At 34.9% G+C, this 69178-nt stretch overlaps 7 protein-coding genes, 1 non-coding gene and 1 pseudogene across 10 annotated transcripts in view; 4 read left to right on the forward strand and 5 right to left on the reverse strand.

Moving 5' to 3' along the window:
- Nucleotides 1-1177: 1177 nt before the first annotated feature.
- Trnae-uuc (transfer RNA glutamic acid (anticodon UUC)) lies at nucleotides 1178-1249 on the reverse strand. Its single transcript has one exon. It is a non-coding gene; the product is annotated as a tRNA-Glu (tRNA).
- Nucleotides 1250-1464: 215 nt separating this feature from the next.
- Nucleotides 1465-28698, forward strand: LOC138304755 (WASH complex subunit 4-like). 2 transcript variants are annotated; one of them, XM_069245013.1, is made up of 35 exons: nucleotides 1465-1566; nucleotides 2548-2687; nucleotides 3242-3407; nucleotides 3869-3936; nucleotides 4408-4490; nucleotides 5220-5262; nucleotides 5639-5742; nucleotides 6055-6175; nucleotides 7330-7447; nucleotides 7776-7903; nucleotides 8107-8267; nucleotides 8780-8897; nucleotides 10060-10185; nucleotides 10716-10823; nucleotides 11341-11431; nucleotides 11851-11906; nucleotides 12308-12387; nucleotides 12867-12972; nucleotides 13139-13255; nucleotides 13539-13707; nucleotides 14135-14289; nucleotides 14691-14870; nucleotides 15428-15517; nucleotides 15892-15936; nucleotides 16047-16155; nucleotides 16837-16990; nucleotides 17267-17330; nucleotides 17809-17892; nucleotides 18205-18301; nucleotides 20378-20472; nucleotides 20692-20793; nucleotides 21244-21337; nucleotides 21574-21621; nucleotides 25968-25992; nucleotides 27720-27855. In XM_069245013.1, the coding sequence occupies exons 1-34, from the start codon at nucleotides 1512-1514 to the stop codon at nucleotides 25973-25975; spliced, it is 3483 nt and encodes a 1160-aa protein (XP_069101114.1). In that variant the 5' UTR covers nucleotides 1465-1511; the 3' UTR covers nucleotides 25976-25992; nucleotides 27720-27855. The 2 variants fall into 2 exon arrangements, with proteins under 2 accessions (XP_069101114.1, XP_069101113.1); XM_069245012.1 differs by lacking the exon at nucleotides 25968-25992 and having other exon boundaries at nucleotides 27720-28698.
- Nucleotides 28699-29321: 623 nt separating this feature from the next.
- Nucleotides 29322-36884, reverse strand: LOC138304968 (uncharacterized). Its single transcript, XM_069245386.1, has 12 exons — nucleotides 36753-36884; nucleotides 36246-36485; nucleotides 35774-36020; nucleotides 35288-35479; nucleotides 34872-34991; nucleotides 34388-34583; nucleotides 32285-32423; nucleotides 31919-32158; nucleotides 31036-31282; nucleotides 30608-30799; nucleotides 30259-30378; nucleotides 29322-29705 (listed from the first exon to the last, which is right to left on the reverse strand). Exons 1-12 carry the CDS (start codon nucleotides 36882-36884, stop codon nucleotides 29500-29502), a joined length of 2271 nt encoding a protein of 756 aa, XP_069101487.1. The 3' UTR covers nucleotides 29322-29499.
- Nucleotides 36885-37278: 394 nt separating this feature from the next.
- Nucleotides 37279-39772, forward strand: LOC138304761 (uncharacterized). 2 transcript variants are annotated; one of them, XR_011205635.1, is made up of 3 exons: nucleotides 37279-38049; nucleotides 38210-38385; nucleotides 39081-39772. XR_011205635.1 is itself a non-coding variant. In XM_069245019.1 (2 exons), the coding sequence occupies exons 1-2, from the start codon at nucleotides 37708-37710 to the stop codon at nucleotides 38246-38248; spliced, it is 381 nt and encodes a 126-aa protein (XP_069101120.1). In that variant the 5' UTR covers nucleotides 37279-37707; the 3' UTR covers nucleotides 38249-38531. The 2 variants fall into 2 exon arrangements, 1 of the variants encoding a protein (XP_069101120.1); XM_069245019.1 differs by lacking the exon at nucleotides 39081-39772 and having other exon boundaries at nucleotides 38210-38531.
- A 1597-nt stretch (nucleotides 39773-41369) lies between these two features.
- On the reverse strand, nucleotides 41370-44562 carry LOC138304758 (actin-6-like). The gene is made up of 7 exons (XM_069245016.1): nucleotides 44412-44562; nucleotides 44120-44294; nucleotides 43608-43847; nucleotides 43136-43382; nucleotides 42656-42847; nucleotides 42234-42353; nucleotides 41370-41957 (listed from the first exon to the last, which is right to left on the reverse strand). The coding sequence occupies exons 2-7, from the start codon at nucleotides 44249-44251 to the stop codon at nucleotides 41752-41754; spliced, it is 1137 nt and encodes a 378-aa protein (XP_069101117.1). The 5' UTR covers nucleotides 44252-44294; nucleotides 44412-44562; the 3' UTR covers nucleotides 41370-41751.
- A 514-nt stretch (nucleotides 44563-45076) lies between these two features.
- LOC138304969 (uncharacterized) lies at nucleotides 45077-45436 on the forward strand. The gene has a single exon (XM_069245387.1). It carries the CDS (start codon nucleotides 45077-45079, stop codon nucleotides 45434-45436), a length of 360 nt encoding a protein of 119 aa, XP_069101488.1.
- A 2924-nt stretch (nucleotides 45437-48360) lies between these two features.
- On the reverse strand, nucleotides 48361-58401 carry LOC138304764 (uncharacterized). The gene is given in 15 exon segments (XM_069245022.1): nucleotides 48361-48747; nucleotides 49092-49211; nucleotides 49518-49541; nucleotides 49544-49708; nucleotides 50031-50277; nucleotides 50513-50752; nucleotides 51025-51150; nucleotides 52249-52257; nucleotides 53101-53142; nucleotides 55630-55844; nucleotides 56189-56308; nucleotides 56611-56802; nucleotides 57125-57371; nucleotides 57607-57846; nucleotides 58108-58401. Coding segments are annotated over 15 exon segments (2349 nt in total). The 5' UTR covers nucleotides 58240-58401; the 3' UTR covers nucleotides 48361-48517.
- On the forward strand, nucleotides 51506-60252 carry LOC138304759 (actin-11-like; annotated as a pseudogene).
- A 1674-nt stretch (nucleotides 60253-61926) lies between these two features.
- Nucleotides 61927-69178, reverse strand: part of LOC138304970 (uncharacterized) — a 9859-nt gene continuing 2607 nt past the window's right edge. Inside the window, exons 6-14 of the mRNA XM_069245388.1 lie at nucleotides 69142-69178; nucleotides 68593-68792; nucleotides 65885-66096; nucleotides 64739-64913; nucleotides 64233-64466; nucleotides 63738-63990; nucleotides 63252-63443; nucleotides 62830-62949; nucleotides 61927-62489 (exon numbers count right to left, since the gene is read on the reverse strand). The exon at nucleotides 69142-69178 is cut by the window's right edge and continues 83 nt beyond it. Of these exons, the coding sequence (XP_069101489.1) occupies nucleotides 62284-62489; nucleotides 62830-62949; nucleotides 63252-63443; nucleotides 63738-63990; nucleotides 64233-64466; nucleotides 64739-64913; nucleotides 65885-66096; nucleotides 68593-68792; nucleotides 69142-69178 (1629 nt within the window). The 3' untranslated portion in view covers nucleotides 61927-62283. The remainder of the gene's footprint in view (nucleotides 62490-62829; nucleotides 62950-63251; nucleotides 63444-63737; nucleotides 63991-64232; nucleotides 64467-64738; nucleotides 64914-65884; nucleotides 66097-68592; nucleotides 68793-69141) is intronic.

Consider the following 69178-nt stretch of genomic DNA (forward strand, 5'->3'; position numbering starts at 1 on the left):
TTGGTATTGATTATGATGTTATATGTTTGCGAGCGTATCGTCAGACTTTTTGGAGAAAATGATGAGAATTGCGCTCACAAAATAATGATGTAACAATTGATACCTACCCACGAGGGGGCTAACTCTGAAATATGCAAAGACAATACCATTATATATAACAACCAAGGATTTATAAGTGAAAAAGTGACAGTTATTTCATCATACAAAGATTGACAGCCCTTGAAAATTGACAATTTTGTCCTTTAAAATTTCAAATATTTTACATTATTGTAATTGGTACATCCCCGCCTGTTTATTTTTATTTTTTTAAAGGGACAATTCATTCAGGCTAATTCTATTGCATAACCAAGAAGCAAAATATGGCATAAATGTATCGTTCTACATTTCTTAAGAAACATAACATAAAATATTGACAAATTCCACTTCATTGATTAGTATTTTAATTGAAACTGTTGTAATTACAAATCGTTGATCAATAAGATTAAGCAGGTACAATATGTACGCTGTACCCATACTCGAGCCAAAGTCACACACGTTAAACAAATGAACTACATAACCACTGAGGAGGTGATAAATGATTTTTTAGGCAAGGCAATTCACCTAATAAGGTAAACACACTACTGTCAGAGCGATTTGAGCACTTCTAGACAAAAAGTGCATTACTTTACGAGCAAGGGACAGGGTTCGGCATACACGATGTTCAACCACAATGTGTAATGGCGGACAGCGAACGAGTTTGAATATTTCACATGCATTTCACCACCATGGGCTTTTCTGGCATATCAAAGTAAAACCGACTGATCTAATTTCTATTAGAACTGGGTTTTTCCGATATTTGTACAGATTTTAATGTTCTCTTAGACTGAATTGTCCTTTTAAGTTTTATGGTAAATTACTTAATTGCCATCTATCTGGTAAAATAATTAATCACAGTCTGTAGAATTTTGTCTGCCTACATTTATACATATATGTAAATCGTAAATAATCATATCTGGGTTGATTGGAGAATCTTGATCAAAATGACATGCTAGAAATGTTTCTTTAGAAAAAAACTAATATCAACATTTTGTCAGCCTCGTGTTTAATGTGATGTAAAAAAAGTAATATAAAAAAAATTCTTTTGTTGTATGAGTAACTTAAAAACGAAAATGAAGAAAAAAATATTTTAAAAAAAATGTTCCGATGCCGGGAATTGAACCCGGGCCGTCTGGGTGAAAACCAGAAATCCTAACCACTAGACCACATCGGACTTGATATAAAAAGAGCAAAATATTGTTGATAACACTTTTTCCAAGTCTTAGCGAACGATAGACGAACGGTACATAAACATTTTTTTTTTGAGATTAATAAAGTTTTAATTTTACTAAAAATTAATTGTTAGTATGAAACAGCGAAGACTAGACCTACTGATTGCGCTTTTTAACGAAAATAATATTAAACCTTAAGATGTGTCACGTGATCTTGCTATATTACGGAAGTGTTGTCATCATGTGACCGGGGAGTATTCCAAAATGGCGTCCACTACGGTGGACTGGGAGTTTGACAAGTTTGACGATGGGTCGATGAGTAAGTATAGAGAATGGATGTGGTTTGGCAATTGTATTGACGATCTTTTGCTGGAATCGCGAAATAAACTGACCTATCAGCGTCCTTTGATATCTGCAAAATACACAATATAGCACAATACAGCAGGATATGTAGAACGATTTCAATTTTACAAGTTAACGTTAATGATCATCTGATCATGACTGAAGCTGATTGAAGCTGACTGACTCGGTCTGATATGAATGTTCATGCCATGCCTTCATTTCTTTCACGTTTTAATCATCCAGCACTGAACTATGTTATCGCAGCTATTGGTCTGGTCTCTCACACATCCGGCTAATCTTTGGCTTTTTCTAAAGCTTAATATTTTTTAAAAGAAATTTAAATAAAATATCACTTTGTCATATTTTGTGTGTCAAAAACATAATCTCGGTGGTCTATAGCTACTTGATGCGTTGGCTTGCCTTTGAGTTCTTCAATTAATCTGAACTAGGCCTACATGTGCGACTGGATATTAATAGGATCAAGGATTTATAAATGAGAAGGATTCGTGACTGTCTCTATATAATTTATATTACTAAACACCACGCGAGACGCCTATGAACCGGGAATAAAAAACATTTTTCTCAACAAAAACTTGTCTTATCGAGTCAAATTTCACAATGTTTATAACTTGTTTTAAGGACGGAAGATTTAGAGGATATGTCTTAAACTTTCGTTAAAAAAATACGACAGCTCATGAAATGCCAGCCTGCTTCAGAAAGTAAGATGGTAACCCTCGCACCCGCAAGCTACATCAAAGGCTGCACCGGTGGATATCAAAGTAAAATCAGCCGTAGCCCAACGTCATGGCCAGTGCACAAACACAAAAGCTCCTGCCTTGTACTCCCCCAAACCCAGTGTGACTTATCCTTCTCATATACGTCCTTGATAGGATGTATATTTAAAAATAAGAAAAATTGAACCATTATCTTAATAACTGTATCAACTTTTATTGTACAGAAATTGTTGGGGAGCTTCAGTTGAAAAAATATGGTCACTTTCTTGAGGAATATGCTTCCCAACTCAAGGAAATTGAGGGCGCTCTGGATGATTCCATACGTGACTCCTGGGATATGACACTAGATCCTATAGCATTACAGGTAAATTAATACCATTAGATTTACAAGTAAATATGTTCTTCATTGAGCTATTCATTTGGCAATACATTTGAGTCTGGAATGCAAAGGTCTCTGTTTATAATTTTATGGATGCTGTGTGTAATTATAACATATATCTGTTACTTTCAATATATATATTTGCATCATGTTTCCCTGTCAATTTCTCAGATCTGTTAACATTTAAAATTATTAAAACTTTTTTTTCAAAACAAATTGATATTCAAGAATTGTTATGGATAAACAAATGTTTAATGTCAAGTTGCATTAAGCTGTATTTATTTTTACATGTGTATTTTATATCATATCATGATCATAACTGCATTAATTTCTATTCAAAATACATAATTGATTACATAATTTAAGAAAATACTATGATTGAAAGGTGCAGAGGGGGAAAGGGAAATGAATACATTGATCATTTAGGTTGAGTTCTAGAGAATAACATGTAAGCCCACAGCTAAGAAATTGAATGCCCTAGTGTTTTAACTAAATAATCATTCTCAGTATGATAAAATTCATTACCATTTGTCTTTCAGCTATTACCGTATGAACAAACCAATCTGCTGCAACTTATTAAAACTGACAATAAGATTTTCAACAAGATCATCACTGTGTTGGCATCACTATGTTGTGAGATGCAGGCGCTACAGCATGAGGCTCGGACCAAGTTTTACAATGCCCTGCTGTACTATGGAGAAGGAGGTAAGAGTTATAATCAAATAATCTGTATTTGATTTACTGTTAAATAGTTTAATAATTTACCTTATAACACAAGTATTTGTATCATGATGCTTTCCTTGAATTTACAGTTAAACCTGCATAAGCATTAAGCAACCACTTCTTTACAAAGACAACCTGTATGATAAGACTTTCTAAGGCTTCCAAATGGTCAATTTCAACACAATCTGAACTGTGTATAAAAGACCACTTTACTTTAAAGCTTTGTGGTGTCTCGGTGATCATTACCGGTATAGACAGGTTTGACTGTATGTTAAATTAATTTCAGGAAGTATTCAATCAATGTGAAAGTTTGAACTTCAGTAGATGAATACAACAATGTATATACTGTACATCTGTAGCTGATTATGTTTTACTTGAAGTCATTCTTTAAATCTATTTAAAATTCTTTAAAATACTAAGTTCTGTGTCAATTTTGTTTGCAGAACCTGAGAATGGTTTGGGAGAAGGGGAGGCTCAACTACAGATGGGGAGATTGATGCCCCTCCTACAGGTATTGATGCCACTTTGAAATCTTCGCAATCTTTCGCTCTACACCATTTGTTCAAATAAAATACCTCTTTCATGGTTGCAGTGGTAAAATAGCAGTTAATAAGTATAACTGATGAAATTCTTTTGTTTGTTTTGGTTTTATTAGCTTTTATTGATAACCAGTGTCGGTTAAAGGACATTCTAGGTTTAGGGAGTGGAGCAAAGCCAGAGTATCCAAAGAAAAGTCCCAGATCTATAGGGAAATTTGAAAGACATCTTGAGGCCTAGAGGACTAGTGGTAGTATGTCAGAACAACTTAACCACTCAGCCAGTGTGATAACCCCACCTTTTCCTTTAATTACCTAGATCACATAAACAAGCAGACAACTAGTGGTCTTGCTGAAGTAAATATGAAATTTCTTTCATGTTATAGTAAGATTCACTACAGTTATTTGTTGTATCCGTACATAGGTTAATACTTTAACTCTTACAGGAGCTGTCGTGTTTTGTGAATCGTTGCTACGAGGTTGTGAGAAATGTAATCCATCAGTTTGCCTGTCTATACTCATTATCAAGGTAAATATTACTGTGTATGTTATATATGTAATATTACTCTAATTCTTCATATACTGAAACTGGCAGATACTCAATAAATCATTTCTATCCATTAGCTGGAATCCCTTCCTATTGTACATAGAAGAGCAAGGAGGGGAATGCATATTTTTGTCATCAACTGTCTTAACCAGAAATGGAACCCATGTTTTCAATTTGAAAACCCTGGGTCTACCATTTGAACTGAGACAAAGTTTAGTTTTATTAGTTTAATGTCCTATTAACAGCCAGGGTCATTTAAGGATGTGTCAGGTTTGTTGATGGAGGAAAGCCAGAATACCCGCAGAAAAAAACACCGACCAACAGTCAACTGGCAACTGCTCCACATGGGATTCAAACTCGCGACCCAGAGGTTAAGGGCTTGTGATTATATGTTGAGATATCTTAACCACTCGGCCACCGCGGCCCCACAGGAGCCAAAGAAGCACAATCTGTTAGCTATTAGTGACATAGGCTGTATTTAAAAATACTGACCTGTAATTGGCTCTTTGTACATATATATAAGCAAACATGGAGTTCTTTGATAGGTTGAACTTTTTTCTGCAAGAGACTTATACTTATCATTCACAGAACTGGTCAAAGTGAACTGAAAATGTTTGTAGCTTAAGATATAAAAATCAAATGTAACCTTACATAAATGTACCCAATACAAACATCGCAGTACTATCATAACAACATTTTATCTTTCTACAGGGGAGGACCTAAACTTATCGATGTTACGGATGTCCACTTCAAGGTGAGATCTTAAGTTGCAATGATATCAGTATTATTATTATAAATCAATGTATATGTTGTGTGTGAAAATATATATAAGGCTTTAAAAAACATTTGCAATTCTTAGCCTGTTTTTGTCTGAATCTGTGCTCAGAATATTTTACTGTCTATTCTAATGGCAACAGGAATCGGTCAAGTCTATAAAAGCTCTCTTCTTCAAATGGTGATTATAAGTAGAGACAGCTTTCTATATGAGAGTGGCATTCACAATATAAATTGAAATAGAGTAAATCTCTTTTCAAAACATTGCCAGAAATATGATAAGACACTAACTTATTTTATTTCTATTTATATGGAAAGAGAAAGGATAATTATTTTCGTTTTCTTTGTTTATGTAGTCTGTGTTTGAAGAGCTGGGAGAAGTCCTTGGAGTCCTTATTACTTTAGACGAGATTGTAGATAACCACGCCTCCCTCAAGGACCACTGGACACTCTACAAACGGTAGGATTCTCAGCTTATTTATAACACAACTCATTTACATGAAAAAGATATCATTTCTTTGTTAATATGTATTGCAAAAACAGAGATTTTCCATAACTAAAACATTTAGTTTTATACTGATATATATATCTCACAGAGTTTTTATGGCTCTTTTCAGTTCAAGATAACAGGGTTTTATTGTTAACTGGCTATTTAATTCTTAATATTAATTACATGGTACAGTAGAAGGCAAGGGAGGTAACTCACAAGATACAAGAAAAACACTCTCTGAGAATTTACATTTTGTGGTGCATCAATTGGACATTATTGTAGGATGTTAAAGTCAGTACATCATGACCCAGGCAAGTTCTCTATTCCTGGAGACAAACTACGACAGTTTGAAAAACTGATCATGAAGCTTGAGGGAGAACTATTGGATGGCCTCATATTCCAGGTAAACTTTAATTAGGGAATTCTATTACACATTGTCACATTGACTTTTGTTTTGTAATTTTTATCTTGATGATAATTGAGGAAGGCAAGACTACCTAAGGTGTTGCTCTTCCAGCACTGGTGGCTGCTGCATTGTCAACATTTGTGTTTAATGTCATTGTTAATACCTGGGTACATTAATTTGAACTGAAATATTGTCAAAGTTTTGTCGAAGTTTATATTTGTACTATTACCATTTTATACGTATACAATACAAGAAACTTGAAAAAAGCCCCCCCAATCCCCCTTAAAAGTTATTATAGGGCAGGGGAGGGTTATTCTGAAATCTGGTTGTTTGTATTTCACTAGACACAACTTTGTCCGATGAACTCCTCCTAAAGTATTTGACAGATTTTAATAAAATGGTGTTACCCAGAACCCTGATAAAAGAGGAAATTGAATAAACTATAAAGGGTTCTGCAATGTCCTGTATTAATGGAGTTATTACTGAAGGAGTAGATATGATAGGACCAGTATTTGGCCTTAATTTTTCAGGTCGAAAAATATTAACTCTGATCCACATCAATTACACATCAATAAATACTCTCATACTTACCATTCATCAAAACATAACTTTTTATAACCATGTACACGATGTGCTCCACCTATGACGTCATCAAATTGATGATTTTCCTCTTCTCGCCAAATTTTGCCAGAAATTCATCATATTTAGGTTAGAAAAGGCTTGAAATGTATTTGGCCGCCACCTTGGAGCAACTTTATATTTTGCATAGATATACATAAATATATGATACACAACGTGTGAAAATCTCTTTCTGTTCCACGAAGGCAGCCACATTCATTTTTAGAGAAAACCACTCAAAAAGTATGATTTTTCAAGGATTTTTGTGAAAAATGGTGGGAAACTGCATATTGATGACGTCATAGTGAACATAATTGGCACATGCAGGATATTTTCGGGATGTAATGTGTTAGCAAATGTATTCAACTGTTATATGGCAAAATATCTTGTTCTTTACTGTTAAATTAATTTTGCGGCCATATTCGAGTCTTAACGTACCTTCTCCTTTGTTCAGTGGGGGTATCAGTCATCCAACCTGGTGACAATTCTAGTTTGGTGTCATTGATAAACATTGTTTTACTTTTTTCTTTCAGAATTGTGTTGAGCAGTCATTTGACAGCAACACTGTGTCTGTCACCAAAAACTCTGTGTTCCTTGACGAGTTTAATCTGAACATCAGGGAATACTTAACAGACCTAGAGACTCGCATAGGTAAGGACCCTCAGTTATGCTTTAGAGTGAAAGATGAAGTCATGTTATTTCATAAAGTAACGTGTTGGTAAAGAATACAAAGGACATTGTTATACTGAGAATTTGCTGAATAATTATAAAAGGTATACAATGTAGATAATGTATAAAGTTTATCACTACTTCACATAACATAAACCTTTCAAGTTATATATGTTGATAAGAACATAAATGAAATAAATATTGATTGTATTTGACATCTAAGTAATTCATGGTCAAAATGACAAAAGATACGGTTTCATCTGATCACTAAATATCCTTATTAAGTTCTAACGTTTTTTAACCTGGACAGGAGAAGCCAATGAGACGGACCAGAGATACAAATTTGTTGGACTTTGTGGGTTGTACATCTTACACTTTCAAATCTTCAGAGTTATAGACAAGAAAGTGTTCAAATCCCTGTGGGACATTCACAAAAAGGTACTGATATAGAAAGATATGTAGTGCTATACCATTAACATTACAAACCACAACATAATTAGGCATTAATTAACAAAGGCAGATAACTCTGTAATATGCAAATACAGAATTCTCGACTAACAGATTCAAAGAATTGATGATTGATGATAACTTTTCCAGTGTATTGTTCTCTTTTTACTTTTTATTACTTCATTGTTTTACAGATTCCCGGTGTACATCTCCTAGGTAATATTATCTGGTTCCCAACTACATTTCTACTGAACAAGCTCCCTCAGATGGTCAAGGCACTGGACAAGAAGGCTCAGACTTCAGTCAAAACTCAGTACCAGACTTGGCTGCAGAGTCGTAATCAGATGTTAGCTAAGTAAGGCACAGATAATAACAGTGGACACTTTGAAAATTCTTCTGTTGACACAATTATTAGTAGTAGCTATTATAGTGGTAGTCTTATTTAAGCAATATTCTTGACAGATACATTGTCAAAAGAAATATTATTAAATTTACAGATAATTATACATTTTAATAGGATTTATGGTTCAGTATGTCTTTGAAATTTGGAATTGGACAGATATTTATATTAATTACAGTTTCTCTTTAAAATAAGCTCCCATCCCATAAATAAAACTTTTTATTTTTTTTCTGGTGTGATTCATTATCTAAAAAAACCAAACAAAGTTACTTCATTATTTGGAAAAGGATTTCGTGGTAGACATCTGGGCCCAGTTTCATGAACAATACTTAACTTTAAGGACTTCCTTAACTTAACATCCCTCCCCCCCCTCCAAAATCCTGGACAAGGATTTATTTTTATACATTGTCTTAATTTCTGATATAGCATGTAGTATTTGATATATACTTACACATTGTACTCCACAGAGACGTACAGAACTTCCACACCAGTGTGTCTGCCTGGATGGTAGAGATGGAGTCATCAATGACTCGAGGGAAAACTCTGATGGAGGACCTGAACAACCGATGTGTTCTCTTTATACAGGTTAGTTCTCATTACCAAGTTGTCAGTTTACAGTGGTTAATCATAAAATGTCATATTTTATACATTATACAGGTTAGTTCTCATTATCAAGTTGTCGGTTTACAGAGATTAATTATAAAATGTCATATTTTCTACAATATACAGGTTAGTTCTCATTATCAAGTTGTCAGTTTACAGAGGTTAATTAAAAAATGTCATATTTTATTCATTATACAGGTTAGTTCTCATTATCAAGTTATCGGTTTACAGAGGTTAATTATAAAATGTCATATTTCATATAATAATTGCCATACAAAATTATTGTGTCTTTATACTGTAAATTTACTTATTTTAGCTAAATGCAAGAAACTGTACAAAATAATTTATTAGTGTGACTATAAATTGGCGCGATTGGGTGGTCCAATACTAGGAATACCCTTTAACAAAATTTTGCATTGTTCATTAACGAATACCCTTTAACAAAATTTTGCATTGTTCATTAACGGGCGCCTCAAAGACAGTGCGAAAAGTGCTGAAATAAAACTACCACTAAAATAAGTATGTTAACAGTATTGTAATGGAAAAAAATGTCAATGTCATTAATGATGTCAGTAATTGGCTAAATAGTGTATCTAGCTGGTCTGTGGCAGGGGTCCTGTGTGGTCAACACCTACAGTATTCAACCCGCTAAATGCAACCTCCTCTCCCCCCACCCCTCTTTATTTGAGTTCTTATTATAACCCTGCAACAAAGTTAAGGGGGGTATACTGGAACGGGGTTATCCATCTGTCCGTCTGTAGAAACAACTTTGTCTGGCAAACTCCTTCTAAACTACTTGACAGAGTTTGAAAAAATGGCACACAGAACCCTGACATAACCGGGAATGGAGAATTAATGGAGTTATTACTAAATTTGTGCAGTGGGAGATATTAGTCATCCACTCTGGCGACAGTTCTAGTCTTTAATCTTTCTTTAATTAATTCAAACTGTAAATATGACTAAAATGTAGTTTCTTTTTGTATTTTGTTAAATGTAGTTGCACAACAATTGTGTGATTGGTGTAAATTTGGCCCCATTTAATGCCTCTTTAATTTTCTCAAGCTTTCATGCACAATGGGCATTTATAGGGTTGAATAAAGTTCATGTATATCCCAATATAATGACAGTGTTTTCTCTATGACAGGGTCTGTTGTATGCCTATAACATCAATCACCTGGTTCGTACGGTGATGAATCTACATGTAGCTCTACAGAAACCAATGACCAAAACAGCTGTGCTTTGTTTATGTCGACTCACAGAACTTCTGAAGGTGAGTAACATCTCTCTTCTTATTCTTTCAGTTTGTTTGAAAGATACACAGACTTCATTTAGAGACTTGAATTTTCAAAAATATCAAGGGCTTTTATTAGCATAGGAAGAATGTTGTTTCCATTTTAATGAAAACATGAATTATAATGCATACTTATATGCTTATTTAATATTCTTAAAACAGTAATCATATGATATGTATTGCCTATCCTGTATTTACATATTACAGAGTTATCTGCCCATGCATGTAGATATTGATAGTGACGTAATCTGTTTGCAAGCGTAATATCATATTTTTCAAATAAAACAACGCAAGTTTTACTCGAAAAATAATGACATCAAAATGGGGTACCTACCCACAAGGGCAGTAACTCTGTAATATGCAGAGACGGAATATTCTGTGAGAAGATCTTGAAAGTGTAAGGAAATTTTGTCAAAAAGAATTTTTTTTAAATCAACTCCTTACTGTATACAATATTCAATGCATTTGTATTTTAATTTTGATTTTCTAAAATGTCTGTTTCTATTAAGGCCATTGAGCACACCTTCCACCGACGGACCATGTTGATAGCCGAGTCAGTGAGCCATATCATCCAGCACCTCAGCTTCCTTATTTTGACGTCAATTGGGACGGCTAGGGTCAGTATTAACTATGGTCAAGATATATTTCACAGAACCAAAAACAACCTGTGTTTGGATGCAAGTCAAGTTTCATTTTGAGAAAGAAATGGAAAGTTGTGAGAATTCAGAGTCAGGATATTGACCTTCATCACCAAACTCTGATTAAATTTGTCATTGTGTCTAGCTACTCTATCATTATGTTGTTGATAAAACTTTATTTTGACCTATCAAGAGTTACTTCATTGTTGTTTCACTTCGAAAGGCATGAAAACACAAACTTAAGTCAGTATAAAAACAAGTTGGTTTATTGGTAACAGTGGAAAATGATTATTTATTGATATCTTTATTAATCTTTCTGAATAACAAATGAATAAAATTGATGATTGATGATAACTTTTCCAGAGCATTGTTCGTTTTTCTCTTTCCATTATTTCATTGTTTTGTTTTTACTTTTCATTTTGGTTTGGTTTTATTGGAATCATTGATTAATGTGATTTTAAGTATCATTTTCAATTTGGTGTTTTATGAATTCCAGAAAAGAATAATGTCTGACAAGAAGTACAGTGAGAGAAGACTTGATGTTTTGTCCGCTCTGGTCCTCGCTGAGACCGCTATGAATGGTCCAGGTTAGTAATAGTTGGCTAGGTCTTTTAATTCTTGTTCCATTTAAAAAAAAAGAAGAAAAAGAAAAAAAGTTTCCCCCAAATATGTGCAATTAGATTACATTAATATGCAATGCTTATTGTGTAATTAACTTATTAAGTAGCATATTACAGAATTATCTGTCCTTGTGTGTAGGTGTTGATTATGATATCATGTGCAAGTTATGACCCGATATTGGAGGCAGTTATTTGAATGGCCAATCCATGTTCAAGAAAATATGTTCAAGTATGAGATTTAGTGAGGTCCTAATGTAATAGAATGGGAACAATAAAAAAACAAGTTAGAAGTACAGTCAATTCATTGGGTCAGTCGGTCAACATAGGATTAGAACCAAAGGAGGTCATGACCTTGCTGACCTTGCCTATTTTGATTTCTTCTTCAGGTACCAAAGAGAGACGACTTATTGCACATTTGTCATTAGCAGTGGGCACGAAGATGGTAAATTGATGCTATGTTATTTTTCATTTGATGTTTCCAGTCATTGAATGTCTTGAAAGACACTGACTGATAAGCAAACTTTCATAAATCTGCAAAACATATGCAGCTTGATTATGGAAAATGTACCTGTTGATAGTACAGTACATGTATATATAGTCTGATTGTTCAAGCGGTTGATCATTTTAGGTACCGTCATATTTTAGTCGTATCAGTAATAGATGTAAAGGACAAAGCAGTCATTTATGTTTCTTCTGGTAATTTTTTCTCTGGATCAATTATTTTTTCTAATAACATTTAACCCAATCACCACTGAAGATGCATTTAGACTCTTCTAAATCAAAGACTTGACTAGTCCATTATGAAATTTCAGGGGTGAATGAGTTAATGTCAAAATTTTTCAGAGGACGTTCAAGGACGATGAGATCCAGATTTTATATGCCAATCTAAAGAAGCTGGAGATGATCTGTGATCTCAGAGAAAGGTGAGTTACCTGTAATCATTGTTTTATATTGTACAGGGGTAGACATCTGTTTCTGAATGTATGGTGTGATTAGTTTTACATCTTATTAACAGTCAAGATCATTTAAGGATATGCCAGTTTTATAGAAAGAGGAAAGCCAGAGTACCTGGATAGAAACCACTGACCACGGGCCAGAGGTGGAGGGCTTATGGTAAGATGGTTGGGACATCTTAACCACGTGGTCATCATGGCCAATGTGCTAAATATTTAAAATTGATATGATTATTAATCATTCCTTTGTTGATTTCAGCTCTTATGTGACTCTAAAAATGAGTCAGTTGACTCAAAAGACATTGTCTGATTATGTTATTTTTCTTTCTTTCTTCTTTTCAATCTGTAAATGAAATTGATGTGCCTGTGATTTTCTGCCTCTTTTTTCGTGTTTGTATAGTATGACAATTGTATGGTAGTAATTTTCTGTTGCCTTCCTATAATTGTAGAGTACGACGTTCATGTGACTGTAGTTTTGTGTACTGGCATCGAGTGATCTTCCCAATTTATCTGACAGATATGTTAGAAAATGCTGTGGATATACACAGAATCCATGTAAGTACTAATAACAAGTACTATGATCCTGTAACTTTACTTATCCAACAGAGAATCACTGTCTTTGTCCAGAATTAGAATCATTTGTCTTCATTCATGAAATATGGATACTTTTTCTGGTCTGACCTGTACACATATTATAGAGAATGTTTTTGTCTTTGTCCAGTACATGGTGGGAGCCCTAAGAGACTGCGTTCCCCCCATGACCGTTGTCCGACACCTCACCTCTCCCCAAGAACTTTTGGACATATTTGACAAGGAAATCTACACAAATATGCAAGAGGTAAAGGCTTTAAACAAGGAATATTTGGTTATCTCTCTATCTAAATAGGCTGAAAATTAATATTATCAACTGATATTTCTCTAGAAGTCATTCCTTTACCTTAAAATTTTCTTTTTCTTGTTTCCTTGTTTTATTCTATACATTCTATCAGACTTCTGACATGACACTTATTGTTTTTTCCCTCAATTATACCAATTAGATTTCTTGTTTCTGGGGAAAAAATACAGAAATTTCTATATTGTGAGCATGTTGATATTAATGACCTCAGTGTCCTCTGTTGCAGCACCTGCTAGATCCCCTATGTCGAGCTATCGAGACTGACCTTAGGCTTCACATACACTCGCATCTACAACTGGACGACAGGAACCCTTTCAAAGTGGGATTCAAGGACCTATCCAACCTTCTCAAGGTCCATCCAATCAGATTGTTCGATAGATACATCAGTATTAAAAGTAAGTACCCAATCAAATTGTTTTATATAAACTAAGTACCAGTCAGATCCATGTAAATTTGCTAAAGTTGATCGCAAATCAACATCTGCATTATTTATATTGTCAGAGGGGAATTTCCATTCAATTTTTAAATTCCTGAAAGATGATCTTCACCAAATTATTTTCAAAACGCAAGCTGTAAGATTTAATAGCCGTGAAAGAAGATTGGTTTACAATTTGTTATTTTAATGCATTGAATAGTAATGCCTTGATAGATTCACAACTGAAAAATGTGTCTGCTATTGAGCTATAATTTTGATTTTGTTTTTTGCTTTTTGTCATACCAGATAACTGCTTAAATATGCAGGTGAATGATCAAGGCCCTCAGAACTTCTTTTTTTTAAATGGAATGTATGACAATAGATGTAATTTGTATTGTGTTTGATAGGGTATGTGGAGCACTACCTCAACATGACCTTCTACAATCTGACGACAGTCGCACTACACGACTGGAAAACATACGGAGAAATGAAAAACATGGCTGAACAGAAGTACGGCCTGGTAATGGTGGAATCCCATCTACCTAGTCAGACACTGGAACAGGTAAGAAATAGACAAATGAGTGATTATAGTCAACTCAAAATTTTATAAAAATGGTTGATAATTGCATATGTTTATCAACTGTTTATGAAATTATTTTCATGTGCGATTAAATTTCACACATTTTGAAAAACTAATTACCCAAAAATGTTTCAAACACAGGTATTGGAGAACAACAAGGACTCTTAATCATCAAATTTAATCATAGTAAAAAGTTGCTAGGCCTGAAAATGCAAAACCCAGTTGCCATGAAAACAGGTTGGCTTGATACAGATTCAGTTTTGCTCCCATACGGAATTCAAAGCTTTTACTAGTCAAGAGTGAATTTAACTTCAGACCAAAGTAAGATATTAAACCCATCCTTTTCGTATTTGTTATGTTTGTGCTTGATTTTGTTTGGCCAGGGTCTGGATGTGCTTGAGATTATGAGGAACATCCATGTCTTTGTGTCCAAGTACCTCTACAACCTTAACAACCAGATCTTTGTAGAGTGTTCCAGCAACAACAAACATCTCAACACCATCAACATCCGCCATATTGCCAACTCCATCAGGACCCATGGCACAGGCATCATGAACACAACTGTGAGTCAGCAAGTGTTCTATGTCATCATTTATTGTGATGAGTCATCAGTTAATGTGATTAAGAATCTAGTATTTTGGTGAATCATCAGTTAATGTGAAGATTCATCAGATATTGGGATATAAGATTCTAATATTGTGATGATTCATAAGATGTTGTAATTCAAATAATTTTGAATGGGGTTGATTCATCAGTTAATGTAAAACAACAGATATTGTGAAATGTTCTTGAAATCTGTAAAACAGATACATGTATCTATGCAAGTTTCTAGACTGTTCATAGAAAGTATTCAAAATAAAATCGTCTTGTCAATATAATATGAATAAACAGCAAACACATATAAAGATTGAATAAGCAGACTTATTTACGATATGAGAGACCTGATCCCAGGATCATGAAACAGTCTTAGACTTAAGTTTTTGCTGAAACAATATAAAGTGATGTAAGGTTTTGTAACACCATCTGCGATTAGCTAAGTCTAAACTAAAGACTGTCTTAGACTTAAAAGACATCTCAATGATTCCACTTCCTTCTGTGATATGTATTTTAATTTCTTCAGGTCAACTTCACCTACCAGTTCTTGAGGAAGAAATTCTTCATTTTCTCACAGTTCATGTATGATGAACACATAAAATCTAGGCTAATCAAGGTAAGATTCACATTTCAAAAGATAAACAAACCAAAACCTAACATAGCATTGGTTCCCATGGATACTTTCACTGACTAATAAACCTCAAATTGTAAACTTCAGTAGATTCTAAGATGTCTCTTTATCCACTCTGAGTGATTTCAGATTGGAGAACATATATTACTGGACTACCGGATCTGGTGGCATTAAATGGTAGCTCATTTTTCAGGCACATTACTATTTCTGGGACCGGTAAAAGTTAAAAAAAAACAAAACAAACTATTTACAATATTAGGGGGGTAATACTTTAATGTATGTCCTGGTATGCATGAATCATATATATGTCTTTTATGTTCATGCCATAGTTGTGTTTTAATTTTGTTGATTTGTTTCAGGATTGGAAGTATTTCAAAGAAAATCACATGCAGACAGATCAAAAGGTAAGATATTTTAAAACGTTCTGTCAGTGTTTTTACAAGGTTATGATTATCGGTCTATCAAATTTTGTTGTAATATTGTAAACTATAAATTCTATGTTTTGTGGTTTCAGTATCCATTTGAGAAGGCTGACAAGTTCAACAAGGGTATCCGTAAGCTTGGCCTGCTACCGGACGGAGACAGTTATCTGGACCAGTTCCGAGTTACCATCAGTCAGATAGGTATGTAAAACAGATAGTCTGTTAGCTGGTTATAATTATAGTGAGATAAGTAAGCAATTAGAACATGTTTAGGCAGCCATGTTGTAGACAAGGCACCTATATATAGAATTAGTGTTGTCTGGGTGATTATTTCCTTAACAACAGATCATCTGTACTGCCAGTGTCAACCAATAGTGTTACTGATAGTGTTCTTATAACCCTGGGTGGTGCTAGTCGCAATATACCTCTCAACCATTGAGATCTTTAGTGCAATCGGTTGAGGGTCAGAATAGTAATCCAGTGGCCCTGAGTTGGATCCTCATTGGAGGCAGTGATTAAATTTATATAGATAACCTGTACTCCTTGTTACAGGAGTATTATTGAGGTGCCTTGTCAGCTTAAAGGCCTTATAAATTCTAAGTCACTCTCCCTGTAGTATGGGAAAAGATACGGTGATAACTTCAAGATTGACGATTTTTCTGTTTAAACATTAAGTGAATTCCTAACCAAACATTGCCTCAATACCTGATCAAGTACTATGTATAGCCTTAAAGTCTCTCTGGTCAGTCTTACATCGCCCATCTGTAACTATATATAGCGAAGAATCGTATTCAGAGTGACCATTACTGGACCTGTGTTGATATTCTGAGCATCTAGAAAGCTAAGGCCAGACTGTTATTTTGTTTTGTACTATGTTGCCAGGCAATGCCATGGGTTACATTCGGATGATCAGGTCTGGCGGTCTCCATTGCTGTAGTAACGCCATCAGGTTCATCCCTGATCTCGAGGACATCGTCAACTTCGAGGAACTCTGCAAGGAGGAAGGGCTATCACAGGAATGTCAAGTCGCAGCTAAGTAGGTGTTTACAGAGGAAGGTCAACTGATACTTTAATAGATCAAGCTGTCACTTTTATTTGCTCATCAGGACTGTTAAAAGTGAAGATGTTATTGATTGTGTAAAAATGGTTATATTTACAGGTTAAAGAAATCATGATTTTGACTTAAACGGAGAAATCAAATTTTAAGGAAGCAACATTTTGTGAATGATAGCAAGATTATGTATGATTTAACAGTTACTAGCAATTAAACAAAATATACTCACTTTACTGTATTCTTTTAATTTGTTTTCAGAAATCTTGACAATATTGTTGGTAATTTGGCCAGAAACTTTGCAGAAGGAACAGAGTATTTTAAGGTCAGTGTAAAACAGCTTTGACACAAAGGTACCAAACTTACTGATTTACTGCCTACTTAACTAGGGCTGTTGCTTGGTTTTGTACCATACGGCTATTTTTTCAGCTTACTAGAAATAAACATTGTAGAGTGTATCAGGGACGAAATGTAACAATATCAATTATTATATGTTGTATGCGATACCATCAATTGTTAGCATATTATCTTAAATTTAATTGAATTTTAAATTCTATATTGTCTAAAGGAAGGAGTAAAGAAAAAAAGAAAAATAGCCAAAATTTCACTCTCATTGGGACAAAAATCTGACATTGTATTTATGGAGGATCTGGTTCTGGAATATATGCAAAGAGATAATGTTTCAATATACCTTATAAAATTCAGGTATGTTAGTAGCAAAAAATGTGAAAAATATAAGAAAATTGATTTAAACAATTCTCATTGCATATCATCCATAGAAATATTTTTATTTCTCTTAACAGCTCCTGGTGGATGTGTTTGCTCCAGAATTCAGAGATCCCAAGAACATGCATTTACGCAACTTCTTTGTTATTCTTCCACCTCTGGTAAGTATCTAACTAGCTATGTATTGAGAAAATGAAAACTCTTAGACAATTAGAAAATGATTTTGAGTTTGAAGAAAATTCTGTCCATGCCATGCAGCTCGATAGCAGATTAAATGTGCGGTACGTGGCGTATTTTAATTTTCTATTTTTCTATGTTTTAAGTAAGATATTTAGTTATCTTTATGCTGGATCTCAAAAGTACATATGTTTCTGGTTCTCGATAAATAAGTTATCATTTTGACTGAGCCTATACCACATCTATTATACACTGACATGACCAGCCTTACTCACCAAACTGTCATCTTTTTGTAGATTTTAAACTTTGTAGAACATTCTATAAGCTGTAAGGAGAAAATGAGCCGTAAGAACAAAGTTGGAGCAGCCTTCACAGACGACGGATTCGCGATGGGTAATGCTTGTTTGATTCATGTAGACAAAATATGTTAAATGAGTAGCCTTTCTTATTCTTTTTCCATTCTATACTGTAAAGCGGCTTATTTCCACATGCAATTTATTTTTGCGTATATAACAGGCGATAACAAGTCATGAAATTGATCCTTGCGAAAATGTTTCAAATACAGGAAAATTAGATCCGAGTTGGTCTTGACCGCAAAGTTAAACTATTGTGAAAAGTATTCATGTATAAATACACAAAATCAAGTCACTGCAAAAATAATTTGGTTTACACTAAAATGTACTACATGTACAATCCTTTCAATTGGACATTGTCTCCTATAACCTTGTAAATACCAGGAGTAACAGAACCATGTTTGTTAGTGCGAGCGTACTAACTATTATTTTTCTTGTCTGGTGTAGAGTCTGTGTACATCCGTTATGCGCAGATTCCAACTGCACACGCAATTCCGGAAGTCAGTGTTTTACACCATTTAATAGATTTCGCCATGATTTAGTGACACCAAACTTTCAAAAACATATATTAAGATATACTTGTCAGCGATAATCTTCTATAAATTAACATCAGTGACATTACACAGTGCTAAACGCATTTGTTTTGTGTAAACTTCAAGCGACGTATCATTCAAACTCTTGCATCAGTCATGATATTCTAAGCATCTTTTCGACTTTGGACACTTCAGGAACAATACAATGCAATTCAGGTTTACATGGTCAATAAAAGAAATTGACGAAATGGATAACTTTTAGTACCGGCCACATATTTCATTTATTTCACATGATCCAAAGGACCGAGGGTGTGAGCTTATGGGATACCGCAGCGTCACGGCCGGCGTCCGGCGTCTGGCGTCCGGCGTCCGTCAACAATCGACTTCTTCTCCATAACCGCTGGTCGGATTTCAACAAAATTTGACTGGTAGCATCCTTAATGGGCTACTAACTGAAAATTATACAAATGATGGGGCTTGACCCCCCAGGGGCCTGAGGGGCGGGGCCAAAAGGGGTCAATTTGGCTATTTCCATATAAAACGACTTCTTCTCTGAAACCAAGCATGAGATAGCACTCATAATACAATTGTGCATCCTTATAGGGTGGGGATTCAAAATTGTACAAATGATGGGGGCTGACCCCCCGGGGGCCTGAGGGGCGGGGTCAAATGGGGTCAATGATGGCTATTTCCATATGATAACGACTTCTTCTCTGAAACTAAGCATGAGATCGCACTCATAATACAATTGTAGTAGCGTTATAGGGTGGTGGGGATTCAAAATTGTACAAATGATGGGGCTGACCCCCGGTGGCCTGTAGGGGCGGGGTCAAATGGGGGTCAATTTGGCTATTTCCATATAAACGACTTCTTCTCTGAAAATAAAAGCATGAGACAGCACTCATAATGCAATTGTAGTATCGTTATAGGGTGGGGATTCAAAATTGTACAAATTATTTCACATCATCCTAGGTCCTAGGTGTACGTTGCACTATCGCTTACTAAACCCTGTGACCATAGACCGCATTTGCTGCAGTTCTAATTAACATTTATAAAATTACACAGCTTAGCGTAATAGAAACAAAATAAAAAAAAAACACATTATAAAATATCAGTCTGAGCTCTAGATCTAAATAATAATGTAACCCAGAAAGGCGTTCAAGCATGACACAGGTAAGTCACCCTGTGCACAGAGACTGGACGGTATTCTAGCTGACGACTATTTTGAACAGCGAAAGTGTATCGTATCAATATAAATATTATAATAAGCACACTTTTATGTAAACAAAGACCTTCAAATTAATTTCACCCTTAAAGTTCTGATAAAGTAAAGGAAAGTATTTATTACAATGCACCAAGGGCGTAAGCCATCTCCTTGCAATAGTCCCAAGGATAATGAGCGAAAGTGCTACGTACACCTGTTGCAGAGGATGATTTCATACTGGAAATTAAGGTTAGAAAGTATTTAGCGAGCACTTAATGTCAAACAGACATATTTCTAGTTTCTGTCATAAATTATAAAAAATGACCTAAGTGCCTATCAGTGAGATTTGACCTGCTTTCTCTTTATGTCCCTCTCCCAGGAGTGGCCTACATCCTGAAACTATTGGACCAGTACCATGAGTTTGACTCACTCCATTGGTTCCAGTCTGTCAGAGACAAATACAGAGCAGAAAAGGTTGGTACAGTTCAAACACATCTATTTAAAGTGTTATCAAAATATTAACAATATAAAGATACATTTACTTACCCAAGTGTTAAATTTATTTTGTGTTAAAATTTATTTCAAGATGTGATGGGGGGAAAAACCGTATCAATTGGTTTGCGTCTGTGGTTTGCTTATTTAGTTGTTACATTTGATGTTTATCTCTGAATATGTCATGATTTCTTTTAATAGGAAAAAGTGATGAAGCAACAGCAGACATTATCGTCGCGGCCAGATGAGAAATTACAACAAACAATGTCACTCACAGTGAAAAGGCTTGAAGTCTGCCAGCAGGTAAATGGTCATGTCCCTTTAGCTTAAAGGTGGTCCAGTAATTTACTGGTTATCTCCCTTGAGTATGGTGTGATTGTAGTGAGCAAATGGACATCCTCGGGCCTTTCAGGCAAGCAAGAATGCCTGAGGACTTTAGATTGTGTGGTGAGAGGAATGTAATTATCTCCCTTTAACATGATGCGATTGTGGTGAGGGGAAGGTGATTATCTCCCTTTAGTGTAGATACGACGCAGAAATTTACAGGTTATCTCCTTTGAGTATGGTGTGATTAAGGTCATCTTTCTTTAGTATAGAATCCAGTATCTAGCTGGTTATCTCCCTTGAGTGAGATGTTATTATGTTTATATGTCAGTGGTTATCTCCCTTTAGTATAGATTTACTACTAATTTACTAATTACTACTTATGAAAAAAAACTTTACCACGTTAAGAGTTTGATTTTGAATCAACAGGAATATGATCTACTCTACTACTCCTTAAGTAGTGCCAGGATATTCTTCAGAGCTGATCGTACAGCTGCCGAGGAAAATGAGGAAAAAGACAAAGGTAAGAGGTCATAGGTTAAATGTGTTGTCCTATAAGATCAGACTAAATATAGGAGTTCAAGGTCACCTACATATTTTTTTTTTATTAATAATACTTTTTCTTAAGCAAATATCATGATAATAGTTAGAAATAAATTGTTATTTGAAAATAATTAAATTCCCTCAAAAAATAAATAAATGGTACTTGAAATAGGTTCAGTTGTCCAACTAAAAATCAAACTGCATTCATTTCTGTAGAAGCTGCCAAAGCGAGTCAGGCTGACGGAGTAGCTTCCACACAGTCAGGTGTGTATAACTCTTTAGGAAAACATTCATCCTATCAACGAGACAATTGTTTTTTTTTGTTTTTGTTTTTTTTTATCAGATTTTGCATAAATGGTGACCCTGACCCCCCTGGGCAGGAGGGGGGGGGGTCGGGTAATCCCCAATAGCGGGTATTAGATTTGGTAAATCTTATAAAACGATTTACTTGGACCCCCTGGGGCAGGAAGGGCGGGGCCCAATAGGGGTATTAGAGTTCTACTTGCTAGAGTTCTGCATGGATTGCAACCAAATTTGGCCAGAAACTTCCTTAGAGGGAAGGGGATCAGATTTTGCATAAATGGTGACCCTGACCCCCCTGGGCAGGAATGGGAGCAAGGGCGGGGGCCCCAATAGGGTAATAGAGGTAAATCCTATAAATCGCTACTTGTCCTAGAGTTCTGCATGGATTGCAACCAAATTTGGCCAGAAACTTCCTTAGGGGAAGGGGATCAGATTTTGCATAAATGGTGACCCTGACCACCGTGGGGCAGGAGGGGCGGGGCCCAATAGGGATAATAGAGGTAAATCCTATAAATCGCTACTTATCCTAGCGTTCTGGATGGATTGTAACCAAATTTGGCCAGAAACATCCTTGGGGGAAGGGGAACAGAACTTGCATAAATGGTGACCCTGACCCCCCTGGGGCAGGAGGAGCGTGGCCCCAATAGGGGTAATAGAGGTAAATCCTATAAATCGCTACTAGTCCTAGAGTTCTGCATGGATTGTAACCAAATTTGGCCAGAAACTTCCTTAGGGGAAGGGGATCAGATTTTGCATAAATGGTGACCCTGACCCCCCTCCCCCTGGGGCAGGAAGGGCGGGGCCCAATAGGGGTAATAGAGGTAAATCCCTATAAATCGCTACTTGTCCTAGAGTTCTGCATGGATTGCAACCAAATTTGGCCAGAAACTTCCTTAGGGGAAGGGGATCAGATTTTGCATAAATGGTGACCCTGACCCCCCTGGGGCAGGAGGGGCAGGGCCCAATAGGGGAAATAGAGGTAAATCCTATGAATCGCTACTTGTCTTAGAGTTCTGCATGGATTTGCAACCAAATTTGGCCAGAAACTTCCTTAGGGGAAGGGGATCAGATTTTGCATAAATGGTGACCCTGACCCCCCCTGGGGGCAGGAGGGGCCCAATAGGGGTAATAGAGGTAAATCCTATAAAACGCTACTTGTCCTAGAGTTCTGCATGGATTGCAACCAAATTTGGCCAGAAACTTCCCTAGGGGAAGGGGATCAGATTTTGCATAAATGGTGACCCTGACCCCCCCTGGGGCAGGAAGGGCGGGGCCCAATAGGGGGTAATAGAGGTAAATCCTATAAATCGCTACTTGTGCCTAGAGTTCTGCATGGATTGCAACCAAATTTGGGCCAGAAACTTCCTTAGGGGAAGGGATGCAGATTTTGCATAAATGGTGACGTCCTGACCCCCCGTGGGGCAGGAGGGCGGGGCCCAATAGGGATAATAGAGGTAAATTCGGCTATAAATCGCTACTTATCCTAACGTTCTGGATGGATTGTAACCAAATTTGGCCAGAAACATCCTTGGGGGAAGGGGAACAGAACTTGTATAAATTTTTGACTCTAACCCCCCGGGGGTACTGGAGGGGCGGGCCCAATAGGGGAAATAGAGGTAAATCCTAGAAATCGCTACTTGTCCTAGAGTTCTGCATTGATTGTAACCATATTTGGCCACAAACATCCTTTGGGAAAGAAAAACAAAACTTGTATAAATTTTGGCTCTGACCCCCCCTGGGGGCAGGGGGCGGCGGGGTCTCAATAGGGGAAATAGAGGTAACAATCCTATAAATCGCTACTTGTCCTAGAGTTTTGCATTGATTGTAACAAAATTTGGCCACAAATATCCTTTGAGGAAGGGAAACAAAACTTGTATAAATTTTTGGCTCTGACCCCCCTGGGGGCAGGAGGGGCGGGGCCCAATAGGGGAAATAGAGGTAAATCCTAAAAAATCGCTACTTGTCCTAGAGTTCTGCATGGATTGTAACTAAATTTGGCCAGAAACAATCCCTTGAGGTTAAGAGAATTTGGTATACATTTTGGCTTTGACCCCCTGGAGCAGAAAGAGTGGGGCCCAACGGGGAATTAGAGGTAAATATTCAATTCAAAATTTCTTTAGAAAAGAAACAATGAACTTATATTCAGAACATTACATAGCATTACAAAACCAGGGTGAGCGATACAGGCCCTCTGGGCCTCTTGTTTTTAGGTCATCTGACCCGAAGTGGGGGGTCAGGATGACCTATAGTCGTCATGTTTCGATCCGTCGTCGTCGCCCGCTTGCGCCGTCCACCGTCCGCCGTCCGCCGTGCGCCGTGCGTTTAACTTTTCACATTTTGAACTGCTTCTCAAGTTCTACTGGTGCGATTTGGCTGAAACTTGCATAAATGAATCCTGACATCCCGCCACTGCCAGCCATCTTGAAAATACATTTTGAACTTCTTCTCAAGTTCTACCGGTGCGATTTGGCTGAAACTTTGCATGAAATGATCCTGACACATGGTCCCGACAAAGTGTTTGTTATTTTTCGGGTCGATCCGAAATCCAAGATGGCCGCCACAGCCGCCATCTTGAAAACACATTTTGAACTTCTTCTCAAGTTCTACTGGTGCGATTTGGCTGAAACTTGCATGAAATGATCCTGACATGGTCTCCCGACAAAGTGTTGTTATATTTCGGGTCAATCCGAAATCCAAGATGGCCGCCACAGCCGCCATCTTGAAAAACACATTTTGAACTTTCTTCTCAGTTCTACTGGTGCGATTTGGCTGAAAACTTGCATGAAATGATCCTGAACACGGTCCCCGACAAAGTGTTGTTATTTTTCGGGTCAATCCGAAATCCAAGATGGCCGCCACAGCCGCCATCTTGAAAATACATTTGAACTTCTTCTCAAGTTCTTACCGGTGCGATTTGGCTGAAACTTGCATGAAATGATCCTGACATGGTCCCGACAAAGTGTTGTAATTTTTTTGGGTCGATCCGAAATCCAAGATGGCCGCCACAGCCGCCATCCTTGAAAACACATTTTGAAACTTCTTCTCAAGTTCTACCACTGGCGATTTGGCTGAAACTTGCATGAAATGATCCTGAAATGGTCCTGACAAAGTGTTGTATATTTTTTGGGTCGATCCGAAATCCAAGATGGCCGCCACAGCCGCCATCTTGAAAATACATTTTGAAACTTCTTCTCAAGTTCTACCGGTGCGATTTGGCTGAAACTTGCATGTAAATGGATTCCTGAACATGGACCGGACAAAGTCGTTTGTTATTTTTCGGGGTACGATCCGAAATCCAAAGATGGCCGCCACCGCCGCAATCTTGGAAAACTACATTTTGAAAATTCTTCTCAAGTTCTATTCGTACCGGTAGCGATTAGGCTGAAACTTGCATTTGAAATGGATCCGACCATGGTCCCTGACAATAGTGTTGTTATATTTCGGGTCGATCCGAGTATCCAGAAGATAGGCCGCCAAAGCGCGCCATCTTGAAAAACACATTTTGAAAACTTCATCGCAAGTTCTAAACAAAGTAACCTAACTACCTGTGGCGACTTTGGCTTGAAACTTGCATGAGATGATCACTGACATGGTCCCGGACAAATGTGTTGTTAACATCTCTAGGTTGATTCCCAAATCGAAGTATGGCTACCATGGCACTATATCTAATTTATATTTCCTAAATATTAAGGCCCTTGGGGCCTTCTTAGTTTGAAAATTAAAATCAATGTGTTGAAAGGCCCTTTGGGGCCTTCTTGTTTTATCATACCTGCCCAAATATGCTCTTATACCCAAAAATCTTGATAATAATCTATGAATTATATTCTTTTTGGGTAGAAATTCCAAAGTTAGCTTTTGAGACAAGCCTATTATGAAGTCTTATTTTCGAAGTCAGATATCCTGAAAGAACATGATAGGCTTACTTACAGGACTGGATTACTTTTGAAAACTTTAATCAAGTTGAAATTTAAACAAAAAGTAAAGGAAGTATATAAACATTTATGATTATACAAATATGTTCAGCAATCCTGATTTTATTACTACATATACATGTATGTACATAATAACATAACACCATCACAGAACATTATGACAATGTTCACACATTAGATAAAATTGGTTTACTTATAAGACCAGCCTATTTTTGATTCAGTCTTTTTATCAAGATTTTAGGGTATATTATAGCAATGTTTTATTTGTGAAAATGTTTTACCCAAGAGCAGAGGTCTTATACATGGTAAACTATTATTATGTTTGAAAGTAAGTTTTGTCACAATGTTTAAATAAGAATTTATTATTTTGTTTAGCATCATGACAAACATGAAGGAAGCAGTAAGGTTTTTTCTATTGGTGTTGTGTATTTACATAATATAGTGGGTTTTTTTTAACTTTCATATCTTTTCTTTGTATTGCTTATTAGCAAACTATATTGTAATGTAATGCGTTTAACTTTTCTTTCTCCTCTTTATAAAGTAGCCTAGATATTCATAATAATGTAATACTACTTTTGTAACTTTTATTTCATCTCTTTGATATTAATTTGTTGAACAGTTAGATTGCTAATATAGTATATACATTTTATGTCTCATCTTCTCTCTATTAATAGCAAACTATATTGTAATGTAATGCGTTTAACTTTTCTTTCTCCTCTTTATAAAGTAGCCTAGATATTCATAATAATGTAATGCTGCTTGTGTAACTTTTATTTCATCTCTTTGATATTAATTAGTTGAACAGTTAGATTGCTAATATAGTATATACATTTTATTTCTCATCTTCACTCTAATACTATAGTTTATGTATATATTTGCTATATCTAACCAAATGGCTATTCCTAAAATGTAGCTTATGTAACTTTTATTTCATCTCCTGGATATAAGTTTAGTAGTTAATTAGATTGCTAATATAGCTTAATTTTTTTATATATATTCTCTTTAATACCGAAGTTTATGTGTATATTTGCTTACATTTAATCAAGTGGTAATTCCCGAGGTTACCATTTTCATTTACTGCCTGTATGCTTCCTATAGCATGTCAGTTAGGCACATTATCTGCATGATTCAGCTTTGATTCTGTAGGCAAGAAAAACATTTTGTAGAATCATGGATTTATGATACATAACCTAAATGCATTTTATTTCATTTAAGTAAGAGTAGATATAAGCTTAATATGAAAACATAATTTTTGGCAGTTTTCACCGAAATCTATGTCTACATTTGTACATATCTATCTTATCTTAACTTATTCACCCCTGAAAATTCATAATGGACTATTCTAGCCTTTGAATCAGAAGTGTCCAAATGTGTCTGCAGGGGTGAATGAGTTGAAGACTTTATTACAATAGCTGTATTGATTTCAAAATAATTTTTGCATGGAATTACTGTATAGTTGTTTTATCTTTCATGGGGAAAGATTCGCGGTTTCCCCTCACAATCTGATCTGCGGGGAGAAATTTTCACACGTTTGTCAATTTCAAACATTAATTTAAGCTCTACTTGTCACTCTTTGCATTTTATTCGCTTATGTTTAAGTTTGTGAAATTTTACTTGAACACGAATAAAACCAATATACAGTGCATTAGACCACTTTATAGCTTTCCAATACAGTCAATTATGATCTGTTTCTCCTTTTAACATGAATAATACAAGACAGACATCAAAGCCTTATCATGTTATACATGTTCTGTCATTCATTTATCATAAATTCGAAAATAATATTGTCGTGGATAAAACCATGCTAGGTTTAATGCAAATATGAAATAAATTTTAGGAATAAATTCTGATTTATGATATTCACATGTATCTCTATAAGTTAAAATATAATTCTGCAATACAGTAAAACACAGTTGTAACAAATAACTTTGTTATAAGCATAGTTTTTAAATTTTATACACTTATTACAAAAAACTAAATTTGTTAAACATGTTCGTTACAAACATGTCTAACTGTAATCTGATTTTTTTATAATCTATGCCATGTTGAATCACCATTATTGAATTGCATGACAATTGATTTTTGGTGCTGTATTCCATTAATGTGTGTTTATCTTATATATTTCAGCTGCTGCACCAGATTCGGGAGCCTCAGGAACAGCTGCTCCACAACCCCCATCGGGAGCCCCACCCCCACCAGCTCCTCCACCCCCTACTCCAGGAGGGGCACCCCCGCCTCCACCCCCAGGAGGGGCACCCCCACCCCCACCACCTCCCCCTCCACCACCTCCGCCCCCGCCCCCTCCAATGTAGGGCAGACCAAAGAAGTTCAGAATTAATCCTGAAGTGCTGAATGGTGCTATGATGTGTTGTGTATAGCCTATATATGGACTGCTAATTATGGACAACAGGAATTAAATAAACTTATAAGGAATTAGATAAGCGATATGGAATGCATTAAGCTCTTAAGAAATTGAATACAGTTATAAGAAATGAAATAAGCTGATTAGGAATCAAATACATTTTTAAGAAATGAAATTCACTTTGAAGGAGCGAAATAAGCTTAATAAGGGATGAAATAGGCCTACCATATAGTCAATTATTTGTTTTAACTAAAAAGAGAAAAAAATTAGTAGTTTATAAATCTGGCATACATGTATATCTGAATATTTAGCAGAAATAACTGGCAATACGTAAGATTATCAGGAATAAAAAATAATTGTAAGCTTATAAGGAATGCAATAAGGTTATGAAATGGCTGTTTTCTTGGCTTTATAGTATTCTACATTATTTGAAACATCTTTCTTGCTTTGCAGAACTAATACTCATTTTTATGAAGATTGCAACTGCCAAAATAAGATGTCCGATATATTTTGTTTAGTTTTAGATCTTTTTTTACTTAGTGTTTAATGTGCTAAGAGATGAAGCATTGGGATCAAAGGTATGGTTTTAAGACTATCAATATTGAAACAGGCTTTAGTGTTAATGATGTACTAGATGTATGTATAAATGAAACAATGCTCTGTGTTTTTCGTTAAATATCATAATTTTGTAAAATGCAATATAACTTATATGTTACAAAGTCTATTAAATTTTTAAGCATATGACTTTAGTGTGTGTGTTTGTTTTTAGCCCATCATCATCCGATGGTGTGCTATTCAAATCACCTTTCGTCTATGGTCCGTCGTCCGTGCGTCCGTTAACAATTCTTGTTACCGCTGTTCTCAGAAAGTTCTAATAAAGAGATCTTTTTCAAATTTCATATGTAGGTTCCCCTAGGACCCTTGTTGTGCATATTGCATTTTGGGACCGATCGGTCAACACGATGGCCGCCAGGCAGCCCTCTTGAATTTTGATAGTTAAAGTATGTTGCCACTATTTCTCAGAAAATACTAACGGGATATTTCTCAAAGTTCATGATTATGTAGGTTCCCCTAGAGCCCTAGTTGTGCATATTGAATTTAGGACTAATCGGGCAACAAGATGGCTGACAGACCGCCATCTTGGATTTTGATACTTGAAGTTTGAAAAGCAGAGAAAAGATCCATTTTTCATTTGTCATACATAGATTACTCTTTGAATCCCTCTGGGATCTCTTGTTTGAGCATGTGAACCAAGATTTGAATGACAGTTGTCGTCTGCTTACCTGGGTCTGCCTTCCTTGTATTTCTTCCTTCACGAAACTTTTGGTAAATATGTTTATGAATCAGTTTTTCAAGAAACGCTGAAATATATTTTTATAATAATTTATTGTCAACAAAATAAAATTAACGATAGATATAAATATTATGTATAACAAAAACAAGAGAACAATGAAAACGAGTCGCCATTACCTACTTTCTATGAATGGTTGCACAGACCTCATCGTGTCGATATCACAAATTGAAGCGTAATGATATTGTAGGCTTTTAGAAACACTTTCTGTGTACGATTGCTGGTCCATATTCTTCGTACTCTTGTTTGGATATCAGCATCTGTTGGAAGTTGGACAGTGACGCCATGATGGATCCCCCTATCCAGATAGAATACTTTCTCTCCGGTGCGGTGACGACTTTTACCTTCATACTTCTTGGTACCAAAGCTTTCATCTGTTTGTTCATTCGCTCAGCGATATCTTTCAATAAGAAAATAGTTTTTTGTATTGCATGAATAAACGATCGAGGAGTAAAAGGAACTTTAGCAGTATTTCCATGTAGTGATTATTTTCACGTCACCTTTATCATACTATACAATGGTCATGTCTTTAATTTCTTCATTCGGGCCATGATACCGCTCAATGGAATAATTATGTTTGAAAATAAAACAATGGTTCATGGAAATGTCCGCAGGATGCAATGGCATGATCTTAAATTTTAATTGATATATTCTAAAGGTTGGCAAGTATGAATAAGAATGATATTACATCACAGTCAATCCTTAAATATGCCATTCGAGTATGCCGTTAAGTAGAATAACCGAAATAACCACAAGGTTAAAATGAAAACCATCCTATGATGGATGCTTTTTATAATGTGTGACAAAAACTTACTGTATAATGGTTTACATCTAATGCAAAACCGTATTGTTTGCTGGTTTTCATGGAATGTATTAAACGTTTTGTATGTTTGTTTACATCTTGTGTAAAACATCGTATATTGGTTTGTATTATTAAGTGTAAAGCCACTCACCTGGAAACAAAGTCGAGCCACCAGATAGGTAAAAATTATGGTACAAGCTACGTCGGATGTCAAGTTCACAGGACGTTACTGAATCATGGACAAGTTCGTGGATTCCTGCGGACTTTGATCCTGTAATGGTGCATGCTATTTAATATCCATCTATAGATACCTACCCAAAAAACTTTTCAACGCAATGGCAATCCTTTAACTCTGCACCAAATACGAAAAAGAAACTTTTTCTTTTTAAATTCTTGATTTCCTTCTGCCTCATTTTAACGAAATTACTTTAATAAAATAGTACCAAACACAGAAGGAAATTATTTTGAAAAAAGACACCTAAAAGTTTTGAAATAATAACCTATTAGTGATGGTCTAAATAATGCTTCTGGACATCTGAATCTCTCGTTGCCAATGGTGACAGTTTGTCCATCAGGAAGTTCATAACTTCGCTCAATTGTTGACGAGTGTGCTGAAGCCTCCATCTCCGATTCAAAGTCGAGCGCCACATAACTCAGCTTCTCTTTTATCTCTCTAACAACTTCTAGTTCAGCTGTGACATAATCAGCCAAATATTATATAGGAAATATTTCTTATTCATGTTTACCAATCCATGGACATAAAAATAAGCAATAGTCAAAACAGTTTTTAAAATTAAAACATAGTTTTAATGAAACTGCATTTACACAGACACTATTTCATGTGTAAAAATTATGCGCATGATAGAAAAATACAACAACAGAAAATAGAATAAAAGAAAGAACGAGATATGAAAACGAAATCTACAACCTGATGTAGTGAAGCTGTATCCCCTATCGAGGAGGATCCTCTGGAGGTAGGCTGTGAGGTCATGACCTGCCAGGTCCACACGTCTGATGGCGTGAGGGATCATGTGACCTAACAAGGCGGGTATCACATGGGTAACACCATCCCCAACATTCAGTATGACTCCCGTGGTAATCCCGGAGGACATGAGAGACAAAACAGCCTTTATAGCTACGTAGTAGGCGGATACGTTGAAGGTCTCAAACATAACCTGTAAAACCCATCATCAACGTATCATTAGACGAGTCATCATTATATATACATGTCCGTATAATCTTCTAGATGTATGGTCAATCTGTTTACAAAGACCACCCAATGGGCCAAGAAAATATTTTCATATAGCCAGGTGGCCGTTATACGCATTGTAAATGTTACTGAAATTGACTATGGGGACAATGAGAAAGTTGTTTTACTAATCAGATGGTAGTTATACACAGGTGGTCGCTAAGTGAGGTATGACTATGATTAACACAGAAATTTATCGTTATTCATAGGACAAATTGCACAGGCTCTGATTTCTGGAAACAAAAGTGCAGACTTAAGGTTTTTCCCCTGATGTAACCTATATGAAAACTTTATACTCAAGTCAGTTTACGACTAAGTTTGTTTCGAGAAATCGGGGCCAGGTCTAGTAGAAGAAATTATGATCTAATTATGACTTCAAAAATAAAAACAGACGATTGTCATTGTCCTGTACTGTACAATTGTAATCTGTCTTTACTAGAGCACAACTCTGTATATGTAGACCACCTGCTTAATAAGACCACTTTCTCAGAGTCCTTAACACCAAATGAACACAATATGGCCAGTATATATAGACAATGACCTTTATAGTGTCGAGATTTACCTGTATCATCATTTCTCTGTTAGCCTTAGGATTAAGTGGTGCCTCTGTCAACATGACCGGATGTTCCTCGGGAGCCACACGGAGCTCGTTATAGAATGTGTGGTGCCAGATCTTCTCCATGTCGTCCCAGTTGGTGACGATACCGTGTTCTATTGGGTATCTCAGAGAGAGAATTCCTCGTTTGTTCTGAGCCTCGTCTCCAATATAACAATCTCTATCGCCCAGTCCTGGCATAGTTATCTATAAAGCACAATAATTGTAATATTTTAGTTGCTCTCTTGGTCTTTCTATTGTCATAAATGTTTCTGTAATATTATTGATATAGAAATTTAAGAATTGACATATATATTTTAAAGAAATACTCACCTCATATGGTCGTCCCGTAATGGTGGGAAAGAGTACTCGAGGAGCATCATCTCCTGCGAATCCCGCCTTGCACATGCCACTTCCATTGTCAATGACAACTGATGGTATTTCATCCTCAAAATCAGACATTTTCCTTCTTCAGTGTGTTTCCTATGCTATTCTTTACGACCTGTAAAGGGGAACAGAGATGAAAATAATAAAATATTAAGAAGATTTACAGAACAATTGAACAAAGTAACGGTGGAAACGAATACACTTGTGGCATCATCTTTTGAAAATCCCGCCTGAAACACTCCACCCCGTTGTCACTGATCTCGAGGACTGATGTTGGGTGTCTCCACTTATGTTCGATCAAAGTCTATGGTTAAAAATGATAATTTTGAGTTGATGATTATCCAGAATAGGGATAATTCTGTCGAGAAAAAAATTATTATATTACCTTCCCAGCTCCAGTATTTATATGTGTCGGGTAAGTGTGCCATATATGACTGTAAATCTGCTCCCATGTCTGTATAACCGGTGTACAAGATCCATTCACTTGCTCATGTCGTTCGTGGCGTAAACATGATGACCCGGCGACTTCATCTTACTTCCAGTCAGTGATAACTGTACCTTTTCACAAGGTATCGCTTAACTTAATACATATATTACCTTCATGGCGAATTATGACATCGTTTACAATATAAATAGCGGATCAGAGCTTCATATATGTATCACGACAGAACATGTAGTATATACGGGTCGATGCTCTAAAAATAGATAAACTTTAAAACCCATATATTGACCTTATATGGCGATAAGTACGGTACGCTATAAATAATACACGAAACGATGATAATGAACGAAAAATCGTTTGGAAATTGATTACCATTCTATTCTGTTCTTCAAATATGATGCATGAACATCACAATTCGATATAGTTTTCACAGTTGTTTTTGTTACAAGGATCTAGTGTTGGCCCACGGAAGACTAAATGGGCCACACAAAATGAAGGGCGTATCACAACCCACTTTGAGATTATATTAAGTTACGTACTTAAAGAAAGTGCATGAAATCCAGGATAAGTATTTTTTTAGGCATTTTCGGCTTATTTCAAAGTGTGGTGAATTGCACATTAAACACCTGTAGGATTTTTGTTTAAAATGCAATACTTTTTTAAGTGTTTGTAACCAAGAACTGGATAATTGCTCACGCAAATGTTCTACCCTACTACATTAAAATTGCTATTCCTGAATAATATTTTACAGTAACTACATAGCTAGTGTTTGGATAAAAACCACCTTGTATCCAACACAACCATACCGTAGCTAATGTTTACAGTAAATATGTAAGCGTATCTTTAGTGAAGCAGTATGCACTTTAAGTGATGACATATATTTAAACTTTGAAATGAGTGGTTAGGTATTGTCGGTTATGTTTGTATTGTCATGTTACAATGAAAATCAACAAAATGTAAGCGATTGAAAAAAAGAAAGATTTTCTTAATTTATGTTCCAAAAATAATTAAATTTCCGTAAATGAAATACTTGTGACCATCTATCAAAAACACCGTGAATGAATAACATGTGAGGCATTCGGTGTTATTAATACAATTTTTTATCGAAATAGTATCATCGTTTTTGAAGACAACTACCACTACCACAATTCTCCTCATCCTCACATGAATAAATAAATGCTTTGGAGACCACATAAGATTGAAAACTAAAATAAAACATCTCTCAATATATCTTTTCATGTAACAGTTTATTGTCAACAAAATAAAACAAAATAACTAAATAAAACGATTTCATGTTTAGGAAGTAAGTAACAATTCCTTATCAGAATTGGAAATTATCATTATGGAAATGAAATATCTTATGGCATATCATACAAACAGTATAAAATATTAGTCAGCAATAAAGCAAAACAACTGATATTTTTACAAAACATTATAACAATTCAATATGTAATAGAGTAAAAAAAAAACATAGTTGCAAATGAAAAAATGCTTGCAATAGATAATGGCAGTGTTTACATGTAGATTGAGATTGTAACACCAAGAACCATTTGTTTATTTATAGAACATGTCTGTCTAATTCTTCTTCACAACCAACTTAGAAACACTTCCTGTGGACAATTCCAGGTCCACATTCGTCGTACTCCTGTTTCGATACCCACATCTGTTGGAATGTGGACAGAGACCCCAGGATAGATCCACCGATCCACACGGAATACTTCCTCTCCGGAGGGGCGATGACCTTGACCTTCATGCTGTCAGGAATTATAGCATCCATTTCTTTCTTGAATCGATCAGCAATGCCTTTTAACAAAATTCGAAATCTTCTGTTACATGCAATTAACAAAAACACTTATTATGTATAAAATGATTACAAATATCGCATTTATTTTCATATATTTCAGTTAAAAATGTATCTTTGGTCCATAAACCAGTCGTGATATTTATGAATTTTAATAAAAAATGGAGAACGTAAACATTTTGGTTGGGAGCAGGTGTTGTTAGCGATTTCAGTTATGTAGACAATGCCAATAACTTTCCTGATAATACCATAGCATTAAGGTTTTTTTTAATATGATGTTATTAGCTCACCAGGAAACATAGTAGAACCCCCAGACAGGACCAGATTGCTGTACATGTCACGTCGGATGTCAATATCACACGCCATTACAGAGTTGTGAACAAGTTCGTGGATTCCTGCTGACTCCATTCCTGTAATGTGAATTTAGAGGTAAGTGATCTATGTTTTGGTTTTTAACTTATCTTCTCATCGTGATTCATTCTATTGCTTCGATATGAGGACAAATTGGAGGAATAACGGTAAAATTTATTGTTACATCCATTTAAAGCGAAAAAAAATAAAATAAAATTATCGTACTAATATGTATTTAAATTGTTTTCAAAGGGCTCGGTAGGTAACAATTCAATATTATTCTAAAACATCATTAAGGTAAAGTACATTAATTGATTAATTGTAAATGAAAAAATACATTTTTTAAAATACATACCTATGAATGAAGGTTGGAACAACGCTTCTGGACACCGGAATCTCTCGTTGCCAACGGTAATGACTTGCCCATCAGGAAGTTCATAACTTCGCTCTAGACTTGAAGATTTTGCAGAAGCATCCATCTCTGCTTCAAAGTCAGGCGCCACGTAAGTCATCTTCTCTTTTATATCTCGAACAACTTCTAGTTCAGCTGGAAGTAAAAGGATAAGCCAATAACAACACTGTTGATATTTGGATTGGCGTTGCCGTTTGTAACATCGCTTCTGATTGGCTAATACAACGGTGTAATGATTTATTGAAAAAAGAAACCCTCAATACATCTGATTGATTGTGTATATTGAGTTACATGGATCAACTTGAAATGTTCGAGGTTAAATTAAAATAAAAAAGTAAAATATTCCTTAAGTATTACTAGTAAAGAACATTAAAACATAAAATGTATTTTTGTCAAATAAACTTTAACTTAAACTTTTAGTTTAAATACCTGATGTTGTAAAGTTGTATCCTCTCTCGTGAAGGATTCTCTGGAGGTAGGCTGTGAGGTCACGACCTGCCAGGTCCACACGTTTGATGGCGTGAGGGAGGGCGTAACCCTCGTAGATAGGTACCACGTGGGACACACCGTCCCCGGCATCGAAGACGATCCCCGTGGTACGTCCAGAAGAATAGAGGGACAGAACGGCTTGTATCGATACGTAAAAAGCTGGTGTATTAAATGTCTCGAACATAATCTGTAATAAAAAAGAAAGATTATCTTTAAGTTTTCTGACAGTAATATCAATCTTGGAATATTTAAAGATTGTTCGTTTGACATAATATGACAAGAGAAAACATGATTAATGAAACAAACTCTTTATTTTAAAAGTATCATTAAGTAAATATTTTCAAAATTCACAAATGTTTTAATAATTTTACAATAAGAATTTAATATCAGAGAAAATAAATAATTGAAATACCTGTATCATCTTTTCTCTGTTGGCCTTAGGATTAAGTGGTGCCTCTGTCAACATGACCGGATGTTCCTCGGGAGCCACACGGAGCTCGTTATAGAATGTGTGGTGCCAGATCTTCTCCATGTCGTCCCAGTTGGTGACGATACCATGTTCTAGGGGGTACCTCAGAGAGAGAATTCCTCGTTTATTCTGAGCCTCGTCTCCAATATAACAATCTTTATCGCCCATTCCTGGCATGATCATCTATAAATGATAACGCAAAGTTATGAATTTTTTGTGTGTAATTTTTTCCCCTAAGGCATTTTATGATACATGATCTATACTCTAGCATTACATCCACACACACTTTTATACTAAAATTGTTATTTTCATCCTCTCCCCACATTATTGAAGTGATTGAAGCATATTAATAGACATGTATATTTCAGTCTTTTGTAATAAGTGTTCTGGTTATGGTTTTAACGTTATACATGCTAGACCCTTCTACAGATGAGTTACAGTAATATTTACCTCGTATTGTGGTCGTCCCGTAATGGCGGGAAAGACTGCACGTGGGGCATCATCTCCTGCGAATCCCGCCTTACACATGCCACTTCCGTTGTCAATGACAACTGGTTGGATTTCATCCTCAAAAATAGACATTTTCTCTTTCTGAAGTGTGTTGTCCTACTGTATTTGATAAGATCTGCAGAGAAAAAAGAAACCGTAAAAATTATTATACTGTATTAAGATGGTTTTCAATAAGATCGAAATGAGCAATATAAGAATGGACATTATAATTACGATTAATATGGATGTTAGCTTTTGGTACTTTGGTTGCCTCTTCAGGTCCTCTTGTGCGTCTCGGTTATGGAAGTTCTGTCTGTCTGTAAATTTTCGTGTCTTATATAGTATCTCACCCTCTGTTTCATACAGCTGTGACACATTCATATTCTGTCGATTTCCCATATTAGGTACTGACAGTGCTATGAGAACGCAGCATGGCCTTAATATCATCGACAGAAATAAACTAGAGCACGGACATCCATTTAGGGAAAAGTTACTAGACTATCTACAGCACACCTTCCATATAAGGCATTGCCTACTATAATCCATTCCATAATAGGAAAACGACTACTACTGCCGTTGTGTATACACCTGTGAAATTTAAAACAGGTTGATGGTCTAAAAATAGACATTATAGATATGTACATAATGATTATCGTTGTTGGCTTGTATGTACAGGTAGTAAGTAGTAATTCGTGTACTGCTTACAAAAATCGTTAAAGATTTTGTTTTGGATTTAAGCATAGATTTATTAATATCATTACGGCATCGTGAAGATGGGACGCAAGACAACGTCACAAGCTATGATAGAAACAAAACACCGTTATAGTCGGGCATAACTCGTGTTGATAATGGATGAGATACGTCTAGATTTGTAAATTACCCTTAAATCAACCACATAAATCAGCTATGAGAGAAAATGTCCGACTATGAGGAGGCCGCCCCACCTGTTGTCATTGATAGTGATAGTGACAGATGTAAAGCTGGGTCTGCTGGAGAGAATGCTCCTCGTACCGTATTCCCAACTGTTGTTGGACGAAACCAGCAAACCTGTTGTGTCGGAGACGATGCTCAGAACAAACACGATCTATTGCCTCTAATGTATCCTGTAGAACATGGCTTCATCACCAACTGGGACGACATGCAGAAGATCTGGCATTACACCTTCTACAACGAGCTCCGTGTGGCTCCCGAGGAACACCCGGCCATGTTGGCAGAAGCACCACTTAATTCTAAGTTTAACCGCGAAAAGATTATGCAGGTATGTATAATATTATAAGTATATTTTAACCACTTTGAAATATTTTATACTTTCAATCTGTATCTTTCCGACAAATAAATTGTATTACAAAATTATAAATATGTAAAATTAGCGTCTATGTATTAATCGTACTTTGATTTTATTAATTATGAATTCACAGATTATAGTATCCTGGACGTACTACAGGGGTCGTCTTTGATGCCGGGGACGATGTGTCTTACGTGGTACCTATCTACGATGGTTACGCCCCCCCTCATCCTATCAAACTTGAAGACCTCACAGGTCGTGACCTCACAGCCTACCTCCAGAAGAGAGGATACAACTTTCCATCACTAGGTAGACCCCAATCGGCTTTTGTAGACGTTTATATATCAAATGTATCAAAAAGGCAATTGTATGGAATTGTTATCATCATAGTTAAAAGCCCATGATTTTTTTTCTATGGATTATTTTTTTTTTTTTTTTTTTTTTTTTTTTTTTTTACTTTTTGAATCAATAAGAAGTATGGTTGTTGTGATAAAGGAAAATTGAGGAAAACTCCTGACATTTTTGCCGTTACTGGAATTGAGTCAGCAGGAATCCATGAATTTGTCCACAACTCTGTAATGGCGTGTGATGCCGACATTCCATCTAACATGTGCAGCAATGTTGTCCTGTCTGGTCATGTGCAGCAATGTTGTCCTGTCTGGTGGTTGTACATTCAAGCAGACGAAATATTTACTTTAAGTCAATTGAATAAAAGAACGGTTGAATTCATATCGGTCTTAACTTATCGCCAAATATCCGTTTAGGAGACCTAGATCTAGTCAAACCCCGAGAACATCTATAATATATAACTCATTATGCCAACTGATATTTCTATTAACATGGCGACACTAAAACAAATACAATGAGATGAAATAATTCTTTGTAAAGCTATCAAATATCCTAAAACTATTCGCAAAAGTGAACATTTAATCAGATTGGATTTATTTACTTAACTTGTTTTGTATCGAAATTAACGAAAATTGTCTTTTGCATATTGTTAACAGGAATAGCTGAATGGATGTTGAAGGAACTGGTGACTTTAGTACCAGACAGCAGGGAGGTTGGAATGAATGTCCCCGGGGGGAGGAAATACTCAGTGTAGATCGGCGGATCTGTTCTGGGATCCCTGTCCACATTCCAACAGATGTCAATCTCCCATTAAGAATAAGAGGAGAAAGGACTGAGAATTGTTCATATGAAATGTTTTTAAAACAAAATCCATCCGATAAATACCAAATGAATATTATCAAATGAATAATTGCTGATTTCTTTTGTTTTACAATAATTGTGTAATAAGGTTTGATTTATTTTGTCTTTAAAATTTATTTGTTTCGTGTAAATAGCTCAAGAATAGTTCATTTGTTAAATATACTAAATAGGCGATATTTTTGTCTTTTGTAATGAACGTTGTATTTATTGATTATTATACAATCTTATTTGTTGGTAATAAACTATTTTTTAAAACGTTGTCTTAACTGTATGCTTAAATAATTCATTTGTTTGTTTTAATATTTCCATTATCGAGGAATTAAATGTTTTGACAAGTGAAGTAATGTTATCTGTCAGGGCAAATTATGTATGTGTTCTGTTTGCGACCACAAACAATAGGCTAGTACATGTTGTTCACATTTATTTGAAAAGAGATAAAACGAAAATATTTCTTGTTCTATTAATAATGTAGCTATACGATAAATATACGAGCATTTGTTTTAGTACTAGAGTACACGCGTACTTGAATGAACCTGTTAGTTATGGTGAATGGTATGATTAAGCTTACTGTGTGGCAAAAATGTTGGTTGATTCATTCTGTTGCGTTCTCTGGTGCTCTAAAAGTATTTCATGTATAATGCAATTCCATCAGTGTATAACGGACATATTTCGTTGATTTTGTATTCATGGTTTACATTATAACATAAATAATCGTAGTTCTACAGAAATATAGTTCGACAGAAATGTTCGTAGTTCGACAGAAATGTTCGTAGTTCTACAGAAAATATTCGAAATTATATAGTTCGACAGAAATATTCTAGTTCTACAGAGATATTTGTAGTTCTACAGAAAAATTCGTAGTTCTACAGAGATATTTGTAGTTCTACAGAAATATTCGTAGTTCTACAGAAATATTCGTAGTTCTACAGAAATATTCGTAGTTCTACAGAAATATTCGTAGTTCTACAGAGATATTTGTAGTTCTACAGAAATATTCGTAGTTCTACAGAAATATTTGTAGTTCTACAGAAATATTCGTAGTTCTACAGAAATATTTGTAGTTCTACAGAAATATTTGTAGTTCTACAGAAATATTCGTAGTTCTACAGAAATATTTGTAGTTCTACAGAAATATTCGTAGTTCTACAGAAATATTCGTAGTTCTACAGAAATATTAGTAGTTTTACAGAGATATTTGTAGTTCTACAGAGATATCAGTAGTTCTACAAAAATATTCATAGTTCTACAGAAATATTCGTAGTTCTACAGAAATATTCGTAGTTTTACAGAAATATTCGTAGTTTTACAGAGATATTTGTAGTTCTACAGAAATATTTGTATTTCGAAAGAAATATCCATACTTCTACAGAAATATTCGTAGCTCGATAGCAATTATTGTAGTTCTACAAATTATTTATGGTTCTACAGAAACCCCAGAACCACAGGATTTATACTACATATATACTATGAGAATTTTATTTTATGCCGTATGCTGGGAATACGAGATATTGGTGATAATGTCAATCGAAGATACAGGAGTGCCCGAGTGTAAATTGTGTTTTTCTTTCTTATTGATGTCCTTGGTAAGGTTTGTATTTAATATATTTGATCATTAAAATATTTCATTTCATTTCTAGCCCATAAATGGTAATAGTAAGTGTTGAGCAATGCAATAACGAGAATAACATATAAAAATGTTTTAAAAATAAATAAAAAAAAAAATATACACTACACTCATATGATAGCAAAACCATCGAGGTCCGAAGAGAAAAAAAAAATGAAAAATCAAAACGATACCTGTCATGCAGATTTAGTTTCATTTTTGGTAAGGGTTAAAGCTCCAAACAGAATTAGAGTGGTGCGAAAGACATCTCAAGATTAGTAACGTGTTTTACAACAATAGTATTCTGTTACGAATAAAGAAATTGCATGCATGTTTTTTATAATACCATTTAGTTTGGTAAGCATGGAGAAATATACTCTTCTTTCAAAGACCAACCAATGGAAAACAAGACGATTTATTTTCTAATAACAGTTTATTGTCAACAAAAAGTGATACAAAATTAAAATAAATAATCAGTGCATGTAAACAATGACTTTGTAATGAAAATGAAGGACATAACGCATCCCAAACATTCCTTCAGTATAAAACATTTGTCATATAAAATATCAAGAACACATATACACAAATGTACAGTCATACAATGTTTCATATTAAAAATAACAAATTTCAATATAAAACGATCAATTATGAAATTCAATGAATGAACATGAATTTTTTTTCTTACACATGGAAAATATCAATTGATCTGTATTTAAATCCCTCTCTAAAATGTTTGGAGTATAATTGTGATGGCAGTTTCGGGATGGGAATTGTCTCTATTGCACTGAAAATCACTCGCTTATTTTGTTATCCTACACAAATGTCTATAAAGCATCTCTTCACCATTCTGAAACAAAACTGTTTTAAAAACACTTTCTATGCACGATTCCTGGTCCACATTCGTCGTACTCCTGTTTTGATACCCATATCTGTTGGAATGTGGACAGAGACCCAAGGATAGCTCCACCGATCCACACGGAATACTTCCTCTCTGGAGGGGCGATGACCTTGACCTTCATGCTGTCAGGAATTATAGCATCCATTTCTTTCTTGAATCGATCAGCAATGCCTTTTAACAAAATTCGAAATCTTCAGTTACATTCAATTAACAAAAACACTTATGTTATATTATGTATAAAATGATTATAAAAATCGCATTTTCACATATTTCAGTTCAAAAATGTTTCGTGATCGTGATATTTATGAATTTTAAAAAAAATGGAGAACGTAAACATTTAGGTTGGGAGCAGGTGTTGTTAGCGATTTCAGTTATGTAGACAATGCCAAAACTTTCCTGATAATACCATAGCATTAAGTTTTTTTAATATGACGTTATTTAGCTCACCAGGAAACATAGTAGAACCCCCAGACAGGACCAGATTGCTGTACATATCACGTCGGATGTCAATATCACACGCCATTACAGAGTTGTGAACAAGTTCGTGGATTCCTGCCGACTCCATTCCTGTAGTGTGAATTTAGAGGTAAGTGATCTATGTTTTGGTTTTTAACTTGTCTTCTCATGGTGATTCATTCTATTGCTTCGATTTGAGGATAAATTGGAGGAATAACGGTAAAATTTATTGTTATATCTATTTTAAAAAAGCGCTAAAAACAAATCAAATAAAGTTATCGTACTAATATGTATTTACTATTGTTTTCAAAGGGCTTGGTAGGTAACAATTCAATATTATTCTAAACAGCATTAAGGTAAAGTACATTGATTGATTTAATTGTAAATGAAAACTACATTTTAAAAATACATACCTAAGAATGATGGTTGGAATAAGCATTCTGGACACCGGAATCTCTCGTTGCCAACGGTAATGACTTGCCCATCAGGAAGTTCATAACTTCGCTCTAGACTTGAAGATTTGGCTGAAGCATCCATCTCTGCTTCAAAGTCAGGCGCCACGTAAGTCATCTTCTCTTTTATATCTCGAACAACTTCTAGCTCAGCTGGAAGTAAAAGGATAAGCCAATAACAACAATGTTGATATTTGGATTGGCGTTGCCGTTTGTAACATCGCTTCTGATTGGCTAATACAACGGTGTAATGATTTATAAAAAAAAAACCTTCAAACCATCTGAGGGATTGTGTATATTGAGTTACAGGGATCAACTTGAAATGTTCGAGGTTAAATTAAGATATAAAAGTAAAATATTCCGTATTACTAGTAAAGAACATTAAAACATAAAATGTATTTTTGTCAAATAAACTTTAACTTAAACTTTTAGTTTAAATACCTGATGTTGTAAAGTTGTATCCTCTCTCGTGAAGGATCCTCTGGAGGTAGGCTGTGAGGTCACGACCTGCCAGGTCCACACGTTTGATGGCGTGAGGGAGGGCGTAACCCTCGTAGATAGGTACCACGTGGGACACACCGTCCCCGGCATCGAAGACGATCCCCGTGGTACGTCCAGAAGAATAGAGGGACAGAACGGCTTGTATCGATACGTAAAAAGCTGGTGTATTAAATGTCTCGAACATAATCTGTACAAAAGAAAGATTATCTTTTAAGTTTTCAGACAGTAATATCAATCTTGGCATATTTAAAGATTGTTCGTTTGACATAATATGACAAGAGAAAACATGATTAATGAAACAAACTCTTTATTTTAAAAGTATCATTAAGTAAATATTTTCAAAATTCACAAATGTTTTAATAATTTTACAATAAGAATTTAATATCAGAGAAAAAATAAATAATTGAAATACCTGTATCATCTTTTCTCTGTTGGCCTTAGGATTAAGTGGTGCCTCTGTCAACATGACCGGATGTTCCTCGGGAGCCACACGGAGCTCGTTGTATAAGGTGTGGTGCCAGATCTTCTCCATGTCGTCCCAGTTGGTGACGATGCCATGTTCTAGGGGGTACCTCAGAGAGAGAATGCCTCTTTTGTTCTGAGCCTCGTCTCCAATATAACAATCTTTATCGCCCATTCCTGGCATGATCATCTATAAATGATAACGCAAAGTTATGAATTTTTTGTGTGTAATTTTTTCCCCTAAGGCATTTTATGATACATGATCTATACTCTAGCATTACATCTACACACACTTTTATACTAAAATTGTTATTTTCATCCTCTCCCCACATTATTGAAGTGATTGAAGCATATTAATATACATATATACATGTATATTTCAGTCTTTTGTAATACGTGTTCTGGTATGGTTTTAACGTTATACATGAGACCCTTCTACAGATGAGTTACAGTAATATTTACCTCGTATTGTGGTCGTCCCGTAATGGCGGGAAAGACTGCACGTGGGGCATCATCTCCTGCGAATCCCGCCTTACACATGCCACTTCCGTTGTCAATGACAACTGGTTGGATTTCATCCTCAAAAATAGACATTTTCTCTTTCTGAAGTGTATTGTCCTACTGTATTTGATAAGATCTGCAGAGAAAAAAGAAACCGTAAAAAAATATTATACTGTATTAAGATGGTTTTCAATAAGATCGAAATGAGCAATATAAGAATGGACATTATAATTACGATTAATATGGATGTTACCTTTTGGTACTTTGGTTGCCTCTTCAGGTCCTCTTGTGCGTCTTGGTTATGGAAGTTCTGTCTGTCTGTAAATTTTAGTGTCTTATATAGTATCTCACCCTCTGTTTCATACAGCTGTGACACATTCATATTCTGTCGATTTCCCATATTAGGTACTGACAGTGTTTATGAAAACGCAGCATGGCCTTAATATCATCGACAGAAATAAACTAGAGCACGGACATCCATTAAGGGAAAGTTACTAGACTATCTACAGCACACCTTCCATATAAGGCATTGCCTACTATAATCCTCTCCATAATAGGAAAACGACTACTACTGCCGTTGTGTATACACCTGTGAAATTTTTAAACAGGTTGACGGTCTAAAAATAGACATTATATATACGTACATAACGATAATCGTTGTTGGCTTGTATGTACAGGTAGTAAGAAGTAATTCGTGTACTGCTTACAAAAATCGTTAAAGATTTTGTTTTGGATTTAAGCTTAGTTTTATTAATATCATTACGGCATCGTGAAGATGGGACGCAAGACAACGTCACAAGCTATGATAGAAACAAAACACCGTTATAGTCGGGCATAACTCGTGTTGATAATGGATGAGATACGTCTAGATTTGTAAATTACCCTTAAATCAACCACATAAATCAGCTATGAGAGAAAATGTCCGACTATGAGGAGGCCGCCCCACCTGTTGTCATTGATAGTGATAGTGACAGATGTAAAGCTGGGTCTGCTGGAGAGAATGCTCCTCGTACCGTATTCCCAACTGTTGTTGGACGAAACCAGCAAACCTGTTGTGTCGGAGACGATGCTCAGAACAAACACGATCTATTGCCTCTAATGTATCCTGTAGAACATGGCTTCATCACCAACTGGGACGACATGCAGAAGATCTGGCGTTACACCTTCTACAACGAGCTTCGTGTGGCTCCCGAGGAACACCCGGCCATGTTGGCAGAAGCACCACTTAATCCTAAGTTTAACCGCGAAAAGATGATGCAGGTATGTATAATATTATAAGTATATTTTAACCACTTTGAAATATTTTATACTTTCAATCTGTATCTTTCCGACAAATTAATTGTATTAAAAAAATTATAAATATGTAAAATTAGCGTCTATGTATTAATCGTACTTTGATTTTATTAATTATGAATTCACAGATTTATAGTATCCTGGACGTACTACAGGGGTCGTCTTTGATGCCGGGGACGATGTGTCTTACGTGGTACCTATCTACGATGGTTGCGCCCCTCCCTCATCCCATCAAACGTGAAGACCTCACAGGTCGTGACCTCACAGCCTACCTCCAGAAGAGAGGATACAACTTTCCATCACTAGGTAGACCCCAATCGGCTTTCGTAGACGTTTATATATCAAATGTATCAAAAAGGCAATTGTATGGAATTGTTATCATCATAGTTAAAAGCCCATGATTTTTTTTCTATGGATTGTTTTTTTTTTTAACTTTTTGAATCAATAAGAAGTATGGTTGTTGTGATAAAGGAAAATTGAGGAAAACTCCTGACATTTTTGCCGTTACTGGAATTGAGTCGGCAGGAATCCATGAAATTGTCCACAACTCTGTAATGGCGTGTGATGCCGACATTCCATCTAACATGTGCAGCAATGTTGTCCTGTCTGGTGGTTGTACATTCAAGCAGACGAAATATTTACTTTAAGTCAATTGAATAAAAGAACGGTTGAATTCATATCAGTCTTAACTTATCGCCAAATATCCGTTTAGGAGACCTAGATCTAGTCAAACCCCGAGAACATCTATAATATATAACTCATTATGCCAACTGATATTTCTATTAACATGGCGACACTAAAACAAATACAAATATCCTAAAACTATTCGCAAAAATGAACATTTCATCAGATTGGATTTATTTACTTAACTTGTTTTGTATCGAAGTTAACGAAAATTGTCTTTTGCATTATTGTTAACAGGAATAGCTGAGCTGTTGAAGGATGTTGAAGGAACTGGTGACTTTAGTACCACACAGCAGGGAGGTTGGAATGAATGTAACCCAGGAAGGAAATACTCAGTGTAGATCGGCGGGTCTGTTCTGGGATCCCTGCCCACATATCAACAGATGGCAATTTCAAATTAAGAAAATAATAATTAATCATTTCTATTGTTTAACAATAATTGTGTAATAAGGTTTGATTTATTTTGTCATTATAATTTATTTGTTTGGTGTAAATAGCTCAAGCATAATTTATTTATTAAATGTACTAAATAGACGATATTGCTGTCTTTTGTAATGAACGTTATATTTTTTTATTAATATGATTAGAGTAATATTATTATATATTTGATGGTAATAAACTATTTTTAAAACGTTGTCTTAACTGTATGCTTGAATAATTCATTTGTTTGTTTTAATATTTCCATTATCGAGGAATTAAATGTTTATGACAAGTGAAATAATGTTGTCTGTAAGGACAAATTATATATGTGTTCAGTTTTCGACCACAAACAATAGGCTAGTACATGTTGTTCACATTTATTTGAAAATAAATAAAGCGAAAAAATATTTCGTGTTTTATTAATTATGTGGCTATACTATAAAAGTACGAGTAATAAATGTAATTCCTATAGTACTATGGTACACGCTTACTTGAATGAACCTGTTAGTTATGGTGAATGGTATGATTAAGCTTACTGTGTGGCAAAAAAATGTTGGTTGATTTATTCTGTTGCGCTCTCTGGTGCTCAAAAATATTTCATGTATAATACAATTCCCTCAATGTATAACGGACATATTTCGTTGATTTTATGTTCATGGTTTGTATTATAACATAAATAATCGTAATCAGTAGTTCTACAGAGATATCGTAGTTCTACAGAAATATTCGTAGTTCTACAGAGATATTCGTAGTTCTACAGAGATATTTGTAGTTCTACAAAAATATTCATAGTTCTACAGAAATATTCGTAGTTCTACACAGAAATAATAGTTTACAGAGATATTGTAGTTCTACAGAAATATTAGTTCGATAGAAATATCTATACTTCTACAGAAATATTCGTAGCTCGATAGCAATTATTGTAGTTCTACAAATTATTTATGGTTCTACAGAAACCCCAGAACCACAGGATTTATACTACATATATACTATGAGTATTTTATTTTATGCCGTATGCTGTGAATACGAGATATTGGTGATGATGTTACAATCGAAGATACAGGAGTGCCCGAGTGTAAATTGTGTTTTTCTTTCTTATTGGTGTCCTTGGTAAGGTTTGTGATTAATAGATTTGATCATTAGAATATTCTATTTCATATCTAGCCCATAAATGGTAATAGTAAGTGTTGAGCAGTGCAATAACGAGAATTAGATACACAAAAAAAAATGTTTTAAAAATAAAAATAAAAAAGAAAATTACACTACACAATTACGAAAGCAAAACAATCGAAATGAAAAGAGAGAAGAAAAAAATAAAACGATATCTGTCATGCAGATTTAGGTTCATTTCTGGAAAGGGTTAAAGCTCCAGTTTAGAATTAGGGTGGTGCGAAAGCCATCTCAAGGTTAGCAACTTGTTTTACAGCAATAATATTCTGTTTACGAATTAATACATTGCATATAATGATTTTGGTACCCTTTAGCTTGGTAAGCATGAGGAAATATACTCTTCTTTCAAAGACCAAACCAATAGAAAACAAAATGAATTATGTTCAAATAACGGTTTATTGTCACAGAAGTGATACAAAATGAATAAATAAATAACTTCATATATAAAACTGGTTTGTAAAGTGCATGTAAACAACGACTTTGTAATGAAAACGAAGAATATTTGTCATATAAAATATCAAGAAACACATATAAAGACATACAATGTTCCATATTAAACAAAACATCACATATCAATGTAATACGATCAATTAGGAAATTCGATGATGAATGAACATGAAAAACATATCCTTACACATGGAAAATTATCAAAAATCGATCTGTATTTAAATCACTCTCTAAAATGTTTGTAGTATAATCATGATGGCAGTTTCAGGATGGGAATTGTCTCTATTGCACAAAAAGTCACTCGCTTATTTTGTTATCCTTCAAAAATGTCTATAAAGCATCTCTTCACCATTCTGAAACAAAACTGTTTTTGAAACACTTCCTGTGTACAATTCCTGGTCCACATTCGTCGTACTCCTGTTTTGATACCCACATCTGTTGGAATGTGGACAGAGACCCAAGGATAGATCCACCGATCCACACGGAATACTTCCTCTCCGGAGGGGCGATGACCTTGACCTTCATGCTGTCAGGAACTATAGCATCCATTTCTTTCTTAAATCGGTCAGCGATACCTGTGAATGAAAAGAACAGTTAAGTTTCTAATACAGTCGATTACCAAAATAATTATTATCATCATAAGAATTGTAAATTACTTCATCGGTAAAGATTGCATGTCAGTTAAAACTGTTATCTCCATTGCCATAAGATATTCCGGATTATTTGAAAAGTTAAATGCTAAAATAGACAAAGAACTTTGACTATCCTTATGTGACAATGGGCCATTCTCACTTAATTGAATATGGCAAATTAAATAACAAAAATGAAATATCATGATTTTAAGAAAAATGAAGACAACCAATAATGTTTGAATAAAGTATAGTTTGATTATGAAGTGCAATATGACGTTATAACTCACCAGGAAACATGGTGGAACCCCCAGACAGGACCAGATTGCTGTACAAATCACGTCGGATGTCAATATCACACGACATTACAGAGTTGTGGACAAGTTCGTGGATTCCTGCCGACTCCATTCCTGTAATGTGAATTTTAATAGTATAAGTGATCTATCTTTCGGTTTGCAACTCGTCCTCCCATTGCTATATTAATTTTTATCACTTCGATTTGAGGATAAATTGGAGGAATAACAATAATAGTATTTACTATTACTTCCATTTAAACTTAAAAACAAACATCAAATAAAGCTGTCACACTAATATGTATTTACTATTGTTTTCAAAGGACTTGGTAGGTAACAATTCAATATTATTCTAAAACATCATTAAGGTAAAGTACATTGATTGATTAATTGTAAATTAAAAAATACATTAAAAATACATACCTATGAATGAAGGTTGGAACAAGCTTCTGGACACCGGAATCTCTCGTTGCCAATAGTAATGATATGCCCATCAGGAAGTTCATAACTTTTCTCTAATTTTGACGATTTTCCAGAAGCATCCATCTCTGCTTCAAAGTCAGGCGCTACATATGCCAACTGTTCTTTAATATCTCTGACAACTTCTAGTTCAGCTGGAGGTAAAAGGATTAACCAATAACAACATATTTCAATAAAAATATGATGAAAAGTTGATTTAGTTCTTACATAAAAAAGAAAAATGACGTCGTAGTTTGTAACGTCGCATATGATTGGCTAATGCAATGGTGTAATTATTTAAAGAAGTCTTTCAATAATTGGAGTTGTATATATTGAATAATAATGATAAACTTGAATAAATATTCACGGCTTTATACTTCATTAAACATGAATAATCCTAAATATTAATAGGCCTATTGAAGAACATTGAAGCATGATATGTATTTTTTGTCAAATAAACATAAACTATTTAAATACCTGATGATGTAAAGTTGTATCCTCTCTCGTGAAGGATCCTCTGGAGGTAGGCTGTGAGGTCACGACCTGCCAGGTCCACACGTTTGATGGCGTGAGGGAGGGCGTAACCCTCGTAGATAGGTACCACGTGGGACACACCGTCCCCGGCATCAAACACGATCCCCGTGGTTCGCCCGGAGGCGTACAGAGACAGGACAGCCTGTATCGCTACGTAGAAGGCTGGGGTGTTAAATGTCTCGAACATAATCTGTAAAAAGAGAAGATTGTTTGTTAGTTTTCAGGCAGGAATGAGAAAATAAGCATTGAAACATTATTGATTATTCGTTTGACATGTGTTGCATTATCAAGGAAATCAAAATTGGTAAAAGAATAAAAGAAAAACAATATTGTATCCTTAAGGCAATATTTTTAAAAGTAATCAATAATAGTTTTACTGTAAGAATTTAATATCAGAGAAAAAAGAAATTGAAATACAAATTTACCTGTATCATCTTTTCCCTGTTAGCCTTAGGATTAAGTGGTGCCTCTGTCAACATGACCGGATGTTCCTCGGGAGCCACACGGAGCTCGTTGTATAAGGTGTGGTGCCAGATCTTCTCCATGTCGTCCCAGTTGGTGACGATGCCATGTTCTAGGGGGTACCTCAGAGAGAGAATGCCTCTTTTGTTCTGAGCCTCGTCTCCAATATAACAATCTTTATCGCCCATTCCTGGCATGATCATCTATAAATGAAGACAGAAAGTCATGAATTATTTTTGTCCAATTTCATGGAGGTTTTTTTTCAAGAAAATTTCCATACATGGTCCATACACTCACACACTGATACTAAAATTGTTCTGTTCATTTTCTATTAAAGTGATTGAAGCAGATTAATATACATGCATATTATTAATTTTGTTTCATCAAAGTTTCAGTCTTTTGTATCAAGTTTTCTGCTGATGGTATTAACATTGCAAAATGAGGAACCTGTCTATTGAATGATCTACAGTAATACATACCTCATATTGTGGTTCGTACCCGTAATGGCGGGAAAGACTGCACGTGGGGCATCATCTCCTGCGAAATCCCGCCATTTACACATGCCACTTCCGTTGTCAATGACAACTGGTTGGATTTCATCCTCAAACATAGACATTTTCTGTTTCTAAAGTGCGTTGTCCTACTGTATTTGATAAGATCTGCAGAGAAAAAAGAAACCGTATTTTTTATTATACTGTATTAAGATGGTTTTCAATAAGATCGAAATGAGCAATATAAGAATGGAAATTATAATCACGATGTATATGGATGCTACCTTTTGGTACTTTGGTTGCCTCTTCAGGTCCTCTTGTGTGGCTCGGTTATGGAAGTTCTGTCTGTCTGTAAATTTTCTTGTCTTATATAGTATCTCACCCTCTGTTTCATACAGCTGTGACACATTCATATTCTGTCGATTTCCCATATTAGGTACTGACAGTGCTATGAGAACACAACATGGCCTTAATATCATCGACAGAAATAAACTAGAGCACGGACATCCATTTAGGGAAAAGTTACTAGATTATCTACAGCACACCTTCCATATAAGGCATTGCCTACTATAATCCATTCCATAATAGGAAAACGACTACTACTGCCGTTGTGTATACACCTGTGAAATTTTAAAACAGGTTGATGGTCTAAAAATAGACATTATAGATATGTACATAATGATTATCGTTGCTGGCTTGTATGTACATGTAGTAAGAAGTAATTCGTGTACTGCTTACAAAATTCGTTATAGATTTTGTTTTGGATTTGAGCTTAGTTTTATAAATATCATTACGGCATCATGAAGATGGGATGCAAGACAACGTCACAAGCTATGATAGAAACAAAACACCGCTATAGTCGGGCATAACTCGTGTTGATAATGGATGAGATACGTCTAGATTTGTAAATTACCCTTAAATCAACCACATAAATCAGCTATGAGTGAAAATGTCCGAGTATGAGGAGGCCGCCCCACCTGTTGTCATTGATAGTGATAGTGACAGATGTACAGTTGGTTCTGCTGGAGAGGATGCTCCTCGTACCGTATTCCCAACTGTTGTTGGACGAAACCAGCAAACCTGTTGTGTCGGAGACGATGCTCAGAACAAACACGATCTATTGCCTCTAATGTATCCTGTAGAACATGGCTTCATCACCAACTGGGACGACATGCAGAAGATCTGGCATTACACCTTCTACAACGAGCTCCGTGTGGCTCCCGAGGAACACCCGGCCATGTTGGCAGAAGCACCACTTAATCCTAAGTTTAACTGCGAAAAGATAATGCAGGTATGTATAATATTATGAGTATATTTTAACCACTTTGAAATATTATATACTTTCAATCTGTATCTTTACGACAAATTAATTGTATTACAAAATTAGAAATATGTAAAATTAGCGTCTATGTATTAATCGTACTTTGATTTTATTAATTATGAATTCACAGATTATAGTATCCTGGACGTACTACAGGGGTCGTCTTTGATGCCAGGGACGATGTGTCTTACGAGTTACCTATCTACGATGGTTACGCCCTCCCTCATGCCATCAAACGTGAAGACCTCGCAGGTCGTGAGCTCACGGCCTACCTCCAGAAGACCTCTGAGGATACATCTTTCCATCACTAGATAGACCCCAATCGGCTTTCGTAGACGTTTGTATATTAAATGTATCAAATAGGCAATTGTATGGAATTGTTATCATCATAGTTAAAAGCCCACGATTTTTCTTATGGATTGTATTTTTTTTTTAACTTTTTGAATCAATAGGAAGTATGGTTGTTGTGATAAAGGAAAATTGAGGAAAACTCCTGACATTTTTCCAGTTACAGGAATGGAGTCGGCAGGAATCCATGAATTTGTTTACAACTCTGTAATTTCATGTGATACCGACATTCAATCTAACATGTACAGCACTGTTGTCCTGTCTGGTGGTTGTACCATGTTTACTGGTGAGTTATAAAGTCACACTTCAATACACACAGATATATATATATAAATCACGGTTTTACTTTATAAGAAACGTTAATGTAAATTCAAGCAGACGAAATATTTACTTTAAATAAATTGAATAAAACAACGGTCGAATTCATATCGGTCTTAAATTATCGCCAAATATCCGTTATGGAGACCTAGATCTAGTCAAACCCCGAGAACATAATATATAAGTCATTATGCCAACTGATGTATCTATTAACATGGCGACACTAAAACAAATACAATGAGATGAAATAATTATGTGTAAAGCTATCCTAAAACTATTCGCAAAAGTGAACATTTCGTCAGATTGGATTTATTTACTTAACTTGTTTTGTATCGAAGTTAACGAAAATTGTCTTTTGCATATAGCTAGGCGGATGTTGAAGGAAATGGTGACTTTAGTACCAGACTGCAGGGAGGTTGGAATGAATGTCCCTCGGGGGGAGGAAATACTCAGTTGTAGATCGGCGGATCTGTTCTGGGATCCCTGTCCACATTCCAACAGATGTCAATCTCAAATTAAGAATATGAGGAGAACGGACCGAGAATTGTTCATATGAAATGTTTTTAAAACAAACTCTATCCGATAAATACCAAATGAATATTATCACATGAATAATTGCTAATTTCTATTGTTTAACAATAATTGTGTAATAAGGTTTGATTTATTTTGTCTTTATAATTTATTTGTTTCATGTAAATAGCTCAAGCATAGTTTATTTGTTTAATATACTAAATGGACGATATATTTTGTCTTTTGTAATTAACGTTATATTTATTGTGATTATATTTTTAAAACGTTGTAATACTTAAATAATTCATTTGTTTGTTTTAATATTTCCATTATCGAGGAATTAAATGTTTTGACAAGTGAAGTAATGTTATCTGTAAGGACAAATTATGTATGTGTTCTGTTTGCGACCACAAACAATAGGCTAGTAAATGTTGTTCACATTTATTTGAAAATAAATAAAGCGAAAATATTTCGTGTTTTATTAATTATGTGGCTATACGATAAAAATACGAGTAATAAATGAAATTCCTATAGTACTATGGTACACGCTTACTTGAATGAACCTGATAGTTATGGTGAATGGTATGATTAAGTTTACTGTGTGGCAAAAAAATGTTGGTTGATTTATTCTGTTGCGCTCTCTGGTGCTCAAAAATATTTCTATGTATAAAACAATTTCCTCAATGTATAACGGACATATTTCGTTGATTTTATGTTCATGGTTTGTATTATAACAGAATATTCGTAGTTCTAGAGAAATATTCGTAGTTCTACAGATATATTCGTAGTTCTACAGAGATATTTGTAGTTCTACAGAAATAGTTCGTAGTTCTACAGAGATATTTGTAGTTCTACAGAAAAGTTCGTAGTTCTACAGAGATATTTGTAGTTCTACAGAGATATTTGTAGTTCTACAAAAATATTCATAGTTCTACAGAAATATTCGTAGTTTTACAGAGATATTTGTAGTTCTACAGAAATATTCGTAGTTCGATAGAAATATCTATACTTCTACAGAAATATTCGTAGCTCGATAGCAATTATTGTAGTTCTACAAATTATTTATGGTTCTACAGAAACCCCAGAACCACAGGATTTATACTAAATATATACTATGAGTATTTTATTTTATGCCGCATGCTGTGAATACGAGATATTGGTGATAATGTTACAATCGAAGATACAAGAGTGCCCGAGTGTCAATTGTGTTTTTTCTTTCTTATTGGTGTCCTTGGTAAGGTTTGTGTTTAATATATTTGATCATTAAAATATTCTATTTCATATCTAGCCCATAAATGGTAATAGTAAGTGTTGAGCAGTGCAATAACGAGAATTAAATACACACAAAAAATGTTTTAAAAAAATAAATAAAAAAGAAAATTACACTACACAATTACGAAAGCAAAACAATCGAAATGAAAAAGAGAAGAAAAAAATAAAACGATATCTGTCATGCAGATTTAGGTTCATTTCTGGAAAGGGTTAAAGCTCCAGTTAGAATTAGGGTGGTGCGAAAGCCATCTCAAGGTTAGCAACTTGTTTTACAGCAATAATATTCTGTTACGAATTAATTCATTGCATAAATGATTTTGGTACCCTTTAGCTTGGTAAGCATGAGGAAATATACTCTTCTTTCAAAGACCAAACCAATAGAAAACAAAATGAATTATGTTCAAATAACGGTTTATTGTCAACAGAAGTGATACAAAATGAATAAATAAATAACTTCATATATAAACTGGTTTGTAACGTGCATGTAAACAACGACTTTGTAATGAAAACGAAGAATATTTGTCATATAAAATATCAAGAACACATATAAAGACATACAATGTTCCATATTAAACAAAACATCACATATCAATGTAATACGATCAATTAGGAAATTCGATGAATGAACATGAAAAACATATCCTTACACATGGAAAATTATCAAAAATCGATCTGTATTTAAATCACTCTCTAAAATGTTTGTAGTATAATCATGATGGCAGTTTCAGGATGGGAATTGTCTCTATTGCACAAAAAGTCACTCGCTTATTTTGTTATCCTTCAAAAATGTCTATAAAGCATCTCTTCACCATTCTGAAACAAAACTGTTTTTGAAACACTTCCTGTGTACAATTCCTGGTCCACATTCGTCGTACTCCTGTTTTGATACCCACATCTGTTGGAATGTGGACAGAGACCCAAGGATAGATCCACCGATCCACACGGAATACTTCCTCTCCGGAGGGGCGATGACCTTGACCTTCATGCTGTCAGGAATTATAGCATCCATTTCTTTCTTAAATCGGTCAGCGATACCTATGAATGAAAAGAACAATTAAGTTTCTAATACAGTCGATTACCAAAATAATTATTATCATCATAAGAATTGTAAATTACTTCATCGGTAAAGATTGCATGTCAGTTAAAACTGTTATCTCCATTGCCATAAGATATTCCGGATTATTTGAAAAGTTAAATGCTAAAATAGACAAAGAACTTTGACTATCCTTATGTGACAATGGGCCATTCTCACTTAATTGAATATGGCAAATTAAATAACAAAAATGAAATATCATGACTTTAAGAAAATTGAAGACAACCAATAATGTTTGAATAAAGTATAGTTTGATTATGAAGTGCAATATGACGTTATAACTCACCAGGAAACATGGTGGAACCCCCAGACAGGACCAGATTGCTGTACAAATCACGTCGGATGTCAATATCACACGACATTACAGAGTTGTGGACAAGTTCGTGGATTCCTGCCGACTCCATTCCTGTAATGGAAATTTTAATAGATAAGTGATCTATCTTTCGGTTTGCAACTCGTCCTCCCATTGCTATTATTTTTTATCACTTCGATTTGAGGATAAATTGGAGGAATAACAATAATAGTATTTACTGTTACTTCCATTTAAACTTAAAAACAAACATCAAATAAAGCTGTCACACTAATATGTATTTACTATTGTTTTCAAAGGACTTGGTAGGTAACAATTCAATATTATTCTAAAACATCATTAAGGTAAAGTACATTGATTGATTAATTGTAAATTAAAAATACATTAAAAATACATACCTATGAATGAAGGTTGGAACAACGCTTCTGGACACCGGAATCTCTCGTTGCCAATAGTAATGATATGCCCATCAGGAAGTTCATAACTTTTCTCTAATTTTGACGATTTTCCAGAAGCATCCATCTCTGCTTCAAAGTCAGGCGCTACATAAGCCAACTGTTCTTTAATATCTCTGACAACTTCTAGTTCAGCTGGAGGTAAAAGGATTAACCAATAACAACATATTTCAATAAAAATATGATGAAAAGTTGATTTAGTTCTTCAATAAAAAAGAAAAATGACGTCGTAGTTTGTAACGTCGCATATGATTGGCTAATGCAATGGTGTAATTATTTAAAGAAGTCTTTCAATAATTGGAGTTGTATATATTGAATAATAATGATAAACTTGAATAAATATTCACGGCTTTATACTTCATTAAACATGAATAATCCTAAATATTAATAGGCCTATTGAAGAACATTGAAGCATGATATGTATTTTTTGTCAAATAAACATAAACTATTTAAATACCTGATGATGTAAAGTTGTATCCTCTCTCGTGAAGGATCCTCTGGAGGTAGGCTGTGAGGTCACGACCTGCCAGGTCCACACGTTTGATGGCGTGAGGGAGGGCGTAACCCTCGTAGATAGGTACCACGTGGGACACACCGTCCCCGGCATCAAACACGATCCCCGTGGTTCGCCCGGAGGCGTACAGAGACAGGACAGCCTGTATCGCCACGTAGAAGGCTGGGGTGTTAAATGTCTCGAACATAATCTGTAAAAAGAGAAGATTGTTTGTTAGTTTTCAGGCAGGAATGAGAAAATAAGCATTGAAACATTATTGATTATTCGTTTGACATGTGTTGCATTATCAAGGAAATCAAAATTGGTAAAAGAATAAAAGAAAAACAATATTGTATCCTTAAGGCAATATTTTCAAAAGTAATCAATAATAGTTTTACTGTAAGAATTTAATATCAGAGAAAAAAGTAATTGAAATACAAATGTACCTGTATCATCTTTTCCCTGTTAGCCTTAGGATTAAGTGGTGCCTCTGTCAACATGACCGGACGTTCCTCGGGAGCCACACGGAGCTCGTTGTAGAAGGTGTGGTGCCAGATCTTCTCCATGTCGTCCCAGTTGGTAACGATGCCATGCTCTAGAGGGTACCTCAGAGAGAGAATTCCCCGTTTGTTCTGAGCCTCGTTACCAATATAACAATCTCTAACGCACATTTCCGGCATGATAACCTATAAATGATGACAAAAATTTGTGTATTTTTTTTCAATTTTATTTATATGATCCATACATAAGTATCACATTCACACACACTTATATTATAAAGACTATTTTTATTCTTTCTTCAATCACTATTTATATGATTGAAGCGGCAGAATGTACATGTATATTAATTTTGTTTCACAATAATTTCAGTCTTTTGTAATAAGTCTTCTTCTGATAGTGCCAACGTTAGAAATGGGATCTTTCTACAGGTTAAAAGTTATGCTCACCTCATATTGTGGACGTCCAGTAATGGCGGGAAATACTGCACGTGGGGCGTCATCTCCTACGAACCCCGCCTTACACATGCCACTTCCGTTGTCAATGACGACTGGTTGAATTTCATCCTCGAAAATGAACATTTTCTTTCTTCAGTGAGAAATAAGGGAAATTCTCACGAATTGTGCTGTACTATTATTTTTCAGTAAGAAAGAAATGAAAAAAATCAGGACAGAAATTATAATTACTGTTTATATGAATGTTTCCTTTTGGTACTTTGGTTGTTCTTCAGGTCCTCTTGTGTATCTCGGTTATGGATGTTCTGTCTGTCTATAAGTTATCGTGTCTTTATATATAGTATCTCACCGTCTTTTTCATACAGCTGTGACACATTCATTCGATTTCCATATAAGGTGTTACCTACTACAAACCTATAATAGGAAAACGACGACTACTGTCATGGTGTATACACCCGTGAAGATGAATGGTCTAAAAATAGACATTATTTATATGTACATAATTATTATCATTTTAGGCCTATATGTTACGTCCTAGAATGTAAATATGTACCGATATGCAGTAGTAATTCGTGTACTGATTACAAAAATCGTTATGGATTTGTTTGGGATTTAGTCTGAGTTATGAGATACAAGATAATGTCATAAATTGTGTATCTTCTCGACAATTGAATTGTATTACAAAATGATAAATATGTAAAATTAGCGTCTATGTGTTGGTTGTACGTTGATTTAATTTAAATTCACAGATCATGTTTGAGACATTTAACACACCCGCCTTCTACGTGGCGATACAGGCTGTCCTGTCTCTGTACGCCTCCGGACGTACCACACGTGGTACCTATCTACGAGGTGGACCTGGCAGGTCGTGACCTCAATGCCTATAGCTAGCTCCAAAGGATCCTCCACGAGAGAGGATACAACTTCACCAAGTAGGTTATACTATGAATTAATGTATTAAGCAAATATTTATTTTAAGAATAAATCATAACCATTTTATAGTTATTTATGACTATTTTCCCAAGAAAAAAAAAAGAAATATCCAAGCTTGTTCAATTGTCCACTTTATTTCCATTCTTTAATGTACTGCGTATCTTCAATGGTTCTTTCTCTGTTCAAGTCATTTGTCAATTCACATTAAGTTCCTAGACTTTAGTCTTCACTGACAAATCATGGTTATTGTTTCAACCATTCTATTTCATTATAGATGAGCTAGAAAAGGTTCGTAATATAAATGAGAAGTTGACCTATGTTGCTCCAGACTTCGATGCTGAGATGGATTCTGCCTCGAAATCGTCTAAAATAGAACGATCTTACACTCTCGCGGATGAATGAAGTGTTACAAGTTGCAACGAGAGAGGTTCAGATGTACAGAACCATTATTTCCGCTATCTCTTATTGGTGAATTTCAAATCTCTACTATGTTTCCTGTCTGGGGGTTCTACTATGTTTCCTTGTGAGTTATAACGCCTCGTTTCACTATACATTTTATAGAACTCACGGTGTTGCGTTATAAACAGCGTTAATGTTGATTGAAAAGTCAAACAGACGAAATAGTTACTTGAAGTCAATTGAATTAAACAACGGTATAATTCATATCGGTCTTAATTCATCCCCAAATATCTGTTATGGGGACCCAGATCTAGTCAAAGCTCGAGAATATAACATCCGACTCATAATGCCAACTAATGTTTCCATTGACATGGCGACACTAGAACAAATACAATGAAATGAAATAATTCTTTGTTAAGTTTTCAAATATCAGGAAACTACTCACAAAAGTACGTGTATAACGCCTTCTGTATCAATGTCGTGTAAAATGAACATAGCATTGTAAGGAAGTTTTAATACCAAATTCACGATAAACTTTTGCATTTTGTTAACAGGAATAGCTGAGCAGATGAAGAAGGAACTGATGACTTTAGTACCAGACAGCGTGAAGGTTAGAATGACTGTACCTCCGGAGAGGAAACATTTCGTGTGGATCGGTGGATCTAGCCTGGGGTGTCCATATTCCATCAGATGGCGATCTGGAAACATGAATATGTATGAAATGATTCTAAAACAAAATCTATCCGGTAAATATCAAATGAACACTATAATAGGGTTAAATTCTATTGTTTAACAATAATTGTGAAATGAGGCATGATTTATTTTGTCCTTATAATTTATTTGTTTTGTGTTCTTAATCGATGATATATTTGTCCTTTTTAATGAATGTTAAATTTATTGGTTGTTAGCTATCTATACTGTTTTTTGTTGGTAATAAACTATGTTTTAAATCACTGTCTACTTTACTTAGTTAATCCATTTTTTTGTTTTAATATTTCAATTATCGAGGATTGAAAGGTTTTGTTAACTCAAATAATGTTACTGTCTGTTAGCAGGACAAATGATGTATGTGGTCTGTTTGCGAACACAAACGATATGCATATACATGTTGTTCACATTTATTTGAAAGTAAATAAAAAGAAAATATCTCATGTTTTATTAATTAAGTGGCCAACCGATAAATATGATAATTCCTATAGTACTGTAATAATCGCTAACCTGAATGAACCTGTCGTTATGTTTAGCGACCGGAGTTTAGCCTATAGTATGACATCGAACGGTCGTTGATATATTCTGTCGTGTTATTGGGCTTTCAAACTAGATCATGGAAACAAATATATGTGATTGACCTATGGGATAGCGATTCCAATTACGCATTAGATATTTATCTCATAATGCGCTAGAGTGCGTTATGAAAATTGCGTGCAAATCTAGGCCATCTGGTAAGACCATTGATTCCATAAGAACATAGTCGATTGTAATAAACATATTACGAATTGGATCCAGAATTTCCTCAACAACCGATGTCAGAGAGTAAACATACCTTAAAAACACACCCAGTTATCAACGGCATTTCACAGGGTAGAGTATTCAGGTCATACTCTTTGTTGTGAATATTAATGATTTACCCGAAGTGTCAGACTCAAAGTCCCCATTATTTGCAGACGATTTGAAACTTAACAGAGAAATTAAAAGTCATATTGATGTAGAAATTTTACAAAATGATCCCAATAGACTAAAAAATAGTCGTATAAATGGTTATTAAAATTTCATCCAAATAAATGTCAACTTCTTACAGTAAAACCAAAGGGAAAAACGGAAAGAAAATACTACATGAATGGAGTAGATAGTCAAATACATTGGAAGAAGGATATCGGTCTAATGGTAGATGCCAACTTAAACTTTACGGCACATATCCAACTGGGAGTAGACAACGCCAATAGTATTTAAGGTCTTATCAGGAGAACCTTTACATACTTGGACGAACAAATGTTTAAACTATTATTCAAGTCCCTCGTCAGTTCCAATTTAGAATATGCATCGAGTGTATGGAGCCATATATCAAGTGAAGGACATTTAATTAGTCTAGAATGTTCAACGGAGAGCAATGAAGCTGACACCAGGGTTCAACGACCTTAGCTTTCATCGGTATAAGGGTTTCATGGTTAGTTACTTGTTTTACAACAATAATATTCTTTTACAAATACATAAATTGCCCGAATAATATTTCATACCATTAAGTAAGGTAAGCATAGAGAAATAATTACACTACTAATACTTAGAATACCAAACCAATAGAAAACTAGAGGCGTTATGTTCAAATAACAGTTTATTGTCAACAAGGTGAAACAAAGTAAAAAATGAATAAATATATCAAAACGTCTGTAAAGTACATGTAAACAACGAACTTGTAATGCAAATGAAATATATATATATATATTAGCACTTAAATATAAATATATATATTAAAACGTCTGTGAAGTACATGTAAACAACGAACTTGTAATGCAAATGAAATATATATATATTAGCACATCTTCGAAATTATTATAGTATTAATTTTTTATCATCAAAAGAACACATATTCAGTCATGCAATTTTTCATATTAAACAAAACATCAAAATTCAATTCATAACAATTAATTATAAAATTCAAGTAATGAATATACACATAAAATAATATCGATTGTTCTGTATATAAATCACTGTCTAAATTGTTAAGAGTATATGATGGTTGTTTCTTGGTGAAAATACTTCCTATTGCACCTAATATCACTCGCGTATTTTGTTATCATATAGAACATGTAAAGCATTTCTTCATCATCCGACAAAAACTTTTTAGAAACACTTCCTGTGGACAATTCCTGGTCCACATTCGTCGTACTCCTGTTTCGATACCCACATCTGTTGGAATGTAGACAGAGACCCCAGGATAGATCCACCAATCCACACGGAATACTTCCTCTCCGGAGGGGCGATGACCTTGACCTTCATGCTGTCAGGAATTATAGCATCCATTTCTTTCTTAAATCGGTCAGCGATACCTACGAATGAAAAAAATAATAAGGTTTCTGATACAGTCGATTAACAAAAATAACTATAATCATAATAAGAAAGGGAAAAGATTGAATATCGTTTTAAAAATATTTCCATTTCAATAGATTATCCCTGATAATTATAAAAGCTGAAAGCAAAAGTAGAAAAAAGAACTTTGACTATCCATCATATATTTATGCCTATGGGCCATTCTCTTAATTGAATAAGGCAAATTAAATAATAAAAATGAAATATCTTGATTTTAAAAAAATGAAGACCACCCCTAATGTTTGAATTAAGTATAGTACAATGTTTGATTATGAAGTACAATATGACGTAATAACTCACCAGGAAACATAGTAGAACCCCCAGACAGGACCAGATTGCTGTACATATCACGTCGGATGTCAATATCACACGACATTACAGAGTTGTGGACAAGTTCATGGATTCCTGCCGACTCCATTCCTGTAATGTGAATTGTAATAGGTAAGTGATCTATACATCGGTTTATAACTCGTCCTGCCATTGTGATTAATTTTTATCACTTCGATCTGAGGATAAATTGGAGGAATAACAATAATAGTATTTACTGTTACTTCCATTTCAACTTAAAAACAAACACCAAATAAAGCTGTCACACTAATATGTATTTACTATTGTTTTCAAAGGACTTGGTAGGTAACAATTCAATATTATTCTAAAACATCATTAAGGTAAAGTACATTAATTGATTAATTGTAAATTAAAAATACATTAAAAATACATACCTATGAATGAAGGTTGGAATAAGCATTCTGGACACCTGAATCTCTCGTTGCCAATAGTGATGATATGCCCATCAGGAAGTTCATAGCTTCTCTCAAGGCTTGACGATTTCGCAGAAGCATCCATCTCTGCTTCAAAGTCAGACGCTACATAAGTCATCTTCTCTTTTATATCTCGAACAACTTCTAGTTCAGCTGGAAGTAAAAGGATTTAGCCGATAACAACAAAGTGTATTTGGATTCACGTCGTCTTTTATAACAGATTTTGATTAGCCTATGCCACGGTGGATTAATATAATTATATTGACAATTCCTCAATTTGAAGGATTGCTTAGATTGAGTTACAGGGATCAACTTGATTAGATGTTCGCGGTTGAATTAACATATCAAGAAAGTAGAATATTCCTTAAATATTAATATCGAAGAATATTGAAACATAAAATCTATTTTTGTCATATAAACTTTAACTTAAACTTTTAGTTTAAATACCTGTTGTTGTGAAGTTGTATCCTCTCTCGTGAAGGATTCTCTGGAGGTAGGCTGTGAGGTCACGACCTGCCAGGTCCACACGTTTGATGGCGTGAGGGAGGGCGTAACCCTCGTAGATAGGTACCACGTGGGACACACCGTCCCCGGCATCGAAGACGATCCCCGTTGTACGTCCAGAAGAATAGAGGGACAGGACGGCTTGTATCGATACGTAAAAAGCTGGTGTATTAAATGTCTCGAACATTATTTCTCGAACATAATCTGTAATAAAAAAGAAAAAATTATCCTTAAGTTTTCTGACAGTAGTATCAATCTTGGAATATCAAAAATTTTTTGTTTGACATAACATGAAATGAGAAAACATGATTATTGAACCAAACTCTTTATTTCAAAAGTATCATAAAGTAAATATTTTCAAAAAAATAACAAATTTATAATAATTTTTTTGCAATAAGAATTTAATATCAGAGAAATAGATAATTGAAATACCTGTATCATCTTTTCTCTGTTGGCCTTAGGATTAAGTGGTGCCTCTGTCAACATGACCGGATGTTCCTCGGGAGCCACACGGAGCTCGTTGTAAAAGGTGTGGTGCCAGATCTTCTCCATGTCGTCCCAGTTGGTGACGATGCCATGTTCTAGGGGGTACCTTAGAGAGAGAATGCCTCTTTTGTTCTGAGCCTCGTCTCCAATATAACAATCTTTATCGCCCATTCCTGGCATGATCATCTTTAAATGAAGACAAAAAGTCATGAATTATTTTTGTCCTATTTTATGGGGTTTTTTTTCAAGAAAATTTCCATACATGGTCCATATACTCACACACTGATACTAAAACTGTTCTTTTCATCCTCTCTTAAAGTGATTGAAGCAGATTAATATACATGCATATTATTAATTTTGTTTCATCATAGTTTCAGTCTTTTTGTATAAAGTTTTCTGCTGATGGTAGTAACATTGCAAATGACACCTGTCTATTGATGATCTACAGTAATACATACCTCATATTGTGGTCGTCCTGTAATGGCGGGAAAGACTGCACGTGGGGCATCATCTCCTGCGAATCCCGCCTTACACATGCCACTTCCGTTGTCAATGACAACTGGTTGGATTTCATCCTCAAACATAGACATTTTCTGTTTCTTAAGTACGTTGTCCTGCTGAATTTGATAAGGTCTGAAGAGAAAAATGAGGAAATCGTAAAGATTTAACCATAATGCATTAATATATTTTTAAGTAAGTTCAAAATGAGCAATATAAGAATGGACATTATGATTACGATGTATATGGGTGTTACCTTTTGGTACTTTGGTTGCCTCTTCAGGTCCTCTTGTGCGTCTCGGTTATGGAAGTTCTGTCTGTCTGTAAATTTTCTTGTCTTATATACTATCTCACCCTCTGTATCATACAACTGTGACACATTCATATTTTGTCGATTTCCCATATTAGGTACTGACAGTGTTATGGGAACGCAACATGGCCTTTATCATCGACAGAAATAGACTGGAGCACGGACATCCATTTAGGGAAACGTTACTAGACTATTTACAGCACAACTTCCATATAAGGCATTGCCTACTATAATCCTCTCCATAATAGGGAAACGACTACAACTCCCGCGGTGTATACACCTGTGAGGTTTAAAACAGGTCGATGCTCTAAAAATAGACATTATATATATGTACATAATGATTACTGGCCTAGGTCTGTATGTTAAATGTCCCAGAACGTAAATATTACCGGTAGATGGTAATAATTCGTGAACTGTTGATTTTTTTTGGATTTAACTGATTCTTAGTAATATTATAACGGCATCATCAAGATGAGATGCAAGTATACCGTCCCTATAGTCGGTCTTAATCCGTGTTGAAAATAGATCGAGGAGAAACGTCTAGATTTGTCAATTACTCTTAAAACCTAACAGGTCAGCTTTAAGAGAAAATGTCAGGGAATAAAAAGTCAGCCCCACCTGTTGACAGCGGTAGTTTCAGTGTTAGTGATAGGTGTAAAGCTGGCTGGGTTTGCTGGAGAGGATGCTACTCGTACCGTCTTTTCTTGTTTTGTTGGAAGATACCATCAAACCTATTATGTCGGCGACGTGGCTCAGAACAAACGCGAGCTATTGTCTCTAATGTATCACGTAGAACATGGAATCATCACCAACTGGGACAACATGGAGAAAATCTGGCACCACACGTTCTACAGCGTTACAACGGGGGTCGTGTTTGATGTCGGAGACAGTGTGTCCCACATGGTACCTATCTACGAGTGTTACGCCCTCCCTCACGCCATCAAACGTGTGGACCTGGCAGTCTACCTCCAAATTATCCTTTATGAGAGATGATACAGCTTTACATCTCTAGGTGGGACACTATGATTAAATGTATTTTTAAGAATAAAATAAAGCCATTTTATAATTATTTTATAAATAATTTCTCAGGAAATGCTAGTTAAATTGACCACTTTTTATTCCCATTCTTTAAAGTACTGCATGACGTCAATGGTACTTTCTCTGTTTAATTCATTTGTCATAAGGCTATCGTTTAAACCATTCTACTTCATTATCTGAACCTCATTATAGATGAACTAGATCTGCTTCGTAATATAAAAGAGAAATTAGCCTATGTTACTAATAATTTCAATTCTGAGATGTATTCAGCCTCGAAATCATCTAAAATACAACGTTCTTATACCCTTCGGACGGAAGTAGTGTTACTCTTGGTAATGAGAGAATCTGGTGTCCATAACCTTTATTTCAGCCATTTCTTATTGGTTAATATTAAGATTAATTTCTTTTTTTTGCAGTTCTTTTACTTTTATAGATAATATATAAAAAAGGTTATTGTTGTGGAATTTCTATAATTTTAACGTTAATATTTTGGTCTTTCATTTGTTCAATTTAATAAGGAGCAGAGTTGTTCTGGTGTAGGAAAATAAATTTAAAAAAAACATCTTTTATTTTGACATTAATCACTTTACATGAATAAAGTCAGCAGGAATCCACGAACTTGTCCACAACTCTGTAATGTCGTGTGATATTGACATCCGACGTGACATGTCCAGCAATCTGGTCCTGTCTGGGGGTTCTATGTTTCTTGGTGAGTTATATCGTCACGTTTCACTATATATAGATAATTTTTTCGTTAAATTAGTGTTTTACGTTATAAGGGATTTTATTGAATGCAATGTCAGACAAACTTCAATATTTTTTTTATTAATTCTGGTTTGTTTTTCACAAATGTTTGTATTTACATGGACGTTGCGATTTATTTATCTTTTTTTTTCTTTTTTTTTTAAATTTTGTAAACAGACATAGCTGAGAAAGAAGGAACTGATGTATTTAGTACCAGACAGCATGAAGGTTAGAATGAATGTATCTTTGGAGAGTAAATACTCAATTAGGAACGGTGGATCGATCCTGGGCTCTCTGTCCACACCCATCAGATGACAATCTCAAAATATGAATATGAGGAAAATGGACCCAGAATTGTTCATATGAAATATTTTAAACGAAAATTTATGCGACAACAATCAAATACATGTTTTCAAATGATTATGTACATAGGTCTCTTTTGTTGTTATACAATAATTATGATACCTTTGTAATATGGGACATGAATGATTTTGTCTTATCACATAGATAGCTGAGGCATAATATATTTGTTTATTGTAATCAATCTACAATAGTTCTGTCTTTTCTCATTAATGTTCAATGTTTTGATATGCTAACTATCTACAATTGTTATTTTTGTAATAAAGTATTTGTAGAAAATTTGTTATTTTTATTGCACGCTTAAAGCGTTAAGATATTAAAATACTTCAATTATGGATGGAAATTGATGACAAATGTATTGTTTGGTTGCTAATTAGTAGCACATGTTAAAATGCAAAATCAAATATGATATACAACAAAAACAGTAGGATAAACGATCTCTGGGCTATGTTTACGACCACAAACGTCATGCTGGTACAAGGTGAAACATATTGAAAAAGAAACCAAACAAACCGCTTCGTGGTTTTCATTCATGTATCCATTACATAATTACATTAATATTTAACAGCAATTATACTGTTGTTAAAGCAAACCTGAATGGACTTCAGTAATGGTATAGCGTTATAAATAGTTCTGAAATCGAGCATGTTTAAATATCCAGTCACTAAATGGTATCCTCCTGGACATCAAAACAAAAATTGTCATATATTCCAACAATGCTGTCAAATATTAACTTGTACTTACTGTCGACGAGAGAAAAAAATCTTACTATTCAAATTTGATTGATAAACATTTTGTATAGTTATGTGATGAATTGAATGTTACTCTCATTTTTTGTGATATGAAATTTATCATGCCCTTTGAAATAAATTGATGGCTTATAGCATATTTAATCATTTAAAACTTAAATGTCACAAAATACTCATGTAAGGTCAATGATATTTAAAACTACTACAATCGATGATGCCTCCCCTCGTAAACATATGATAAAACACGAAAGCTTCCGAATAACAGTTTATTGTCAACAAAGTAAAGGATTATATAGATAATTTGAATGAGTATGGGAGATGAAGAGTTCCATTATCCTTTTTAATATACAGAGCACCCTCAATAATCCGGACTCCGAGAGTACGAAAACTTCACAAATTTTGATACACACATCACTTACACGCATTTTATGCCGGCAAACATTCGTTTTCACCACTGAACGTTATATTAAGCTTTTAAGCGTCTGAAGCTAAACAATAATATAGCAAGTCTCTGGCACAGTATTGCACCACACAGATAAATTTTCCTTTCAGAAAAAGTTCTGCAAACCATCTCTCAATGTGTTACACTGTAATTCTTTTGTTCATTTTAAAAACACTTCCTGTGTACAATTCCTGGTCCACATTCGTCGTACTCCTGTTTCGATACCCACATCTGTTGGAATGTGGACAGAGACCCCAGGATAGATCCACCCATCCATACTGAATATTTCCTCTCCGGAGGGGCGATGACCTTGACCTTCATGCTGTCAGGAACTATAGCATCCATTTCTTTCTTGAATCGATCAGCGATACCTATTAGCAAAATTCAAAATTTTCTGTTTCAGTCGATTAATGAGAAAAAATTAACAATAGAAATAAATCGTAAATTGTTTCATCGGGAACAGTTATAATCTGTAATCTCCTTTGCTACAGAATATTTGTGATGTTTATAAAGCGTTTATTCCAAAAAAGAAGTATATGGAAACAAAATTTTTACTTTAGAAATAACGGATATCGATTTCCACTTTTCAGATATGACGCAATGAGTCGTTCTCTAAATCAAATATTGCATATTGAAATTTTAAGAGAAATGGAGACAACTCATGATGTTTTGATTATGTATGTTTTATTATTAAGTACAATATGACGTGATCTAACTCACCAGGAAACATAGTAGAGCCTCCAGACAGGACCAGATT

This window comes from Argopecten irradians, chromosome 12 (genome assembly GCF_041381155.1).
Source record: "Argopecten irradians isolate NY chromosome 12, Ai_NY, whole genome shotgun sequence".
Classification (NCBI taxonomy): domain Eukaryota; kingdom Metazoa; phylum Mollusca; class Bivalvia; order Pectinida; family Pectinidae; genus Argopecten; species Argopecten irradians.

What these genes read in the sequence shown, in the direction of transcription:
- LOC138304755 (XM_069245012.1), top strand. Translation starts at nt 1,512, where the DNA reads ATGGCGTCCACTACGGTGGACTGGGAGTTTGACAAGTTTGACGATGGG. An exon ending in ATCTGTGATCTCAGAGAAAG is followed by an intron (nt 12,388 to 12,866) that starts GTGAGTTACCTG and finishes CTATAATTGTAG; the next exon opens with AGTACGACGTTCATGTGACT. An exon ending in AGTAGCTTCCACACAGTCAG is followed by an intron (nt 21,622 to 27,719) that starts GTGTGTATAACT and finishes TATATATTTCAG; the next exon opens with CTGCTGCACCAGATTCGGGA.
- LOC138304968 (XM_069245386.1), bottom strand. Translation starts at nt 36,884, where the DNA reads ATGTCTATTTTTGAGGATGAAATCCAACCAGTTGTCATTGACAACGGA. An exon ending in GTTCCAACCTTCATTCATAG is followed by an intron (nt 34,992 to 35,287) that starts GTATGTATTTTA and finishes TTCACATTACAG; the next exon opens with GAATGGAGTCAGCAGGAATC. An exon ending in ATTTAGACCATCACTAATAG is followed by an intron (nt 30,379 to 30,607) that starts GTTATTATTTCA and finishes GCACCATTACAG; the next exon opens with GATCAAAGTCCGCAGGAATC.
- LOC138304761 (XM_069245019.1), top strand. Translation starts at nt 37,708, where the DNA reads ATGTCCGACTATGAGGAGGCCGCCCCACCTGTTGTCATTGATAGTGAT. An exon ending in ACCGCGAAAAGATTATGCAG is followed by an intron (nt 38,050 to 38,209) that starts GTATGTATAATA and finishes ATGAATTCACAG; the next exon opens with ATTATAGTATCCTGGACGTA.
- LOC138304758 (XM_069245016.1), bottom strand. Translation starts at nt 44,251, where the DNA reads ATGTCTATTTTTGAGGATGAAATCCAACCAGTTGTCATTGACAACGGA. An exon ending in ACAGAGAAAAGATGATACAG is followed by an intron (nt 43,383 to 43,607) that starts GTATTTCAATTA and finishes TCTTTTGTACAG; the next exon opens with ATTATGTTCGAGACATTTAA. An exon ending in ATTCCAACCATCATTCTTAG is followed by an intron (nt 42,354 to 42,655) that starts GTATGTATTTTT and finishes TTCACACTACAG; the next exon opens with GAATGGAGTCGGCAGGAATC.
- LOC138304969 (XM_069245387.1), top strand. Translation starts at nt 45,077, where the DNA reads ATGTCCGACTATGAGGAGGCCGCCCCACCTGTTGTCATTGATAGTGAT.